Source organism: Magnolia sinica, chromosome 9 (assembly GCF_029962835.1).
Source record: "Magnolia sinica isolate HGM2019 chromosome 9, MsV1, whole genome shotgun sequence".
Classification (NCBI taxonomy): Eukaryota; Viridiplantae; Streptophyta; class Magnoliopsida; order Magnoliales; family Magnoliaceae; genus Magnolia; species Magnolia sinica.
The window spans coordinates 6,913,825-6,985,913 of NC_080581.1; the positions used below are offsets into that span (position 1 = coordinate 6,913,825).

Sequence of the window (72,089 nt, forward strand, 5' to 3'; positions counted from 1 at the left end):
ATGTTGTGAAAACCTCTCTCTAAACAAAGAGCCAGACCATCGTAGACCACCCTAAGTTCCGCTCTATTGTTTGTCCCCTCCCCGTAGGCTGAATGGAAAGCAAACAGCAGGCTACCATCATTCCTCCTACAGACGCCACCCCCTCCAGAAAGGGCTAGATTGCCCCTGGCCGATCCATCCACATTGAGTTTGACCTTACCTAAAGCAGGTTTGGTCCATCTGATGATATGAGAGGATGACGAGCACGTGCGCTGATCCCTAGCTCCGCTTGGTTGTTTCTTAAGAAGGCGATCAATCCACCAGTGGATACGAGCACCGCATCTGGTAGCGTTCATCGGGTTGTTGCTGAATCTAGCCTCGTTCCTTGACCTCCACAGCTCCCAGATGATAAGAGTAGGCATTACTAACCTATGTAAAGCTGGAACTACACCTGACGCTGCAGCTCTTTTCCATTGAAGCAGCCGAGTCTCCACCGATTGGAACGGAAGAAGCGAGATGCCGTAGGAAGCAAAAAAGTCTGGCCCAAATCTCTGCTGCAATCTGACTGTCAATGAAAAGATGCTGAATAGATTCCTGGTCCGGCCTAGAGAGGCTGGAAGAAGTGCAGCAAGAGCAGCAGGACGTAATCTGGATTCCTTTGGTCTTCCCTTGCTCGTCAACTGGAATGACACCTTGCAGCAATTTCCATACAAGAAGGGACATCTTAGGAGGAATAGCTCGATGCCAGATCCACGAGAACCACCATCTAGCAGCGGACTGCTCCTGATTGGTACGCAGTTTCCAGGCAGATCTGGTCGTGAAGGAACCTGACGGGTCTAGCGGCTAGAATACCTCCGCTCTACTCTCGGACGGGACATAGCCCCCTTGAAAAATATGGTTTATAATATATACAAATTAACCTTTGCTTACTGATGTTCATATAATTTATATTTATTAACAATCTATAATAATATGAATTATATATGACAAAATAACTAAGGTAAATAATTACTAATAATAATAATTATTATTATTATAATAAAGTAAAATTAAAACATTAAAACTATTGATTGCTTACTAATATATTATGAGGGTCTTAGATATACATATGGTCCATTAGTACCTTTTAACCGTTGACGATCGAATTGGAATCAATCCGACCATCGGATCAACGCTATTGGCACTAAAGGACACTAGTTTCATTAATATGGTCCACAAAAGCGTCAGATCTGCCACATCTTTAGTCAAGACGGCTTATTTGAGCCATGGAACATCACGGACGGTGGGGATTATGAAAAACAGTCTCGTGGACTCCACTTTGAGGTAGTACGTGTGCACAGAGGTCGTGCACTCGATGTGCACTAGACCTGTCAACACAGTCAGCACGAGCAGACCTGTGTTCCGCCAAAAGAGGAGAGAACTCTCTCTCTTTCTTCGGCCTTCAGCAACGGAACTACGGCCGTCTGTTTGGTCGATGGCCCACCATCTGGGCGCCACATTGACAATCCAAACCGTCCATCTTGTTGGGTAGGGGTGACGACCAAAATCATGGTCGTTCCACCAGGTACTACGCACAGGTGTGCACATGAGATCCGACGCGAGCAGGACCCGAAAACACATTATTTCCAGAAATGGAAACTGTCTCCTGCTGCTGCCAAACTGGTGATCTGCGTGGAAGGGAAACCTCCAATCCCAGCCCTCCATTTAGGCACATCTCCACTATCCGTTTCTGTTCACACGGATCATGGTTTTCTGTGGAAAACCGGTGCCTAAAACTACCGTTTTACTAGCTGTTTTAAGAAGCAGGACGGTGGAATCGATCCTGGCCATTCATTGCTCATCTGACGGTTCTGAGAGGCCTAGGGCTTCAAGAAAATGTCATATATAGCAAAGGAGCTGGTGCTCCAACCCTTACGGCCGCACCTGAGAAAGCACCGTCAGTTTTTCCTCCTCCTTCAAAACCACCACTCAAATCTTCTCCAAGCTTTGAAAGAGCTTATCTGGAAGCTTTCTAGGACCTATACGAATCATCTGAAGGATGCAGATTGGAGGTAGAAGCAACGTTTGCAAATCTGCCATTAACGCTCCATATCCTTCCTCGTCGGCAGACAACTACCATTCGAGCTGCGTGGCCACCGAACATACATCAGATGGGCCTTTCGAACCTCATTCAATCACATACAATCATCCCAGAGTTAGTTTGGGTTGCTGTGGTGAAAATCACATCAATGCAGTGTGCGTGGTGGCTTGCCGCACCATGTCGGGCCACACCGATTCGAGACCGAGTTCGGTCTAAGTTGGGTGGATCTGACTCATTCCTAGTTTGGTCTCGGCTTCCTGCTGGGCCTCTAAAGAAGCAAGAAAAATCAGAAAAAGGAAGAAGAGAAAGATTCGGATGGTGGCCCGAGTTTGCTACAACCCGACCGAGTCGTGGTTGGGAGTGGTGCGTCTGGGCACTTCTAGTCCAGCTTGTCCTAACCAAGGCATTGCTGGAAGTCCAGTAGAAGTATGAAGGAGAAGATAGAATGAAAAGGAAGAAAAGAAGAATAGGAAGAAGGGAGAGAGAGAGAGAGAGAGAGTGAGTGGCTGGTTGCCCTCTTGCGACTCCACACCGGTTGAATCGTGACTAGTTCGAGTCCAGCGGTATTGCTGGAGTTCCAACAGAGAGAAGAAAGAAAAGGAGAAAGAAGGAAAAGGAAAGTAGAGGAGGAAAGAAAGAGAGTGGAATTGTTATCGGGTTGGTGGTGAGCTGACTCAGTTGGAACCGAGTCCAGCCGAGTCGAGTGGGATTTGGTCTGTCCAGACTCATAGTTGGACATCCCAGCAGGGAAGAAAGAAGAGGAAAATGAGAAGAAGAGAGAGAGAGAGAGAGAGAGAGAGAGAGAGAGAGAGAGAGAGAGAGAAGGGGATGGTTGCTAGTTGTGTTGAGCCGAGTCAACTCGACTCGAACCAAGTCAACCTAGGTAAGTCCACCTTATCCTTCCATATTTAAATTATTTCGATCATAGATATCACTGTTACCATCACTATCATCATTGGGATTGTTAATTCTATATGCGAATAGCCATTAGTACATTACCTATATTAATATTTGTTATTACATGCAAAGTATTATTATTGAATATTAGAACTTATTTTGTCAACCTTAAGTATTATCATTGGTGATTAAGGCATACTATCTATTTCATTACAATAGCTATTAGTGCCTTGTTAACTAATATTAAGTATACTGTTAATATTAATAATCATTTTAAAATTATTAGTACGATCAACTATACATCATTAGCCATTATTGGATTATTATTAGTAGCGCTATTAATATCGTTATTACATCCATTAGAAATTGAATCTTAAAATTCATCCTAGAACTAAACTTAAAAATGAAACCCTAAAACCTAGGTAATCTAAATCCTAGGTTAAGACCCTAACCCTAAATAGTGTGTAAGCTTGGGTCTAATTGTACAACTTCTTTCTAAAGTTGAGCGATTCTTCAACTGTATGGAAATCCCTGAAACGAAAAAGGTCAAACTTGTGGCTACAAGTTAAAGGGCTGAGTTTCAGCTTGGTGGGAGCAACTACAACTCGTACGGACGAGACAAATGAAAGCACCAATCCGCACATAGTAGCGGATGAAGCAACTACTACGCACGCAATTCCTTCCTAGTGACTACGATCATGTACTATTCCGACAATATCAGAATTATCGGCAGTGTAGTCAGTCGGTGAGAGATTACACAGAAGAATTCTACCGCTTGGCGGAATATAACGATTTGGTCGAGACTGAATCGCAACAAGTTTCTTGATTAAACAGTGGATTATGTATGATAATGTAAGATTGGGTCCAGATGCAACCCGTTTGGACAATGAATGATGCAATCAAGTGGGTAATCTGAGCAGAAGCACAGCTTGAACGCTCCAACCCACGGACCACTAGGGTTGTCGCAATAGGTCCATCTTAGGAAGCTTCACAACCCAAAGGGAAAGACCTTTTGAGAGTACGCACTCAATCTCTTATACCCGCGAACCAAGATCAGGGAAGTAAGCAAGTCAGGCCCCAAAGGGGCGTAACAACCGCTACTACTCCAAGCAAGATCCCAAACCCCTATGGTCGGTTAAGACTTGACCATTGCTATCGTTGTGGCCATTTGAGTTACCTATTAAACACTTGTCCTCAATGACAAGCGGCAAACCTCGCCATTAATGATGGTAGTGCTGAGAGCGCCGATGATGACCTAAATGTTAAGAAACTGGAGCATGCCATAGAGGATGAGGTAGATGAGACAGGTTGAATTCAGCAAGATCATAGCAAGTCGCTCATCGTGAGGCGACTACTGCATGCACTAAGGAAAGAAGTACACCCACAACGACATAACATCTACCGACTTAAGTGTGTAATAAATCAAAAAGTTTATGACATGATCATCAATAATGAGAACAAAAAGAACATCATCTCCAAGGTCATGGTGGAAAATTTTCAATAAAAAATAGAATGTCATATCTCCCCGTATACAATCGGTTAGATTAAGAAGGTCACGATCTTCACTATTTCTTATCATACTGCCTATTTAAGTTTTGAATTTACCTCATATTTGAAATAATGTCCTGACATCATTCTCCAGAATGAATTAACAGGTAAATTTCTTACAAGCTTCATGATGAAGCCCATCTAACTTTCCCGGCGAAAGGCTTTGGCATGCAATCATTGTTTGAGTGGGATGACCCCGCACAACAATCATAGTTAAGTGGGTGAGCCTGACTATGAGTCCGATGCATGTTACTTGCACCCACGCAGTTTATCTGTTTTGATAGCTCATTTTAGTGAATAATCCCAATAAATAAAACAGATCCAAATCTTCCGTACGTGGAGCAGACCATGTGAAACAATAGTTACTGAATACTCACTGTTAAAAACTTTTTGAGGCCACCGAAATGTTTTTTTTCCCTCCATCCTGTTGATAACGTCGCAAAGACCTAGAAGAAAAGACCACACAAATATCAACTTGACCCAAATTTTTTTTGGCCCATGAGAACTTTTTAACGATGGGTATTCAATAACCACTGTTTACCATGGTAGAAGATTTGAATCTGCTTCATTTTTTGGGATCATATCTTAAAACAACCTGTCAAAAGGCATGGATGGCATGGATGATGACACATACATCACAGTGGGCCCCCCAATCAGGGATCCACACATCTTGGTGTGTCCGGGATTCAGTGAATCTACTGAGAACCGGATTTGTAACTGTTAGAGCTGGGCATCGGACTGAGTCGAATCGGATTCAGCCCAACTCGACCAGGTCCGAGTTCTGCATGGCCTGACCCGAACTTGGTCAGAACTGGGACCGAGTCTGGGTCCTCTAACCCAATTCGATCCTCAGCCCTGCTGACCTGGACCGATCCAAGTAAGACTCGGTCAAGAAAACCGAGTCGGATCGGATTGGCCCAGGTTCAGATCGGGTTTCCCATAGAGAAGAAAAGGAAAAACAAGATCACAGCTAAGCAATTCAGACAAAAGATGAGAGAGAAAGATAGGTAGATAGAGAGAGAGAGAGAGGAAATCAAGACATTTCCAGACCTAAATCTATGGATTGTTGAACTCCAGACAAAGGGACTTCATCCATTTAAAAGAACCCCATGAAAATTGAGAGAAATAAACATCACTCTAGGATTTTGAAGTTCAAACTAGAGCACTGTCTCTCGCATAGAATGGGGAATGGGAAAGGAAAAAAAAAACAAAAAAATAGAGGAATCAATGGGTTTTTTTTTTCCAGATACATCCAACACTGCGAAGTTTTGGAAATTGATGGAGCTAATTTTTCAACTGTTCAAAAAAGAAAGTAAAAACGAAAAAAGAAAAAAGAAAAAAAGGTATCAGAAACTACAAAAATGACAAAAAGAAGATAACAGAAAATTGCAAATACACAAAATCAGAAAAATTACTAGATTCAAATTGTGCTAACTGAAATAGGCAGAAGTGTCTAGGAAACAACAAACAGAATTCCAACTATTTAAAAAAATAAAATCAATCCTTAGAAAATCAGGTTTTTCCAAAGGAAGTTATGAATATAGAGAGACGCTAAAAAAAAAAAAAAAGAAAAAAAAAAAGAGACTTTTTCAATGGATTTTCAGTATTCAAAACAGATGTCGGGTTCTGGCACCCACCTTATTCTTCTCCAATTACATATTCAGAACAAATAATCACACCCAAGCAATTCCAAGGCTTACCTAATTGAGGTTCCCTAACATGGATTTTCAGTATTTAAACCCTGGCAGCGATCGTCCGTCGTTCGGGTTGGGTTAGGCCATTAGGGTAAGAAAAGAGGATAAAGGGAGAGTCACTGTAAAAACGGGTAGGGTAAGAAAAGAGGGGAAAGGAAAAGTTAGGGTTAAAAATAAAATAAAATTTTAATTCCCGCTCACCTGCTCGGGTCGGGTCCGTTCTGTTCGGGTCGGATCCCTTCGGTTCAGGTATCTGGGTCGGGTCGGTCCGGACAGAGGTCTATCCGGACCCGACCTGAAAAACAAACAAATCTGAACATTTAAACCCGATCAGGCCTGATCTTGGCCGTCGGTTCTGTTCGGAACGGGCAGGATCAGGTCTGATCGGGTCGAATCTGGCGGATCGGGTAAGAAATGCCCACCTCTAGTAACTGTCCAAGACAGCTCAACTGAAAGTCTTGAACACTTACAAGATATCCTGGTAATAGTTCACCACCATCTTGAAAATGTGTCGTGCGAAGACGAGCACTGACGCTCCACGAGCTCGGAGTTGTACGAACGGTTCAAAGGAGATCAAAGTTTTATGGGCCCTACAATGATGTATTTATTATATCTACATCGTTCATCTATTTTTAGAGATAATTTTAGGGCATTATCCAAAAAAGAATTATATCCAAAGATCAACTAGACCACACAATAAATATCAGCGGAGATAATGATTTTCACCATTAAAAAATTTGTAGTGCCCACCATAATATTTATTTTCCATCCAATCTATTCATAAGGTCGCAAAGACCTGAATGAAGAGGAAAAACACATTTCATATTGATCCAAAACTTGTGTGACCCCAAAAAGGCTTTTAATGGTAGACATTCAATCTCCCACTGATTTTTTTCAATGTGGTCCACTTGATAGTTCTGTCTTATTTTTCGTCTCAAGCCTTAATACGAGCTCGCCAAATGGATGGACGGTTTAGATATAACACATACCCCGTGATAAGACCCACGGAACTTGCTGACGTCAATTCAGCAGCTATATAGGTACACCAGCCAATCCGCTTCCACAAATTAAACCATTTCTAAAATTCGTATCCTTGCCTTATTTTAAAGAAGCCTCTCTCTCTCTCCACTCGAACTGCTTCCATCGCCAAGAAATTCTTCAAGAAGCTCAACATGAAACGGGAATCCAACCTCGCCGTCTCTCCCCCACCTCCCGACTCTTCCCTCACTGTCACAACCCCCACCGTCGGTTCTGCCATGTCATCCTCATCACCAACCTCCATCGAACTGCCCGACCTTGTCAAAATCCGCGTCATCGGCATTGGTGGCAGCGGCACTGTCCATCACGTCCGCCACTCCGTCACTGGCCAATCATACGCCCTCAAGATCATCGGTGGATCCTCTGAGGACTCCACCCGCATCCAAATCTCCCGTGAGATCAATATCCTCCGTGAAGCTGACAGTCCCTTTATCATCAAACACCATGCCATTTTTGAAGAAGGCGATGAAACGAAAATCCTCCTCGAATACATGGATAAAGGCCACATTGGCTCCCTCGGCCGCATCCCTGAGCCGAAACTGTCCAAGTTCGCCCGCCAGATACTCCTCGGCCTCACCTACCTTCACGGCAAAAAGATCGTACACTGCGACATCAAGCCCATGAATATCTTGATGGACACTGAGGATCACATTAAGATTTGTGACTTTGGTTTGAGCCAAAAGGCAACCAGGATCTGCCAGGCAGGAGGGACGTTCGCATACATGAGCCCAGAGTGGGCCAGTGAGAAGTTTTCCGATGGATATGCCAACGACATCTGGGGCCTTGGTGTGTCCCTTCTTGAATGTTATTTGGGGAAACATCCACTCAAGCACGACGACGAGGAGTTGATGGATTGGCCTTGCATGTTGTATTTGTCTACTTATAATGAGACGCTGAAGGCGCCACCTGGCTCATCTGTGTAATTTCAGAGCTTTATCAAGTGTTGCGTGCGGAAAGAACCTTCTGACAGGTGGAGTGCAGAGCAACTGCTGGGGCATCCATTCATTACTATGCACCAAGAAGACCGAAATGCCTAGGATTTCATCGATAAAAATCCACAAGCACCGTTCAGAATCTACATGCAGCGTCATCTTCTCATGGCTTTTTTTTTTTTTTTTTTCTTTCTTTCTTTCTTTTCTCAGGCAGCAGCATCTTCTTCTAACGCTGCAGATCAATGAATTTTTCTATCTGATTCCGTTTTTACCATTTTCTTCTTCTATCCTTCTCTTTGCTGCATTTTCTTTTGTTTGTTTTTCTACCCTTTTCGTGGCTAAATATTTCTTTCTCTTTTCTTTTTACTGATTTGCCCTTTTGCTGCTGGATTGTTGGTGTATGATAAGATGATGTGAAACGTGGATATATTGGGAAATTAGAAATGTCGAAATGGGAATTCTCTTTATTTTTCTTGTTTTCTTTGGATCTTTGACGGGTTCGTTCGTTTGGTTACCGTTATTTCTGTTTTAGAAACACTCTAATACTCTGGCGGAGTGTGATAGATCATACTCATGCAGTTAGAAATTGTTGATCTGGGACTGGCTGAGATCAAATGTAACCGTTCATTTTGTGGTCCCTAGTCGTGAGAAGATGATTACAATGGATTGATGTGGCCAATAGGATTATAAACTAATCTAGGATTATATTGGCGGACATTCAACTAACCGTATTAATCAATGGTTGAGATCATCCGATTGATATAATCTTAGGATTATAAACTAATCTATGGAGGGTCCCCCGGTCGAACTCCGTTGGCGTTGAGGCATTTCTTGATATGATCTTCAACAGGAGAAGATGCACACGTGTGCTCGGGCTTTTAGTTTGTACAAGTGAAGCCCATGATCCAGTGATGCAGACCATTTATCGTTTGGGAGCCACTGTGAATAAACCATTCCCTAAATATATCATCGACGAGACAATCCCAGCCCTTCAATTTGTGGGTTATACAATTAAAAGATTGAGAAGATAAATCTTCCAGAGAATCATACTCTCTTCATTGGTGTTTTTTTTAGTTCTATTGATCTGGACCGTTTCTTTTTGGTCCCCCGCATTTTTCTTCCCCGACTTTCTATTCGTAGCCTGATTAAAGGGTTGTTATTTTCAATTTGGGAGTTGGACAGCTTATGAGGTATTCATATCATCACTCATCATTAGAGTTGGGCATCGAGTCGAGTCCGACCGAGTTGTGGTTGATCCAAATCGATCCAATTTTGAAATATGCTTAACCTGACTCGGTACCGAGTCCAACATGCCTGACCCAATTCAAGTTCAGTATACCCCAGACTGATCTATACCGAGTTTGAACTAGTCAAAAGTACCGAGTCCAATTGATTTGGCACCAAGTCGGATCGAGATATGAGAGAGAGAGAGAGAGAGAGAGAGAGAGAGAGAGAGAGAGAGAGAGAGAGAGAGAGAGGATGAGGGTGGTGATGGTGATGGTGGTGTGTGGCTGCCGGGTTTATAAGAGGATGAGGATGGGGGAGGGAGGGAGAGATTTTGGGTTCGGATCAGAGTCAAGTGCGGTAGGGAGGGAGAGAGAGATTTTGGGTTCGAATCGAAGTCAGGTGTGGTGGGTAGGGTTAGAAATACTTGAAAACTCGAGTTATATATATAGCCGAATTCAAGTCTGAGTCAAGTTTTGGAACGAGTCAAGTTATTGGTGTAATTCAGACTTCACTCGGTTTGAGTTCGATTGGGTGAAGCCTACTCAGTTCTGACCGACTCACCCATTCGGTTCGGGTCAAGTCAGATCTGAATGAGTCGGATGACTCGAGTCAGGCTAGTCGAGTCATCCCATGCCCAACTCTACTCATCAGTTGGAAGGTGCGAACCACCTAACCAACAATTTGGACTACATCATCATGGGCCTTACTCAATCGGTCCCTAAGCCTGAACAATGAGAGAAGAACTTTGATAGGCTGCAAGAGTGTTGGATGCAGCAGCTGTACGGTAATTTACAGTACCAACGCATGAAAACCAGTTAACCTACTCATTTTGGGAGCAACACCAGCATACCAAGTCATTCAATCGTTATTGATATAGTATCCTCTATATATAGATAGGTCTGATTTTAATACCATTGGTCATCATGGTCTGGCCCACCTTTTATACCGATGGGATATTTCACATGTAAAACATTGGTGAGAAACCCAGTCACTTTATTTAGTAGAACCTCACCACTTTGTCAGGCAACCCGGTCACTTTCTCTAATAAAACCCATCACTTTGTCTATTGTAACCATGACGCTTTATCTCATAGTCTCATTACTTTGTCTACTGTAACCACGACACTTTATCTCATAGTCTCATCACTTTGTCTAGTAGAATTTTATCTCTTTGTCTAGCAACTCCATCACTTTGTCTAGTGAATCATGTTACTTTGTCCGCTAATCTCGTCACTTTGTCAAATAAGACCTCATCACTTTGTTTGGCGGAACCACATTACTTTGTCTGGAAACTCCGTCCCTTTGTCTAATAGAACTCTATCACTTTGACCCATAATCTCATCACTTTGTCTACTGAAACCTTGTCACTTTGTCCAGTGAAACCTTGTCACTTTGTCCAACAATCTCATCAGTTTATCTTACAGAATCCTGTCACTTTGTTTAGTGGAATCTTGTCATTTTATCCAGTAAGCCTATCACTTTATCCGATAAGTCTATCACTTTGTCTAGTGGAACTCTTTTATTTGGCAATCCAGTCACTTTGTCTAGTGGAACTCATTACTTTGTTTGGTAGAACCTCTTTAACCGTATAACGAGTTTACTTAGAAAAAAATATTTGTATAAGACATAACTATTGACTTAAATAGGGCCCACCATGATGTTTTTGTAAGATCCACTATAACCATTTGTTATTAGGTCTTATATCGGGTATAAAGACAAAAAATCAGATTGAATTATGATTCTCGTGGGCCGCACTAAAAGAAATGGTTGGGAGAGATGTATACTCTTGATTTTTAAAGGTTCCACCATGATACTTGTATGAAATCCACTTCAACCACTAAATTGCAAAAAAAAAAAAAAAGAAAAAGAAAAAGAAAAAAGAAAACAAAAAAACCCTTAGGCCTGTGCCCTAAAATTGTAACTGGACATGAATCACTTGGGTCACACCAATGGAAATAGTTTAGTAGAGCCCTTTACATTATGTCCAAGTCAACATGAATCATAAATGGAATTGATTTTTGAGCCCATGGCCTAACATGGGTGAAAAACCTAATGGTTGGGGTTTGTTTTACATACATATCACAGTAAGCCCCACCTGATCCACCAATTAACCATTTCCTCTTGCAGGTGGCTATAAGGGATGGTACACAGATTGCCTAGGGTAGCATGCACCGTGGACAGTTGTGTGCTACTGGAAAAGCTTTGTAGGCCCTACCATGATGTATGTGTATTATTCATATTATCCATCCATTTTTATATATCATTTTAGTGCACGAGCACAAACTCAAGGTTGATCTAGATCTCAGGTAGACCACACCATAAGAAACTAGTGATTGGATGCCCACCATAAAAAACTTGGTGGCTACAAAAGTTTTGGATCAAGCTCATATTTGTATTTTCTCTTCATTCATGACGTTGTGACTTTATTAAGAGGTTGGATAGCAAATACAGATTACAATGGGCCCTAGGAAGTTTTTAATGGTGAGCTTTCAATTACTTAATGGTGTGATCCACTTGAGATTTGGACATACCTTATTTTTTTGCTCATTGTTGAAAAATATTGATTTAGAAAATATATTTTAATAAAAAAAATATATATAATATATATATATATATATATATTAAAAGCTTCGAAAGATACCTTTTTCATGGGTTTTGGGAATAGTCCCACATTGAAAAAGGGGGAGAAGAAAAAGTGGTTTATATGAGAGTGGTGGAGTATTATAATACTTAACCATATGGTCCAGTCATGCTCGGGCTTGGGCACGGGCTCGGTGTGAGAGCGTGGGCTTGTGAGGTAGTGTGGTTGTAAAGGTGCTAGTGGCGCACTTTGCACTTCGCGAGTCGTATGCAAGTTGTGGTGCGACTAGAACGGCTAGCCAGCTCTCACAACAGTCAGCATGCAACTGCTATTATGGGCCATACACAACAGTTAGAAATGGCCATAAAACGGCTAGTTTCTCAACAGCTAGAAATTGAATTAATAGGATTTATGTCCCTGGATCATAACCTCCAGTCACCATAGCCTAAAAAAGGAGGGCCTGGATAGGTTTTCAAACCATATCTCAACTTACTCAAGTAGACCTATATGAACTAAGCCTAAGCCACTCCTCTCTAATACACCAGTGATTCCAGCAATACAGCAAGGTTCTTCTGAACCATTGCCTGAAAATTAGACCAGTAGTGTGGTCTAGAACGGTTCAACTGAACCAGTAGCCGAAGAATAGGAAAAATAGACCAGTGCAGTGGTCTAAGTTCTAATTCTTCTTCTCTCTTTTTCTTCTAGGATTTTACATTTCTTATATTTCTACCAAACTGTGTAACAGAGTTCCATTAGTGGGCCTTCGTGTTTGCTGAACGCAGACCCACATCAGGCTCTTCATATCTTAGAAGTGGTTTGCCTGTAACCTTTCAGCATACTCAATTCACTTGAGTATGGGAAAATAACATTTTAAGGATAACATTCTAGACATGCTTCAGGCTGTCCTTATTCTAAATCAATTTTAATATTTCAATTTTTCATATTTTATAGGAAAATATACTTTCGTAAATTTTCCAACACTGATGCCCTAATATAATGTGAAAAATGGCTAGACAACATGGATAAGACACATCTATTGTGGTGGCCCCGTGGAGATTTTTTAGTAGCACATAATACCTACATGAGTGCTGCTTGCTACGCTATGCCATCTGGTTTTGAAAAAGTAATGCAACGTTGTTGAAAATCTGTATGTGAGTGAGACTTGAGCATGGGGAACACTTTAATCGTGTGTATTATATATTTAGGCCGTTTATTTGTTTAGCTGCTTTACTTTAAGGGGAAAAAAAAAAAACAACGAAATTGATGCAAATCTTAAGTTCACCACACCGCAAGAAATAGTAGTCACTTACTGTTAAGGCCCTGGATCTAGCTGATATCTGTATTTTCCCTTCACGTGCTCTGTGTGGCTCCGTCAACAACAGGTTGGATGACAAATAAACATAGCCGTGGACACTAGGAAGTTTTCAATGCTGGCCGTTTGGTGACCAATGTTTCCTGTGATGTGGTCCACCTAAGATTTGTATCTTCTTCATTTTTTGAACTATGAATGTTAAAAAAAAAAAAAAAAAACGCGGCTGGATGACGTAGATATATAAAACATACATTGAGGTGAGCCACGGTCAGGCCCCGCCAACGTCACGAACCCTGGGTGGCAGCAACACGCCGATGAATCCGCGGATTAGCTACTGACAGGTTGGAGCAGGGAGAGACAGGCTAGTGAAGTGACGTCACCAAGTTACGAGGGCCTCACCATGATGTATGTTTTGTATCCACACCGTTCATAAATTTTGAGAGATCATTTTAGGTTACGACATAAATAATTAAGCAGATCTAAGACTGGAATGGACCCCAACATAGAAAACAGTGGAGAGAGTGGCGCTCACCGTTGAAACCTTCTGAAGGTCTACCATGATGTTTATTTGAGATCCAACCTGTTCATGTGTTAAAGGAGACATGAAAGAAGGGATAACAGAAATATCAGCTAGATCGAAAACTTTTGTGGCATTTAGAACTTTTTAATGGTGGGCGTCACTTTCCCCACTGTTTTTTGTGGTGGGATCCACTGGAGCTTTGAATCTGACTCATTCCTTGGATTATGCCCTAACATGATCTCTTCAAATGGATGGACGGTTGGATGCAAAACGTACATGATGGTGAGGCCCACAGAAATTGGTGACGTCATATCAGTAGCGAGTCTCGCTGCTTAACCCGTCAGTATATAATCCGCGTCCCCTTGAATCAGCTGCTGGAAATCGTAACATTTCTTACTAGATCGGCGGTATTTTGTAAACTGTTTTTTATTTTATTAAAGTACTGTGGTGATGTCAGCACAAATGACGTGGACCAATTAAATTCCAGAATACGGGGAGCCAGGGTGCGCTGGAAACAGAGGATCCGCTCTCGAGTCGCGAATTTCCTGTGTCACTGGTTGTTGGCTTGTGCAAATAGAAGCTGGGCAGGGCCCACCATGATGTACGTACCAAATCCACTCCGTCCATCAGTTGCGGCATATCACTTTAGTTCGTGATGCCAAAATCTAGTTAAGTCTAAACCTCAATTGGGCCACGTGCGGGAACAGTTGTGATGGGGAGCCCTACCACTGAAACCATCTTTGGGGCCCAACAGTGATGTTTGTATCTGATCCAACCCATTCATAAGATGAAATGGAAAAAGAAAAAAGAACCATCTGCCTGTCCAAAGCTAGCTGTTGCCTTTGCTGTAGCCCATTTGAGCTTTTCAGCAACGTCTTTAACTATTCTGTATCAACTGACGGATGTGGTGGATATGATACAGACATGGCCCACGTATACTTTCGTTGCACGGGTTCTCTACAGCAAGCTTTGTAGGAAATTCCTATCCTCACCATATTTTTTTTATAAAAAAAACACCACCCTTTCTCTCTCTCTCTCTCTCTCTCTCTCTCTCTCTCTCTCTCTCTCTCTCACACACACACACACACACACACACACACACCATGAAACCATTACAACTCATCAAGAACTTCGCAAAGAAACTCATCAAGAAACTCACCAACTCATCATCATCATCCTCCATCAATCCATCTGACCTAGAGCGCATCGACGACCTCAGCAGCATCGGCAGCCGCACCGTCCTTCTCGTCCGCCACCGTCCCACCAACCAACTATACGCCCTCAAGATCATCTATGGCTTCAACGAGGAGATCGCCCGTGAGATTGAGATCCTCCGCACAACAGACAATCCCTTCATCATCCGCTGCATTGGCATCTTCCATAGTCGCGACGACATCCGAATCCTCCTTGAATACATGGACAAGGGCCACATCGGCAGGATAGGCAGAGTCCCTGAATCAACCCTTGCTAACATAACCTACCAAATCCTTCAAGGCCTCGCCTACCTTCATGGCCAAAAGATCATCCACCGCGACCTCAAGCCCGAGAATATCCTCATCAACGGTCAGAACGAGGTCAAGATTTCCGATTTCGGTTTAAGCCGATTCCTGACCGGAGAGATACGCATCTGCTCATCAGTCGTGGGGACGATCAAGTACATGAGCCCAGAGCGTCTCGAAAAGGAACCCTACGACGGATACGCCAGCGATATCTGGAGCTTTGGAATTTCTATTCTGGAATGTCATTTGGGGAGATTTCCGGTCGGTGTGTATGATAACTACTCGGATTGTATTATGCATGGGACATTCTCAGGCGAGTCGCCGGCTAATACATCAGAGAAGTTCAAGAGCTTTATCAAGTGTTGCTTGAAGATAGAACCATCTGAACGTTGGACTGCACAGCAACTGCTGAATCATCCATTCATTACAGAACGGGATGGCGGCGGCAATGCCCAGCCTTTCAACGATCGGAATCCACAGGCAGCTTCTTCTTCTTCCTCGATTCATCGGCATCCGTGAATTTTTCTACGTTATTTCCGTTTCTACCCTTCTCAAGGCTGAGTTTTTCTTGTTCTTTTTCTTTTGACCGATTTGCCCTTTGCTGTTGGATGATGCGATGCAACGTAAACATGGGTATATTGGGAAATTGAAAAATGGGAATTCATCTCTTTTCTGTTTTCTTTGTACCTTGATGGGTTCGTTTGCATGGTTACCGTTATTTCTGTTGTTCCAAAAGTACTTCAATACTCTGGAAGAGTGTGGTGGTTCATACACATGCACTCAGGAATTGTCGACGTGGCACAAATTTGGCTATATAATAATCCAGATTGTGGCCCCAGTCATTAAGACCTTGTTTGCATACCACCCAAAACCAGTGGACCCACCCATTAGGGGGCCACACCGGTATACGAAGCCATTACATCGTTTGTTATGTTGAATTCTCTGTACATAGATCGGTCTGATTTCATTACCAGCTGATCATCATGGTCTGGCCCACCTTTTGTACGGATGAGATATTCTGCATGTAACACATTGGCGAGAAAATATTGGATGTATGGAAACTTATGATATAGCCAATGTATCTTATCTTTTTGGTAATTCTACCTAATAACCCCACAATACGGACGCGGATTGTGTCCTACCCCCGCCTGGACGGTAGGATGCAATCCTATCAGGACCCGAGTATATGACCCGTGTCCCAAAAGCCCGAGTGTTAACTTTAAAGGATGGTCAAATTCAAGTGTACTTTTTTTTTCTTCATCAGAGTAAGCAAATGAGCGTAGAGTGGACAAATCGACATAAAGGAAAATTTCATTATCGTTCAAATATACAAGAAGCTACCCATAATGACTTATACAAACTAATGTCTCTAAATTTAAACAAGTACAAGATTTACATGATTTAATACATGAAGAATAACAGAAAGCATATAACCATAAGCCGCGAGATCACGCAGCTCCTCCAAACAAATACAGTCATGCATCCCTGGCGATCGTACCCTACTCCTCATCAAGTCTGAACAAGCATATTACTTAAGCTACCTGTATTACCTGTACGGTTGTATATTTGATGGATGAGTGGCCAACTCAGTGTGAATTCCCCTCAAGATTATACACCGCCGCATTAGGTAAGAAATAGTATAAAATATTCAGACAACCAAAACAGAGTAAATGCAGTCTTATTAGCTGCATGGATGCATGAATGCAATCATCGACCCGGGTAAACCATTCGGACGGTCGGTGCCCCAGGAAAAACATCCAGACAGGCAATGGGGTCGTCACCCAAGGATGTGACTGATCATCAGTGCAACACGCGGCGTAATCGTATGGGCATGAAGAACCAAGTCATCATCATGAATCGATCGGCTGATCATTAGTGCAACACACGGCGTAATCGTATGGGCATAATGATCCAAGCCATCGTAATATGCCATGCATGCATGATTAGCCAAGTCATTATTAGTCCATTTATAACTAGCCAATTTAGATAAGCTCAAAGGTTACTACGGGGAGCACATGGCCCAGCGTAGGCCGACAGCTCGGGCATAGTGTCCCATTACCACCATCCCCGGCTCATGAGGCTATCATCTTAGGATGTTTAATGGAAACCCGTCGACTGGTGGTCAATCATATTACAGTATATGAGACTTACCATCGCATAGTTGTACGGTATAAAACATCTAACCCATATAGGAAAAATACCAAAACAAAGTCACATGGGGCGATATCAAATAAGCCACATAGGGCAATTATCAAAATAGGCCTCATAGGGCGAGTATCAAAATCATGCGAAAAAAGACCATCCTTGAAAACTATTGGACACAACAACCTTAGATGGTAGGCCCACATTAATGATCCATTTAGACCACCACTCAATAACTACTAAGTTGAAGGTCCATTTTAATTACAACCAGTCGGGTTACATCCCAAGTATGGGTGTACATTTATAGGTGGGGGTTGCTCACTAATGTACCAGTTTAAAGTCCATAAGCAATACACAAATAATCCAAAAGCATAAACAAATATATATGATGAACATTAAGCAAGTAATATAGCAATTCAATTTCCACCAGCTAACACATGTGATTATAAGAGAGAGATATCAATTATAATTTTTAATAAAAACTATAACTTAAGCTAATGAGAAGATGAAAAAATTAAGGGGAAAAATCATTACCTTAAACTTTGAATCGCCTACCGGTGTTGCTAGAGAGTGCGTGTTTCCTTAGGATCAAACCCTATCATGAATTGTAAAGTCATACAGTTAGGTCCAAGCCTACACACTTTTAGGGTTAGGGTTTTGACCTAGGGTTTGAGTTATCTATCTTAGGGTTTTAATGTAGAATTAGGGTTTTCGTCCTAGAGTTTAGTTTAAATGCTTAGATTCTAAGATTTGAATGTTAATTGAAGTATAATCACAACATCCTCCTTATCCTTAATGATGTGATTAAGATTAGTTATGCGACGTTAATAATCTTCGCGATGTAGTAAGTAGTATGATATTCTATCAATGATTGTACGTAAGATTGATAAATAAGGTACTAGTATGTAGTAATAGTGATTTTTATTTGTACTAACAACTACTAGCATGGACAACCTACTAACGGTTAGGATCATAGCTTACGTTTTAGATTACTAAGGTCTAAGCTAGATTTAGGGTTCGAACTCTAATTTACATGGCCATTAACGATATTGTTAATGGGAATCATTGATAAATAAAATTTATAAAATGAATTAGTTATTAATTTTAGGAATATTACAATGGCTAATATTATATCAATTTATATAATGACGCCCACTATGAATAATGATACTTATAATTTCCAAACAGTTATTAGCATTAACAATGTACTTAATATTAGTTAACGTGGCCCTGATAATCATTGTGACGGATAGAAATAGTGCGCTCTAATGTCAATAATAAGGTCTTAAGGATGACAAATAAAATACTAATATTTTAATGATAATAATAATTTATATATATATGTACGTATATCAATTAATATAAGTATGGACAATTACTAATGGTTAATCACATTCTAACTTAAAAATCCTAAATGATGTTAACAATGATAATTAAAGAAATCTAAATCTGGAGAGAAAATATAGACTCACCCTGTCAACTCGGTGAGTTGACTCGGTTTGAAACCGAGTTGACTCCCTCTCCTCTCTCATTCTCTATCTTTCCTTTCTTTCTGCTTCTCTTCTTCCCTTTCTCCTCTAGGGATGTCCAGCAATGAACTGGACTGTCGTCTCAACTCAGTTGAGCCGAGTCGAGTAGGCAGCAGCGAAACTCGCCCGGCTTCTCTTCCTCGTTTTCTCTCTGTCCTCTCACTCATCTCTGTTTCTTCCTTCTTCTTTTCTTCTCTTTCTGCTACTGGAAATGCCCAGCAAGGAACACCAGCCTGGCCTGACTCAGGCTCGGCCCGAACTTGGCTCAGTTCGAGCTGCAGGTGAACGGGAAAGAAGGCTCAGCCGTTAATGGCAGACTCTCCCTCTCTGCTCCTACCTCCAATCCAACCCCTCAGGACGGTCCGTTTGGGCCCTATGAAGCTTATAGGTGAGCTTTTTCGAAGGTTGGAGGTGATAAGGTCGGTGGGTTCAGGTTTGGGAGGTTGCGGCCGATTTTTCCTTGGACAGTTGCAAGAATGGATGGCGAGCTCTTGTTGCTCAATCCATCCCATTTTATTTGCTAACCCTAATGTCCCAGCACCGTCGGATCAGTAACAGGTGGCTCGGATTTGCTCTGACGAAAACCGCTTGTAAGGCCAAAACCGTCCAGGTTTTGGTTTGCTATGGGCGGAAACCCTATCCCATGTCGATGGCTTGGATTCGTCCAAGGAGGAGAGCTGTGATTGGAGGAAAGATCCTCACATGGATCGCCCATCTGGCAGCAACAAGAGAAACAGAAAGTTTTTGTTTTTAGAAAAATTGGTTTTCCATAGACTGGATGTGCCTGAGCTTGTGTTCATACGTGCATGCAACCACAAGTAAAATCACCTAGGGTTTGGTCAGAAGGATCGTCCAAACTGGATGGACGGTCTGGATCATCAATGTGGGGCACAGAAGGTGGGCCATGATTGAAGAAATGGATGAGCGTCTGTCGGCTGCTGCAACAGAGGAGAGAGAGTGAAATCTCTCTGCTTTAAGAAATAGCGGGTCAGCCCGCTTTGACCGTGCTCGGCCGACTAGTGCACAGTGGGTGCATGTGAAATGTGCACATGCACAATTCAGTTGGGGTCCACAATGGTGTTTGGATGAAATCCACTCCATTCATTTGGTTTCACAGGTCCAATTAGGACCTTTAGCCAAGGTTCAGACAACTCTGAGGTTTAGGTGGGCCATACGGGTTGATTCCTAGCTCTAACGGTTTCTTTCCATTGATCTAGTGGTCGGATCATCCCGAGATTGAATGTTGACGGTTAAAAGGGTTCAAGGGTCCATTTAAGGCTTTCATCAGGCATTTTTAACTAATACCAATGTTAATATGGATTTTCTTGTAATTAAAATAATTAAAAACTCATACACACACACACATACATATATATATATATATATATATATATATATATATACATACAATTTCTAATATTAACATGCTACTATTTACATGCTATTAATCATGTATTTATTAATATATAATTCCCCAACATACAATATCCTATTACACATGTGTATGGATTGAAAATTGTACAATCTCTTTTAAAATTTCATTGTTAAATAATATACCATCTTATTAAAATATCTTATAATTTTTGTCTAGAATATTTAATACTACGTTGATATTTATAATTCAATTATACATCGTAAAATTATTATCCATCATGCTTAGTTAATATAATATTATTTTCATAATACTTTATGTACATTAAATATATAGGTGCGGACTATTTTTCAACGGTCGGATTTAAACTAGGATGAACGTAAGTGCTTACTTAGGTCTGGCTTGTATTTATGCTAAGCTTGGTTTTACGGTAACACCCGAGTACTGGAAAGTACGAGGTGTTACATTATGCCATTGGAGAAATGCTTCAGCCCCTGGCGCTGCGCATCATTCGATCAGATACCTGCTGCCCATTCTCATCCTTTGGGAACTCTGGAGAGCTAGAAACATCGCAGTCTACGGCAACTTCCCGATGAACTTGAGTACTTAGTGGCTTGTGTCAGATGGTGGGCGAAATTGCCCTTAGGCGCTGATTTAAGGGAAGCAATCAGCTAGAATCATGGATTGAATCCCAGGAAATTGCCGACAGATCACAAGCGGAACGACCTCATTCTGGTAAAATGGAGACAACCTTCCCCGGGTTGGGTCAAAATAAATACCGATGGATCGACGATGGGAAATCCGGGTCTATTGGGTGGGGGTGGCATCTGTAGGAATGAAAACGGGACTTTTCTATTCGGTTTTTCCATGGGCTACGGGGTTGGATCTAATAATATGGCGGAGCTTCGCGCGATTCATGACGGGATGTTGATCTGTTTGGAAAAAGGATTGGACAGAGTGCTGGTGGAGTCTGATTCCATGCGGGTTATTCAAGGCCTGACAACCCAAGCCAAGACCCCTTAGCAGTGGATTCCTTGGCTATCTCGAATTAACCGCTTACGCAGACTGGGTTACTTTGTGTTTTCTCACATCTACAGAGAAGGCAATGGGCCGACGGATGGTTTGGCTCGGGAAGTGAGTCAACTTCAACAGTCTTCGATCTAACTCCAATCCAGGTGCCTTCCTCCCATCATCCGGGGTAGGTTATTCTTGGATAGGGTCGGTTTAGGCGCGATTAGATTGAAGGATTAACTCCTTTGCCTGGTTTTTTGGGTTTTCCTTTAGGATGTTTGGTGTAGATATGTGGCCGCCTTCTCTGCTCTGGTCAGGCCTTTGGTTTTTGTTTGGGGTCTATTCTCATGTTGGAGAATCGGGTATAGATTTCTCTGAGTAAAAAAAAACATAGTAGGGCGAGGGGTGACATGATAGGAGGTGTCCGTTGTCTTTTTGTTGCGGCCCTCCCGAATTACTGTACTTTTCTATGTTTAATGAATTTCGGCAAAAATAATAATAATAATAATAAAATAATCTAGGCTCTCTCTTTCACTCTCACTCTCCTTGGTGGGGTGGATGGCTACGGGGGTTAAAGATGCTTCTAGATTGGTAAAAATACTTGATTGTAAATGGGTGTGGATGTTTAAGGATTATTATGGATTCTTCAGGATTATCGAAATGTGAAGGGAAGAGAGGTATTTATAGCCCTCTAGGTTTTTTTTCTTGTAATTCATGCAAAGCTTGAAGTTAAAAAGGGTTTGGATGGCCAGGATTTGAGATTGTCATGTGGCAAGATCTCATGTGATGGTTTAAATGGCAAAAGATGTAATTTTGGACCAAGGAATGGGCATTGGAGTAACTTTCAAAATTTGCACATGCATGAAATAAGCAAGGAAGATGGTTGCATACGAGTGGGCAGTTGGCCAAAGTACGGCCAGTGCTACATGGGCAACGACACCTTAGGTACCGCTCGTCCTACCTTTTTTGCTTCAGCTTCGAAGGGAGGTTCCTCTTGTACACGTGGACAATTTTGGTCCTCCGAAGTTACCTTGTTGTCTCCCATTTCCTCCAAATTGTGCTTTAAAATGGGCTTGGGCCAAAATGGGTTTATGGACTTAACTTGACAAGGTGAGTTGACTGGGTAGGTTATGTGGGTTGATTGGGTGAGTTGACTTAGTGGATAGACTGAGTGGGGTTGACTCAAGGATTAACTCTATGGGTTGGGTTTTTCCTAAAGTTTGGGTTCGAGAACAATTTTAATGTTTTTTCAAGTTATTGTGACTGGGTTAACTAGGTTTTAGGGTTGGTTTCTAGGGCTAGATGTGGATTAAGGTTTGGATTGGGGTTTAACTTAGGGTTATGGGTATGGATTAGGGTTTCTGGTTTGGATCAGGGTTTTAGGTTTTGGATTAGGGTTTAGCTTAGGGTTAAGAGTATGGATTGGGGTTTGGCCTAGGGCTAAGGGTATGGATTAGGGTTTCTATTCAATCAAGCTTATCAGGCCGATGTGGGGTGTGTACATATGCCCCTCTTTTGTAGAGGTTGTGTGCAACCGAATGCCAAAGCAAGTGGACACCCTACCCTCTGTAGTCAGATTAAAGTGCGGTTTGGACTCATTGGGTGCCTTTTTATCTAAGTCAATTGATTGTTCAAAATTAGATAACTTATACATATCATGAGTGTTTGGGGAAAATTTTACGTTTGTCCTTACTCTTTTCGCAACTTTATGAGCAACCAATTGCAACATTTTCACTCCTAATCGGTACTAACATCGGAAGAACCAAGTACAGTAGAGCCCCTATGATTTCTATGGCCTTATGAGAATATTGTTTGGAACTGGAATGTTTGTTGCTTCCCAGATCACTCCAGGAGTACTTGTTTCATTTTTATCGTCAAAGTGGTTAGCTTACCCATGCTTTATGTGGCCTTATGAGGATTTTACTACGCTAACTTGGACTCGATCAAGGTACAAAAATATCTAGGATTGGGAATGTGCAAGTGATCCTTTTTTTCCATATTGTCCGATCTGATTGGGCTAGGAGCGGGAAGTTGTGCTAGAATTTTTGGTGGAAGTTTCTATCTCTTTTGGTGGGTTAATATTATTTCTCTTCTTATTAGGTGGTGGAAGGGTTGGCTATGTTCGGGTTGCTCAGTGAGGATGGGTAGATTTGTTGGTATGGGAAGGATGGAGGGCCCGTGGTCTTCGATTTTCTAGGTTACTGGCTTATTCCTAGTGCTTCTTCGCTCCCAACTTTATGGTTTTGGCCTGCTAGGCTATAGTGATTTTGTCTACCTTTTCCATCTAAAGATGGAGCAGAGTCCGGTCTCTCTGTTGTTAGGAGAGGTTATTTTGGTGCTCAACATTTTCTAGGAGGTTTCGTCTTTTTTCCTTATCTGCTTTGCTGTATAGTAGTTTTGGAGAAGGTGTGAAAAGGCCAAGCAAAATGTCCTAGAGGGGAGGGTGTGAATAGGACTATGTCAAATTAAAAATAAATGTGGAATATAAAGATAGATAGCACAACCAAAAAAGAAATAAGCATAAGCAAATAGCAACCTCAAATGCACTAGTCTTAAGAGGTTGATACAAACTTAGTTCTAAGGACAACCTAACACTAAAAACCAAAGGCTTATGACAGGACAACCTTACTAGAACATTTGTAAGTATCAAAAACTCAAACCAATAAAGAAGCAAAGGAAATAAACTAAGTTATTACAACATTCACCACAAGTGCATAAAATAAATTACAACACTCACCACAAATGCTCAAAGTAAATTACAACATTCACACACATAAGCAAATCCAAACATCCACTACAACTCTAGGAATTATAGTGATTCATTTGTGTGTATACCAACTGTTTGAAAAACAGTCACACAACTACTCCACTCCCAATATCCACACCCACGAGATATTGGCTTTCACTATGAAAAAGGTTTTCCAAGGTTCACCTTAAAACCTTCACAACTGTGTCTTTAGATGGGCTTACAAAATTACAAAAACCCCACACTCTGAGATTTTCTAGATTACCTCAGACAAAACAAAAAATGAGATTTTTTGGCACAACCTCACATACCATAAAAGATATACAAAATGTAAATGATACTTATCTAGAAATTCTCCTTCTGATGAAGCTCGGTAGAACCAATCCAATGTAGACAAAGATGTTCAATGTCCACTCTCACAAATGAAAGGTTCTAAATCTAAATGATTTTTAGATTAATTCAGCCTGGGCTAGCTTGATTTGATTTTGATTTCAAAGAGGGTAAAATCACAATTCTCTTCTTTAAAGAATTAGAGTTGAATGGAGATCACAAAATCAAATGCATAAAGCTATTTAAGAGAATTTAAAATGAACACAATATAGCTTAACAAATGTACGAACTTATCTCTCAGAGTGATGGCTTGATATTGCTTGGAAATGAATGAAAAACTCTGAGATTCGTCCATTATTTATAGGTGAAAATACTATTCTCTCGATTGGTCTAAGGGTCGGTTCGACTGGTCGAAGGACCAACCAAATTTCAAAACTTCTGGCGCAATAAGATAAGGTCGTTACTTGACTAGTCGAGTGGCTTGCTCGACTGGTCGAGTGGCCTGCTTGACTAGTCGAGCAATGCACTCAACTAGTCGAGTGAGACCAAAAAACCTTATTGGATTTTGAGTCGAGCTTACACGACTGGTCGAGCACTGTTCACTCAACTGGTCGAGGGTCCAAAAGAAAATTCTAAAAATTCACAACAAACCTTGGACTGGTCGAGAAACTCTTGGACTGGTCGAGCCAGAGCTTGGACTAATCAAGGAAATGACCTATAAACTTATGAAATGACCCAAATAAAATATGCAATGAATATGACTTAACCTATGGTCAATCTAAGGTCATTCATACCTTGTTTATGAGTTTGAACAATTGAAACATTGTTCACTTTGTTTACTCATTCACTTGAAATACTTGAAGCTTGTCTTCAAATCTTGAACACGAACATGAACTAGGGCTTGAATTCTTGAGTTTTTTAAGTACTAAATTTGAAGATTAAAGTTGAACTTGAGCCTTGAACTTGTATTTGTACTTGAACTTCGACAACGCTTCTTCAACTTGAATACATAAAGAAGTTTGACGAAGACTTGGACAACTCTAAAATGCACGAAATTGATTTATTCATCTCATCAATACATGATACAGATTCTAAATGATTTGGCACAACAAAATTTGACAACACTAGGTGCTAGATTTATAATATAGCATTTACAATCTCCCCCCTTGTCAAATTTGTGACAAAACCAAATAAAGAATCATGCACCAATTACCACAAAAAATTCATGCATAATAAAGAATCATGCACTACATGTGCAACAAATACCCTCCCCCTTAATCCATTACTCCCCCTTAATCCAGGCGAGGTGATATTTAGAACCTGTACTATAAATCAAATACATGTCCAATCTATAAAAAAACACCATATCTACAATCACACATCCCCAATCATCATCAAGCATTAATAACATTCCACATTTTCTCCCCCTTTTTTGTCACAATATGACAAAGGAAAGAAATACAATTGGATAATATAACCAAGGAGATATGAGAAGTATAATCAAAGAGAGTAAATAACATAAACATGATTAGCAAAATATATTCAGGTAACATAAAGTCATGTTCAAATGCCCAAATACTATCCAAGCATAAATAAAAGTTAAAAGTTAATACATGCCCAAAACAAACAGAGTCTAATCAGAACCAGAAGGAGCAGGAATAGAAGGATCAATCTGATGTAATCTCTTGTTAATGCGCATAAGGTATTTGTGCATATATTTAAATTGAGTCTCCTGGGATACATGCAAACCGTCCACCTTTTCCTCTAAGGTTCTTAATTGCTCATCAAAATCAGAAGGCTAAAAGTCAGGATCAGCCTCAGAATTAGACTCTAACTCATTAAATTAATCATCCATATTTACATCATCAGGAGGTAAAACATCTTCCTCTTTAGCTTCTTTAGCAGCTCCTACGTCATCCCTATCAACTTGGCCGGGTATCAGCCTCAGATTCATCTTATTGAAGGGTAAATGGTTAATAGGAGCTTCTCCATTAGGCATGACCACATGACTATGAATGGCTAGTGTGGTCATCAGATATACAAAGGGAATATCACTATAGCCAAGATGGAGATAAAACTGAATAATAATATAACAAATAAGAGACGAAAGACATATTAGAACACCAGAAACAACTAAGTGAAGTATGCGAGCCATGAAAGAAGTTAACTCAATTTTGTTACCAGATCGAGGATACACATTAAAAATGAAAATATGATGAAGAATCCTTTATCTAGGTAATATATTTTTGGAACTGAGCACAATACCAGAGTTCTATTTGGCATTTATATTGTTGCATAACACTCTAGTTAGCATACGTTTTTCAAATTCAGATGGTCTCGCAACTAACGTAGAGATAAGTATTCCTTCATTATTCATAGGAATATCCATCAATCTAGATATCAAGTGACGGTCAACATCAACTGGACCTTCTCTAGTTGTCACAGTAAAAGTTAAATTTTCAATAGAGAAGTCACTTATACAAGCAAACATGGCCTGTGCAATGGACCGGTATGCAGGACCACCTCAATTCAAAATGTTAGTCCATCCTATAGTTTCAAGGAGAGGAACCATATTGAAAAGACTCAAATGATTGGAGTAAACTGTTCACTCAACAATCACATTGCGGAAACGAATATCCCGCACATATTGGGGATCCTCTTAGGGTGGTCGAAGAGTACGCATCATAATCGGTGCGAAACGGGAAGAAGAGGGACCACGAGAGGATCTCTTTTTGTATCTACTCTCCATTACACAATGCAAAAAAGAAATATAAGAAAGGAATGGAAGGTTTCTCCCAAATCAGATTTTAAGTTAGGAAACCGAAGAAACCACAAGAAAACTTTAAATAAACTACAAAATCAAGGAAATAGAAGTGCAAAGAACCTAAATCCAAAAGGAAAATGGAAAAAATACACTAACCAAGTAGCAATCGAAGATGAGTTCGACCGATCGTGGAAGTGTTTATTGGAGAAGATGAGAGAAATGAAGAAAAAGTTGCTTTTTGCACATTTAAAACCCCCAAACCCGAGTTACTCAACCGGTCGAGCCACGACTGGTCGAGTGTGTACTCGACTGGTCATGCAACCTTAAAATTTTTCTTTTTTCAATACTTTTCTTATTTAAACATTCCAAAAAAAACATGTAATATAGTACAAGCAGACATAATTAACTCAGATCACATTACACATACTAATATCTAATTTCAATTTAACAAACCTATTTCTGTCAAGTGGTTTTGTGAAAATGTCTGCAAGTTAATTTTCAGTTTAAATATAATCCAATGAAATAATCTTATCTTCCATTAATTTATGAATATAATGATATCTAATGTCAATATGCTTAGTTCGTGAATGTTGAATTGAATTTTTAGAAATATTGATTGCGCTAGAATTATCACAATACAGAACCATAGAATCTTGTGCAAATCCATAATCATTTAACATCATCTTCATCCAAACAAGTTGAGTGCATGCATTACCAACTTAATATACTTAACCTCAGCTGTGGAAAGCGACACGGAACTTTATTTCTTACTATACCACGAAACAAGACAGTTCCCAACATAAAAAAATCCACCGCTGGTAGACTTGCGTTCATCAATATTACCAGCCTAATCAGCATCTGTATAACCGGCTAATTGAACATTAGTATCATGGGGATACCAAAGACCAAGATTAGTTGTACTTGTGACATATCTCAAAATACGCTTAACAGCAATCAGGTAGGATTCTTTAGGGTCAGATTGATATCTGGCACAGATTCCTACGCTAAATGCAATATTAGGTCGGCTCGCAGTTAAACATAATAAACTACCTATCATACTGCGATACAACTTAAGATCTACACTTTTACCTGTTGAATCCTTAGAGAGCTTAAATGTCGTACTCATAGGAGTATCGAAATTTTTACCGCTCTCAAATCCAAACTTTTTCACCAAGTTTGGAGCATACTTGGTTTGAGAGATAAAGATTCCATCTTCAAGCTGTTTCACTTACAGACCTAAAAAATAATTCAGTTCTCCAACCATGGTCATTTCAAACTTGGATGTTATCAAATCTGCAAACTCAGCAGACATGTTAGAACAAGTAAATCCATAGATAATGTCATCAACATATATCTGTACTATCAGTATGCGATCATTGTGTTTCTTTACAAACAGTGTCTTATCAACACTGCCCATTACAAAGTTATGACTTAGTAGAAACATAGTCAATTTCTTGTACCATGCCCTAGGAGCTTGTTTTAATCCAGAGAGTGTCTTTTTCAGACGATAAACATGATCAATATGTTTAGGGTCTTCAAAACTAGTAGGCTATTCTACATATACTTCCTCATGTAGATCATCGTTCAAGAAAGCACCCTTGAAATCTATTTGATAGATTTTAAAATTTTTGTAACAAGCAATAGATATGAACAGTCTGATAGATTCAAGACGAGATACTGGGGCAAAGGTTTCATCATAATCAATGCCTTCTATCTAAGTGTACCCTTGTACAACCAGTCCGATCTTGTTTCTTATAATGTTACCTAATTCATCAGACTTATTTTAAAGATCCATTTAGCTCCAATAACATGTTTATCATTAGGCTTAGGAAATAAGTGCCAGACATCATTCTTTAAGAATTAATTAAGTTCATCTTGCATAGCCACTATCCAGTTTACATCAGCAAGCGCTTCTTTTACATTGGTTGGCTCAATCTGTGAAGTGAAGCACACATAATTACAAATGTTTTCTAATTGTCTATGAGTGTGCACACTAGTGAGAGGGTTACCAAGAATTTGATCAGTTGGATGGTCTTTAACTGACCGTAGTTTAGTGTCATTTTGACAAGATGAAGAGTCTGGTTTATCAAATAAAGAAACTCCATCATCTTCTGAACTTGAGACAGGTGTATTCAGGTGATCATCTATAACCACATTAATGGACTCATGAATTACACCAGTCCTCTTGTTGAGAAGACGGTACACTCGACTATTTAGTGCATATCCTAAGAAAATACCCTTGTCACTTTTAGTGTCAAATTTTTCCAGATTTTCCTGGTCACGTAGAATATAGCATTTGCTGCCAAAAACTTGAAAGTATTTGACTGTTGGCTTCTTATCGAACCACAGTTCATATGCAATCTTATTATTTAATTTTTTAGTATAAACCCGGTTAATAATATAACAAGCCGTGTTCACTGCCTCAACCCAAAGATTTTTAGGAAGTTTCATGTTATTTAACATCACATTAGCCATTTCTTGAAGCACACAATTTTTTCTTTCAACAACCCCATTCTGTTGAGGTGTTTTAGGAGTAAAAAATTTATGCGATATACCATGATCGCTACAAAACTTCTCAAAACTACTATTGTCAAATTCAGAACTATAATCACTACGGATTTTAGAGATATGTGATTCCTTCTCTGTTTTAATACGCTTGAGTACCCTTTTCACTTCATCAAGAGTTTCAGATTTCTCTCTCATGAAAACTACCTGTGTATACCTGGTAAAATCATCTACTATTACCAGAATATATTTCTTACCACCTCAACTCTCCTTTGTAGTAGGTCCAACGAGATCCATATGGAGGAGTTCAAGGGGTTTGAATGTGGCATTAGAGTTCACTTTCTTGTGAGCACTCCTAGTTTGTTTTTCAATCTGACATTTGCCACAAATTTTATCTATTTTTTTTTAAATTGGGTAGACCTCTTATTATTTCACATTTGCTCAGTTTATAAAGATTACGGTAGTATAAATGTCCTAGGCGTTTATGCTATAGTTCGGTCTCATTGGTTTGGATCATGTAACACAATAACTTAGACAAGCTTAAATCACTGACTACATAGCAGTTCTCAGATGTTCTACGACCAGTTAATATCACAGAACCATTCTCATTAGAAATCTCACAACTTTGTTTGGTTAATTTGACGTTATGTTTATTATCACAAATTTGAGAAATGCTTAAGAGATTATGCTTAAGGCCCTCTACAAATAAAATATTCTCAAATGGAAGAAGATTAAAGAGTTGAATCGTACCTTGGCCAATAATCCTGCAGTTGCTACTATCACCGAATGTGACTGGCCATCAGTCATATCTTTAAGATTGGTGAACAAATCTTTGTCAGCTATCATATGTCTAGAACAACCACTGTCTAGGTACCACTTTGATTGACTCGAAGCCTTGAAAGTGGTGTGGGCAACCAGACAAGCAACCTTAGGAACTCATTTCATTACTGTTTTGTGTTTTAGAGCATAGTTGGTTTTTCTATGCTTGTAATTGTTATATATTCTACCATTCGAGTTAGATTTTATAAACTCCTTGAGTAAATTAACAATTTTCTCAGCTAAGGGGTTCTGATTTCTATAATTGATATGGTTACTTTAAGGTTTCATAGCTTGAAAAGTTTTAGAATTTTTGAAACTATTTTTATTTAGAATTTTTCCTTTTAAGTTAGTGGACTCCCCTTTAACAAACTTAGGTGGAGTGAACTTACTTTTAGGAAGTGTATTCTTATCGTAGCCCAGACCAGATTTATTGTCACAATTCCTTGATCCAGTTAGCAGTCTTTCTAGTTTAGGATTACCCTGGGCATACCTCCAAGTATCCTTCAAACTCAAGAGAGAAGAGACTTCTAATTTTAGTTTTTCATTTTCTGATTTAAGGTTTTCAACTTGAGATGTTAATCTAAATCATGCTTAGCTTTTTCAAAACAATCAGAAAAATATAATTTTTCTAAAATTAAGTTATCAAAATTTTCTTTTAACTTTAACTTTTCTTTTTAAAGTTTTAGTTTTACAGCTATCTTGCAACTTTCCCTGTATAGGGCATTATAGGCATCTTGTAAATCATCATCATTTTTAAGGTCGCTTCTCAGATTTTCATCATAAGTTGAATTACAAGTACTGTTTGAGGAAGTGACTCTGGCTAGAGTCATTAAGGCCTTAACCTCATTAGTAGACTCAGTTTTAGAATCATCTGACTCAGAAGAAGCTTTAGAGCAATATGACTCATCCCATGTGGCCAACATACCTTTCTTCTTAGGTTTATCCCTTTTTGGACATTTGTTTGCCAGATGCCCGTATTCATGACAGTTAAAACATTGGCTGTCTTTAATAGATTTCTAAGTTTTAGATCTAGTCATTTTCTTTTTAGAAGGTTTTTTAAAATCTACCCTCTTTTTGCTTTTGAAAATTTTATAAAATTTCTTGGCTAATAGTGTCATATCATCTTCAGAATTTTCACAATCAGAATTACTAGCTTTATCATGAGAAATATTTTTAGAAGACTTAAGGGCTATAGACTTACCTTTAGGAGCCTTAAAATATAACTCGTAGGTTTGTAAAGAATCAACAAGCTCTTCAACCCTCATATTATCTATATCATGAAGTTCCTGAATGACAGTGACCTTAGAATTGAACCTATCAGGCAATGAGCGCAATATCTTTGCACAGACTTTACTTTCTAGGATACTATCACCAAGACCCCACATAGAGTTGACTATGTCATTTAACTTAGTATAGAAGTCCATGAAAGTTTCACTTTCTTCCATATGTATCTCCTCAAATCGAGTGGTGAGGATTTGAAGATTAGATTTCTTGACAATAGTCATACCCTCGTATGTCATTTTAAGAATGTCCCAGGCTTGCTTTGTAATATCATAAGATATAATTCTTTTAAATTCATCCAGTGATAGTACGCAAGTGATTGCATTTAAAGCTTTTATATTGGCACTACTCTCATTTTTCTGAAGTGTGGTCCATGAAAAATAAGGCGTAACTTTAACAAATTTAGTTCCATCAGTGCCTAGAACTTCAGTTGTGGGTGGGTTCCATCTATTCACTGTGGCTTCGCTCTCATCCATGGACCTTAAAAAGATCCTCATTCTAGCTTTCCAATAGGCATAATTGGAGCTATCAAAAGGTGGAGGGCTAGTAATTAAGAGCCTATCAAAATTTAACATCTTATAAGCTCAGATCGATTAGCTCAGGAAGTGAATCCAAAAAAAGCTATTAGGCTTTGATACCAATTGAAAAGGCCGAGCAAAACGTCCTTGGGGGGGGGGGGGGGGATTTAGGACTATGCCAAATTAAAAATAAATGTAGAATATAAAGAGAGATAACACAATCAAAAAAGAAAGAAGCATAAGTAAATAGTAATCTTAAATGCACTAGTCTTGAGAGGTTGATATAAACTTAGTTCTAAAGATAACCTAACACCAAAAATCAAAGACTTATGGCAGGACAACCTTATTAGAATATTTGTAAGTATCAAAAACTCAAACCAATAAAGAGGCAAAGGAAATAAACTAAGTTAATACAACATTCACCACAAGTGCATAAAATAAATTACAACATTCACCACAAATGCTCAAAGTAAATTACAACATTCACACACATAAGTAAATCCAAACAGCCACCACAACTCCAAGAATTATAATGGTTTGTTTGTGTGTACACCAACTGTTTGAAAAACAGCCACACAACTACTCCACTCCCAATATCCACACCCATGGGATATTAGCTTTCACTATGAAAAAAGTTTTACAAGGTTCACCTTAAAACCTTCACAATTGTGTCTTTAGATGGGATTTAGCAATTACAAAAACCCCACACTCTGAGATTTTCTGGATTACCTCAAACAAAACCAAAAATGAGATTTTCTGGCACAACCTCACAAACTATAAAAGATATAGAAAATGTAAATGGTACTTATCTAGAAATTCTCCTTCTGATGAAGCCCAGTAGAACCAATCTGATGTAGACAAAGATGTTCAATGTCCAGTCTCATAAATGAAAGGTTCTAAATCTAAATGATTTTTAGATTTAATTCAGCTTGGGCTAACTTGATTTGATTTTGATTTCAAAGAGGGTAAAATCACAATTCCCTTCTTTAAAGAATTAGAGTTGAATGGAGATCACAAAATCAAATGCATAAAGCTATTTAAGAGAATTTAAAATCAACACAATATAGCTTAACAAATGTAAGAACTTATCTCTCAGAGTGATGGCTTGATATTGCTTGGAAATGAATGAAAAACCCTGGGATTCATCCATTATTTATAGATGAAAACGTTGTTCTCTCTACTGGTCTAAGGGTCGGTTCGACTGGTCGAAGGACCAACAAAATTTTAAAATTTCTGGTGCAATAAGATAAGGTTGTTACTCGACTGGTCGAGTGGGACCAAAAAACCTTGCTAGACTTTGAGTCGAGCTTGCACGACTGGTTGAGCACTGTTCACTCGACTGGTTGAGTAGTCTCCACGACTGGTCGAGGGTCCAAAAAAAAATTATAAAAATTCACAACAAACCTTGGACTGGTCGAGAAACTCTTGAACTGGTCGAGCCAGAGCTTGGACTAGTTAAACAAATACTAAGACTAGTCGAGGAAATGACATATAAACTTATGAAATGACCCAAATAAATTATGCAATGAATATGACTCAACCTATGGTTAATCTAGGGTCATCCATACCTTGTTCGTGAATTTGAACAATTGAAACATCGTTCACTCTGCTAACTCATTCACTTGAAATACTTGAAGCTTGTTTTCAAATCTTGAACTTAAGCTTGAACTAAGGCTTGAGTTCTTGAGTTTTTTAAGTACTGAACTTGAAGATTAAACTTGAACTTGAACCTTGAACTTGTATTTATACTTGAGCTTGAAATCTTAAACTTCGATAACGCTTCTTCAACTTGAATACATTCAGAAGTTCGGTAAAGACTTGAACAACTTTAAAATGCACGAAGTTGATCTATTCATCTCATCAATAAATGATACAGATTCTAAATGATTTGGCACAACAAAATTTGACGACACTGGGTGCTAGATTTACAATATAGCATTTACAAGGTGGGGCCCAACTGATCTTTTTGAGGGCCCTCCTTCCTCTCTGGTTATACATTTATGTTCATTTTTCAGGTGGTGAGGTCCCAACTTTATTCCAAAAATAAATAAAAAGGTAGGCCGAAGAAGCTGCAATGTGATTCTTGTGGTTAGGGGCTGGAAGTTGCGATGCGATTCTTGTGGAGGCTAATGTCCCTTTTGATGGGTTGTTGTTGTTGTTCATCTTGCTAGTGGCAAGCAGGCTAAAGCTTGGTTTGTTCCTTTTGGATGGGGAGCTTTGCTGAAGAGGACAGGCTGTTGGCCTTACGAATTACAGCTTCTGGGCTCTAGGTTTCATTATAGTGCATCTTAGTTCCCAGGTTTAAGTTTGGGCTTCTTGGTTAAAGAGTCTATAGCTGTCTATTCCGCCCTTAGACAGAGTCATAGCTCTTGGCTAGATGCTAATGGGTGGCTCTGCCTAGCCATGGCTGCTGGTTTTTTATGGTTATGTTTGCGAGGTAGTTGCTGGATGAGTCAAGCTGCTGGATGTGGTCCCTGATCTGTTGTACTGATGCAGTTGTCCCTTCAGAGGGGCTGCTATAGAAGCATTTGTTGCCCGATGTTTAATTAGGCTCAGAAATGGTTGTTTGGGTGGGAAGTTTTTGTTCTAGTGGCGTGGTTGGAAGTTTAGAGATTTCGGCTTCAAGGTATCTTTGGTTTAGATTCTTGGGGTTGTTGGTTTCCAAGATGAGGAGTGGCCTATGTAACAACCCTATATTTTGGTGCATTAAAAAAAATTAAAATAAATATTTAAATATTTTATTTTAAAATGAAAAATAAAAACAAGTCAATAGTTGAGTTGGTAGAGACATTCTTAGTTAAGAGAGAGGTCTAGGGATTAATTCTTAGAGTAGTAATAATAATTTTTTTAATCAAATGTCATAAAAAAAATTCAAATTTAGGATAAGGGAGGATGTGCTCATCCTATCTTATCAACAGAAGTTTTTTTAAATAGGGATATGGGCATAAGAAAGAGAGGAAAAAAAGAAGAAGATAGGAAGCCCTAAAAGGAGAGGAGATTCGAAGAAGGCTTGATCAAATAAGTTTCAACTTTTAGATCTTTTTTTATTTTTTATTATGTTGTTAATTTCTTCTTGATCTATACAATGAATGGTGTGGATCATCCACACGATCATTGTATATAGGTGTGTGTAGAGAAAATTTTAACAAAGTAATGCTTTATGATTTCAAATCTTGTCAATAATATTTTAGGAATAAATTTCATGGATGGAATCTGATTCTGTTAAGATAGATTTGAACGGGTTATTTGATCCTAAGCATCAAAAGATAACAGTGCCTTGAATTTCAGATCGATCTGACCATCGGATAGGCCACACTAGTCAGATCTATAAATGTTTAATAAGGAAAGTTTAGATTTTTGCACAACTGAGTGGTATCACTTAGCATAGAAAGTCGAGAATCAGTGTATATGTGATTAGATCCACACCATTCATCCAATGTGTAGGGAAAAATATGTCAAGACCTTAGGAATCTGGATGATCCAATCATCCGGTGGGCCACCCCAATTAATCATTTGACATTCAATTTCAAGATCTTTAAAAAAAATCTAAATTTTAATAATTAAATTTAATAAACAATAATTTTAATTATTTGATCATTTAGGGTTTGGCCACCTAGGATATATCAAAGGTGAGCCCCACCGTATAATATAACCAAATGAATAATAATGTTATTGATATAACTGATAAGATCTCTGAATTCAAACCAACCTAATTGCCATGTGGACTCTACACTACCAGACTTAGGTGAGTAACCCAACGTGTCTCATGATTAATTTAAATTAAAATAAATTATTTGTGATGGTTTGATTGATTGATGTATTGATTTGAGTATTTTATTGAAATATTTAATTAGAATTTTCTTTGTTATGATGATCTGATTTATATATAATGAATGATGGTTTAATTGTATGATTTTTTAAGTATTTGATTGATTTTATTTAATTAAATTGTTCTAGTTCTGTAGCAAGTATTCATTGGTAAGCAGTATTGACTAATAAATGATGCCTAATTTATGTTAATTAAATGTTTATTTATGATGAAAATAGATGGATGTTGGTGCTTAAATCATTTGTGTGAATGATTGTGAATGGACTTAGTTGGAATGTGTGTGTGTGTGTGTGTGTGTGTGTGTGTGTGTGTGTGTATATATATATTACTTTTGCCTCTTAATAATCATATAATGGAATGAAATTAGTACACTTTGTGTACGAGTTACAACTCGAAACTCGGGTCTGAGGGTGCACACTTTATACTCGAATTTCGAGGCGTGACATCATGCGTTGTTAGTGTGGTTGCAGATTGCAATCCAGTCCAGTGGAGGAACAAGAGCAGTTACCTTCGTTGGTAAGAGAGGTCGGTTGGAGCTCTTCAGGGAGTAGTTAGCTCTTTCTAGTCCCCTCTTTTGTTTTTTGCTTCTTCCTTCTTTTTTTTGTTATATGATAGGTGAGGCCCAATTCATGGAGCCCACCTAAAATCTTTGCTTTGTACACCCTATGTTCATATATACAAAGGTATAGAGTTTTCTTTAAAAAAAAAAAAAAAAGTGATCCTTTTTTATGCAGTCTGCTGGTTTTGATACTTGGGTTACAATTTGTCTTTTCTACTGTTTCGAATGGTTTCTTTTAATTAGGACTTAGTCTATCATCCATTCATAGCATTAACATTTAGTAAGATCATTCTGTCACTCTAAGTTCAGAGGGACTGTACTTTGTACGCATGTAGATCTAACGGTTCTAGAGAAACTAAGAATCACCAAATCTTATTTGCTTTTACGATGGCCGTCACGCAGAGATATGGAAGATCTCTTATTGCCTCGAAAGTCAAGTGCTCTTCTTAAAGTTTTCAAATAAAAATTGCCCCACATTGAGGAGTAATACTCCATTGTAGTTTTTATTGCAAATGATTTTTGTAGCCTACATAATTATCTCCACTAGGGATGCCTATGGGATTTTCAGCAAACTGGTTTTTATTGAAAACATGCAAACGATCATTCCATCTCCCATGGGGGGCGGTTGAGTTAGATCTACTGGGGATGATAATTAGGTATGACAATTTTGCTTGTTTTCCTTGGCCCCAACCATGATAGAGATCGGTTGGACAGCCATGATCAAGATTTTGATCTATGGTCAATCAGTTCCATCTTATCTATGCCATAGTGCAACTCATTGGAGATAATCAAGGTTTAGAACTCCGTTAGGGAGTGAGCCTTTCGTGGGTGCTCTATTAATGGTAAATTTTTTTAAAGTTTTTAAAATGATCCGGTTCATCAAATTACGAACTGTCACGATTAATGCTAGTTAATTTTTATTGAAACTTTTTTTATTTGAAGATGATCCAGTCCATCGGATTGATACTGACTTTTATCGAAATATTTTTTGATTTTGAAATGATCCAATCCATCAGATCATGGTCATGATCAACCCTAGTTTTTATTAAAATATTTTTGTGCTTTTTAGAGATGATCCAGAACATCAGCTTGTGAAATCAACATTCATAATCGATGTTAGTTTCTATTGACTTTTTTTTTGTGATTTTTTAAGATGATGCAGTCTATTAGATCGCGAAACAAACGGCCGCGATCGATGCTAGTTTTTATTGAAATATTTTTTTTGATATTTTTGAAAATAATCCAATGCATTGAATCGCGAAATCAATGGTCGCAATCGATGCTATTTTTATTAAAATAATTTTGAGATTTTTTTAAGATGATCTAGTCCATCAGATCGTGAAATCAATGGTCGTGATCGATGCTAAATTTTATTGAAATATTTTTGAGATTTTTGGAAGATGATCTAGTCCATCGGATCGCAAAATTGATGGTCGCAAACGATACTAGTTTTTATTGAAATATGTTTGTAATTTTGGAAATTCAAAAAGTTTTTCTTTCTTACTAAAATTTAAAAATAAAAAAATCTTTCTCACTTGTAAATTCTCCTCAATTTCTCATTAAATTTCTCATGAGAAATTTATATTTGTTTTTTTTTTTTGAATTTTTCCTCCATTTTTTGAATTTATTTCTCTCTTCCATCATTTCTCCCTTCCATATGTGCAAGATTATCTTTTTTCGAATTTGGCTTTGTAATAAGCTTGGGACAAAATGAATTTATGGACTTAGCTTGACAAGGCGAGTTGACTGGATAGGCTATGTGGGCTGATTGGGTGAGTTGACTTAGTGGGTTAACTCAAGGGTTAACTTTATGGGTTGGTTTTTCTTAAAGTTTGGGTTTAAGACCATTTTAAAGATTTTTTTGGGTTATTGTGACTATGTTAACTTGGTTTTAGGTTTGGTTTTAAAGTTTGGATGTGGATTAAGGTTTGGATTGGGGTTTAGCTTGGGGTTAAGGGTGTGGATTAGGGTTTATAGTTTGGATCAAGGTAATTTTAGGGTTTGGATTAGGGTTAAGGGTACAGATTGGGCTTTAGCTTAGGATTAAGGGTATGGATTGGAATTTCTGCTCAATCAAGCTTATCGGGCCAAGGTGGGGTGTTTACAATATATATAATATAGCAATAAATATCCTTTCTTTTCTTTTTTCTGTCTTAGCTGATCCAACTAGCCACTTGAATCCCCTTTCCTTTTTTTTGCCCTGACCTGATCGACCCTTTCTCTCTCTCTCTCTCTCTCTCTCTCTCTCTCTCTCTCTCTCTCTCTCTCTCTCTCTCTCTCTCCAACCGTCCTTCATTATCTGAGCACTCGACCGCCCTTGTCCGGCCGTCCATCCCTATCCGAGCACTCGGCAGTCTTTGTCCACTCGGTTGTCCTTGTCCTAGCACTAGATAGAGCATTCGAGCTTCCTTGTTTGGTATCGGCGCGACCATAGCTCTCTCTCTCTCTCTACTCTCTCAATTTAGGTGGCTGGTTGAAAGCTCTAACTTGAAATAAGCTTGAAATCTCGAACTTGAACTCAGCTCAAAAGCTTGAACTCGAACTCGGCTCAAGCTAGCCCGAACTGCTGACCGAACTAAGCCAAGTTGGCCAGTCAGGCACGAAGGATATATCAACTCTCGGTGTGTGGGGTTTTATTCTCCATTCGTACTGGGCCATTGTTATTTTTTTCTTCTTTTTCCTTAATTGTCTCTATGTAGCATGATTCCTCCTCCACCAGGTTCTCCCGAATTCCCTTTCAAAGAACCGTCAGCATTTAGTTTGAGCCAATCTTCTATCGGTTTTATCCACTTAACAAAGACCACTACCTCCTCCTGAGCGGAAGTGTTGAGAGGAATGCTCGAAACTTGCAATGTTGTATTTTTCGATATAGAATTTCAGTCTCCTACCTTCATCAGGCTTGCCATTTCCCTTAGCCATCTAAAAACTTTGGCTATGATTCATCTCAGTGATGTTGGGGATTGTGCTACGGAATTAAACAGAGATGGTTTTAGGATAACAATCTAAGCGCACCAAGCAATCACAAGAAACACAAAGATTTAACGTGGAAAACCCTTGCAAGAAAAAACTATGACACAAAGCGACAGAAAATTCTACTATGAAAGCACAGATTACAAAGATAGAGGACATACCGGGCTTGAGCAATCCTCAAACCTCACCTTTTCTCCACCCCTTGAAACCCTAGAATCTTTTAGAAACCCTAGAATGCCTTAGAATTCCCTTGGAATACTTCCTAGTTCTGTATACAACCCTTTATATAGCTTTGGAAACAAGTAAAATCGGAATAGGAAATAAAAATCGTAAAATCTGTATTTTCGCAAACGAATCTGTGTAAACCTTCGATGACATCGAACTAGCTTCGATGTCATCGAAAAATGACAAAATATGTCCAGTGAGCAGGGGCGAAAATCCAAAAAATATTCGATGTCATCGAACTAGCTTTGATGATATCGAAACTAGTTCGATGTCATCAAACCATGCTGACAGATTTAAGACATCTGTTATCAACAATCTCCACCATGTCTTCAATCTTCAAACGTGTAGCTTCTTGTCCTCCTCTCTTATCTCTATCTTGCATCATAGCTTCATCAACGCTTCTCGTGCACACTCCGTCCTCATTTTACGTCATCACCAAATCCAGAGAAATTGCACAGAACTTGAACTTCTCCGTAGGAACGACCTTGGTAAGCATGTCTGCTGGATTCAAGCTAGTGTGAATCTTCTCAAGAGTTACGCCTCCTTCTTCAAGTACCTATCGCATAAAGTGGTAACGAACATCAATGTGTTTAGTACGAGATTGATAAACAGAATTTTTAGCCAGATTGATAGCGCTCTCGCTATCACAGTTAACCGGCATGGCCTCCTGCTAAAGTCTCAATTGATTTATCATACCTATGAGTCAAACACCTTTCTTAAACGCTTCCGTCAATGCCATATATTCTACTTCGGTAGTGAAAAGAGCCACCACGGACTGAAGTTTCAACATCCAACTAATTGCTCCACTCGCTAGTACAAACGAGTATCCCGAAGTAGACTTTCTGGAATCCACACTGCCTGTGTAGTCTGAATCCCAACTTTGTGTCCAACCAAATCAATGGCTTAGGTTACTGAAAGGTGGGCCCTGCAGAGTTATTGTTTCATCATGAGCTATTGCCACTTGCCAGAAGGTGGGCCCTGCAGAATTGTTGTTTGATCTGCCAACTTACCGTGTCTTCCATGATGAGTTATTGCCACTTACATGAGCATTTTTTTTCCTGCCCAGGTTTTGTCCGAGTTAGCTCCTCATGTGATGCTGGCTGAGAAATTGGGAAGGCTGGCTGTGTAGTTGGTTGGTGGAGGGAGCGGAATTCAGTCAGTCAAGGTGGTCTACACATCAGCTCGAGCTCCCGATGACTTGGACACGAGGCTGCTCAGGGCCATGATCACCAAAGGCATCGTAGAGCCGATATCGAGCATGTATGTCAACCTGGTCAATGCCGACTTCACGGAAAAGCAGAGGGGTCTTCGGATCAGCGAGGAGCGGACAGTTGTTGATGGGTCTCCCGACTACCCTCTCGACTCCATCCAGGTCCTCATTGCAAATGTGGAGTCGAAGTTCGCCCGTGCGTTATCCGAATCAGAGTGGAGGGCAAGGTGAAGGACGGGATTCCGCACCTCACCCATGTGGGGCCTTTCAGCATGGACGTGAGCCTCGAAGGGAATGTGATACTTTGCAGATAGTTCGACCAGCCCGGCTTGATCGGGCGAGTCGGGAACATCCTTGCAGAGAAGAATGTGAATGTGAACTTCATGAGTGTGGACCCGATGGCACGGTGGAAGCAAGCCATTATGGCCATTGGTGTTGATGAGGAACCTGACAAGTAGACCCTTAAGAAGATCGGTGAGATACCGGCCATTGAAGAGTTTGTGTTCCTCAAGCTACAAGGAGAACAAGAAGAATCACTAAGAAGAGGATTCTCCTTTTGCATTCATTCGGGGAAAAACCCAGTTTTTGTAGCGGGTGAGTTGCAATAAAATGCAGCTAGGAAGCTGTTCGGTGTACTCGCATCAATGCAGGAGAGCAGAGAAGGTGAGGAAGTGCATTTTGTTGTTCTATAGCAGATGGCATTGCCGTGCAGGTTTATTGATGTTGTTGTTCTATTATGTTGGTGCTTCTTTAATCGATAATTCTTCAATGTATTACCGTATTTTTTCTTTTTGGATTTGAGCTTGTTATCTTTATGTGTTTGTACTTAAAGTAACTGGTCTGTTCCCAGTTGTTATCTTGAACAGGAGTTTTGAGGCCGGTTTGTATTAGAACGGTTCTGTTGAGGTTTCCTACATCTCATGGGATGTTTGTGTTCTATGGCTAGAACTACTGTAGTCATGGTTTTCATGAGTAGGAAAACATTCTATAATTGGGCATGTTGCCCAACCTGAAATTTTCGTTTCAACCGTTTGAAAATATGGGCCCGCCAGATGGGCCATTCTGATGCGTATGTGAAATTCACTCTAGCCATCTGGTGTGTTGTCACACTTAGGCCCTGGGCCCAAAAATCAGACTGGCCTGTAATTCAGTAAGCGGTGCCAAAGGCAACAGTATGGAGGGTGGGTGTCCCTTGTACGCTATTTCAACTCATGTGTCCCACCTGAATCACAGACCAGCCTATTTTTTTGTCCCTGTCCCTAAAATAGGTGATGCATCGAGCAGATTTCACAAACACGTCATGGTGGGAGCCACCCAAGCTCGGCCCCACTTTGCTCTCAAGCAATGTCTCCTGCGAGAGCAGCTCTCAGGATAATGATGTGGTGAGTATCTAGATCATGTTTTGCTTCTTAAGGCCGTGTTTGGATAACAAAATCGAATTAAAATGCAAATATTCAGGTTAATCAAGAGAAAATGTTGTGGGATGGTTGTACCTCACACAGGTTAAGCCCTCTGAAATATGTAAACAGTGGCATCTCAATCTTACTTCAGGTAGTGTTTGGGAGAACCATCCATCAGAAAAAAAAATAAAATAAAATAAAATAAAAATTGCTCTTTTCTTTTTCCTCCAAACAGACGAATCATTATTTTCATGGAAATGCATATGAGGGCCATTTCCCGAGGTGATTCAAAACACAATCCTGGGTGTTTTAGGTGCCATAGAAAAATGGGCCTCATTAGTTTTTCTTTGCCAACCAATGTCACCTGTTAGAACTTGTACCAATGGCTAAGATTATCTCAAAGCATTCACTTAAGAGGCCTGATTTCTCGCCATAGAACTTACTATGATCTGATTGAATTTTGGATGTGCCATTCATTCTCACGTATCTATGAGGCTGTGAATCATGGGCTCCTTTAGAAATAGGTGAGGGCTCTTTCTCTAGCATGCATGCATGTCACAAGAACGACGGGACCATATTTTTGGAGGGACCCAGGGGAGCTGATTAGGTGTTTCCCAGTAACACTGAATTTAGTGAGGACCCTACGTGGCATTATTTTATTGGCTTGCAAAGGCTTGTCAGAGAGGGCCCACTAACTTTCAAGAGATTATTAGGTCGAGTACGCACTCCACCCTTCTCTAACAAGTATATGTGGGCTATGGATTTGCCATTAGCAACATTGCACATCAATGCACACAAACCCGCAAATGGGGTGCATGTGGGAGACGGGGCATTTAAATTACTCTTTTGATAGATGATAGTTGTAACTTGTAATAGGGGCGCAACTTGGGAAGGTTAAGTTACGCTTATGCCCAATTTTAGATTCAATCAAAGTTACCGAATACTCTAAAATAATGAGTTGAGTTCAAATAATTATTTGGTCAATAAACTAATACATAAAATCAAACATCTAACCATAAAAAAACAATAGAGTTGGGCATCAAGTCGAGTCGTATTGAATTAGGGCGGACCTGACTCGATCCAGTTTTGAAATAGGCCTGGCCCGACTCGGTACCGAGTCCAGCATGCCTGACTAGATTCGAGTCTAGGTCTGGCCTGGACTAATTCAGACCGAATCCGACCCGGTCACAAGTACCGAGTCGGGTCAGGTGCAATAGGTATCCATAGGCTTCAATCACAACTCAAAACCTAGATTCACTTGCCAAAATTGCAGCCTCTTCATCAATTACACAACATCTCAGATCTAAAATGTCACATCTTTTTCTTCTTTTTTTTTTTTTAAACAAAACTCTCCATTGTATATATAATCAAAAGGAGTTGTACACTGGGAAGATGGGCCTACTGGCAAAAAAGGAGAAGCAGGCCCAAGAAGAAACTGAGGCGACAAAGCCCCTTACATCTCACGCAAGTAACCTAAACCTACTCGTCCAAGAATAGAAGGCCTTTGATGACTGGAGGAAGATCAGACGAGAGATGAAAGAATCAGTGGGCTTGGCTGCTATTGTTGGGGGGCGTTGCACAAAACCTTAGGATCTAACCTCCCAAAAACACCAGAATTATGGGATAGTAAAGCAATGAAATAGATCAAAGCATAAATCACATGACACGAGATTTTTACGTGAAAAACCCTCAAAGAGGTAAAAATCACGGGACCTAGTCCAAAGCAACAATCCACTATGAAGTAGAACGTTACAACTGATCACAAGCACACACCACTTAAATCAAACCTTCTTCACTCACGCAAGAGCGGATGAACAATAAGAGAATAAAGAAAAATGGAGATATCTCACCGATCACGAGGATGTAGAAGCGCTGAAACCTCGACTATGAAGTAGATCACCTCTACGAGCAGAAATCTCTCTTCCACAAGCTTCCTCTCTCTTTCTCTCTCTCTCTCTCACACCTTTGATAGCCCTAAACCCTTTAGCAAATCCTTGCAAAGCTTTAAGAAACTCTCTTGCATTACCTAAAATAGCTCTAGGGACCCCTATTTATAGTTTAGGAAACTTCTTTCCGTACCTCTGTGAAAACCGCCTCAAATTTACGTAGTCCGCACAAAATTCGGACATAAATCTGCGTAACCTCGACTGGTCGAGCACCTCCCTCGACTGGTCGAGCACCACGGAGTCCCAAACCAATTTGCTTGCTGAACTTTGAGTTGAGCACCACTCGACCGGTCGAGTGAGTGCGTTCTCTCCTCTTTCTGAGGAGGAAAAACCCATCAAATCTCTCCCTTTCCGACTCAGGAGGAATTTGCCTTCTTCAAGCCAGCTTAATTTTTACAAACTTCAAACTTGCCCTTGAACAAAGCCTTTGTCATCATTTTGACCCATTATCGTCCATGTAGACCTTCTCAAACTGTAACACCTTCTGTTCCAAAGTATCCATGATCCAGTGATACCGAATTTCTATGTGTTTCGACTTGAAATGCTGACTTGGATTCTTGCTCAAGTGTATAGCGCTTTGACTATCGCAATAGACCACGTGCTAATCCTGCTTTAGGCTAAGTTCCTGTAAGAACCTCTTCATCCAAAGCATCTCTTTACATGCCTCTGTAACCACAATGTACTCGGCCTCTATCCTCAACAATGTTACGACCTTCTGTAGCTTACTCTGCCAAGAGACCGCTCCCCCTGCAAACGTGAACATGAACCCCGATGTAAACTTCCTAGAGTTTATGTCACCTGCCATATCTGCATCTGTGTAGCCCTCTAACATAGGTTTTCCGTCACTATAGCATAGGCTCAACCTGGATGAGCCTCTTAGATATGCAATATCCATTTCACCGCTGCCCAATGTTCTTTGCCAGGATTGGCAAGATAGCGGCTGACAACACCAACCATATATGCTATGTCTAGATGCGTACACACCATAACATACATCAAACTTTCTACTACTGACGTATAGGGTACCTTCTGCATCTCATTCACCTTTGCCTTCTTCTTAGGAAACTACCCATCGCTCAATCTGAAGTGACCATCCAGTGAAGTACTGACCGACTTCGCTGCATTCATATTGAACCGCTCTGGGACTTTCTCAATATAGCGTTCTTGTGACAGCCAAAGCTTCCTGTTGCTTCTATCACGGGTTATCTCCATTCTTAGGATCTGCTTGGCTGAGCCCAAGTCTTTCATCGCGAACGACTTGTCCAACTCCTGTTTCAAGCTGTCAATCTTCTTGATGTCTTTTTCCATAATAAGCATGTCATCAACGTATAACAACAGAACTAAGAAGTCACCATCTGAGAACTTTCGAATGAACACATAGTGGTCCGACTCCATTCTGTCATATCCATGCTTTAACATGAACGAATCAAACTTCTTGTACCACTGCCGTGGATTTTGTTTCAACCCATACAAGCTCTTCCTCAGCCTGTCAATCTTCATGATGTCTTTTCCTATGATGAGCATGTCATTAACGTATAACAGCAGAACTAGGAAGTCACCATCTGAGAACTTGCGTGTGAACACATAGTGGTCCAACTCCGTTCTGTCATATCTCTGCTTTAATATGAACAAGTCAAACTTCTTCTACCATTACCGTGGATCTTGTTTCAGCCCATATAAGCTCTTCCTCAACCTACACACTATATGCTCTTTGCCCTTGACTTCGAACCCCTCTGGTTGGTGCATGTAGATCTCTTCTTTCAGGTCACCATGGAGAAAGACAATTTTAACATCTAACTGCTCTATCTCTAGATTCATGCTAGCTGCCAACCCAAGCAACACCCGTATGGATGTCATCTTCACCACTGGTGAGAATATCTCCTCGAAGTCTGTACCTTTCATCTGACCAAACCCTTTCACCACAAGTCTGGCCTTAAACCTCTTCTGTGAATTCTTCTGCTTAATCTTCTTTTTGAACACCCACTTGTTGCTCAGAGCTTTTTTGCCCTTAGGCAATTTCACCATATCATAGGTGTGGTTCTTATGTAAGGATTTCATCTCCTCTCGCATAGCTTTCAACCACTCCCCCTTATACTCGTCGATTAGGGCCTTAGAATAATCTTTTAGCTCTCCCCCATTAGTGAGCAAAATGTACTCATGCGGTGAGTACCTCTTGGATGGCTGTTTGTCCTTAGTTGACCTCCTCACCTGTGGCTCAACAAGTGGATCAGGTAGGGGCTACTCCCCGGTCTATCTTTTGTAGGAACTCCCTCGTCCTCTGCACCATGTTGTACTCCCCTGTCATTAGGCACCACGGGAAGAATAACCGAATCTATATCCTCTAGCTCACCTGAACTAGGCTAGTTCTTCTCTGGCTTACCAATGTCTTCTATACACTGATCTTCAAAGAAAACCACATCTCTGCTCTTGACAAGCTTTTTCTCAGTTGAATCCCACAATCTGTAGCCAAACTTTTCATCACCGTACCCCAAGAACACACATTACCTGATCTTCATATTGAGCTTGGACCTTTCATCCTTTGGTACATGAACGGATGCCCTGCAACACCCTGAGATGACTGTACGATGGATCTTGTCCAGTCCACACCTTCTTAGGTACTTCTCCATTCAACGAGGCTGATGGAGACCTGTTTATCAAATGCACTGTCGTGTGTATTGCTCCTCTCCAGAACGTCTTGGACAACTTCGCATGGGATAACATGCATCTGATTCTCTTAACAATGGTGCGATTCATTCGCTCAGCTACACCATTATGTTGGGGGGTCTTAGGAACCGTCTGTTCATGTCGTATATCCAAGGACTTGCAATACTTATGAAAGTCACCGATGTATTCACCACCATTGTCAGTATGGATGCACTTCAATGATCTACCTGTCTCTCTCTTGACCATAACATGAAACAATTTAAACACACCAAAGACCTCGTCCTTGGATTTCAAAGCATAAAACCAAATCATCCTAAATGCATCATCTATAAAGGTAACAAAATACAATGCCCCACCCAAGGTATTTGTCTTTATAGGACTACAAACATCATAATAAACTAAATCTAATGCATGCACTTTATTAACATGAGAAGCAGATTTAACAAATGAAACTTTATGATGTTTCCCTGATAAACAATCAATACAGGTTTTGAGAGGTATACCTATCACGTCTGGAAGGAGCCGCTTCCTCGCTAGTAGCTGAAACCATTTTTCACTCATGTGGCCTAGACGCCTGTGCCACATGTGAATAGCTGAATGTTTCGCTGCGTTCAACTCACCCTTGCACACACTGACACTTACCTTGTAAAGGATGCAATACTTCTTTCCTCTGGTTGCGATCATCAAACCCTTGATGAGCTTCCAGCGCCTACCAGCAAATCGGCTTTCATAGCCATCATCATCAAACCTTCCCGTCGACATCAAGTTGAGGTGAAGGTCTGGGATATGCCTCACATCCCTGAGAACCAATGTGCAACCCCACATCGGTTTTCACACAAATATCATCAACCCCTATAATCTTGGATATACCAGAATTTGTCATCTTCACGGTCCCAAAGTTACCTGACTTGTAGCTTGTGAAGAAGTCACTACGTGGAGTCGCATGAAATAAAGCTCCCGAGTCTATCACTCAGTTGGTGTCCTGACTCGTAGCCGTGAGACATACATCGTGATCTGCTGAAAGAATAACTACAACATCGCCATTTGAAGCGACTGCAGTGGAATATGATTCATCTTCCTTCTCCTTTCCTTTTCCTTTCTTATCGTTCTTCTTATTACAATATTCATGCTTGTAGTGGCCCTTCTTGCCACAATTCCAGCATTCAACATCCTTCCTGGTACTCGACTTGCCTCTTGATTTATCTTGGGTCTTCCCTCCCTTTCTGTTCTTTCCTCTCCCCCGTTCTTATATCACAAGGGCTTCTTGCTGAGTAGACCCCTGAGACTTCCTCCTTGTCTCCTCATTGAAGAGACAACTAGTTACTTCTTCCATGGACACTTTTTCATCTAGCGCGGAGTTACTTAGAGACACCACCAATGTCTCCTAACTATCAGGCAAGGAGCTAAGCAATAGTAAGGCGTGTAGTTCATCGTCCAGGACCATCTTCATGGCGGAGATCTGGTTCAATATATTGCTGACTTCGTTCATATGCTCAACCACAGAACCACCATCTTTGAACTTGAGATTCACAAGTCGTCTTATCAGAAATATCTTATTGCCAACTGTCTTCCTCTCGTACAACCCTTGCAGTTTCAGCTATAGGCTAGCAGCTGAGGTCTCCATAGACACATGGTGGAATACGGAATTGTCTAGCCATTGCCCAATAAACCCCACCACCTTCCAATCCAACTTCTTCCAATCATCATCTGTCATATCCTTTGTCTTTGCTGATATGTCAAGGATTGGAGCATACAAGTCCTTGCAATAAAGCAAGTCCTCCATCTTAGCCTTTCATATGATCCAGTTAGAACCATTGAGACTAATCATCCTTAATAAGCCACCTTCCATAATTCAAAACCGATCTCACTCCATTTAATAAACCTGGACGCTCTGATACCACTTTGTGGGGGGGCATTGCACAAAAGCTTAGGATCTAGCCTCCCAAAAACACCAGAATTATGGAATAATAAAGCAATGAAATAGATCACAAGCACACACCTTTTTATGGAATAAACCACACGACACAAGAGATTTTTATGTGGAAAACCCTCAAAGAGGTAAAAACCACGGGACCTAGTCCAAAGCAATAATCCACTATGAAGTAAAACGTTACAACCGATCACAAGCACACACCGCTTGAATCAAACCTTCTTCACTCACGCAAGAGCGGATGAACAATAAGAGAATAAAGAAAAATGGAGAGATCTTACTGATTACTTAGATGTAGAAGCACTGAGATGTCGAATGTGAAGTAGATCACCTCTACGAGCAGAAATCTCCCTTCCACAAGTTTCCTCTCTCTCTTTCTCTCTCTCTGTCTCTCTCTCTCTCTCTCTCTCTCTCACCTTTGATATCCCTAAACCCTTTAGCAAACCCTTGCAAAGCTTTAGGAAACTCTCTTGTATTACCTAGAATAGCCCTAGGGACCCATATTTATAATTTAAGAAACTCATTTCCACATCTTTGTGAAAACTGCCTCAAATTTACGCAGTTTGCATAAAATTCGGACATGAATCTGCGTAACCTTGATTGGTGGAGCAGGGTCCTCGACCGGTTGAGCACCACGGAATCCCAAACCAATTTGCACGCTCGACTTTGAGTCTAGCACTACTTAACTGTTCGAGTGAGCGCGTTTTCTCCTCTTTCTGAGGAGAGAAAACCCATCAACTACTACCACTCCTAGCAAGCCCATCAACAACTGCATTGGCTTCTCTAGGGGTGTGGGAAATAGAGAGATCCATAAAGGTCCTGAGCACCGTAATTCTGACCCATCAATACCATAGGCCCCATGAGGGGGAGACCTAATTATTCTTGGCTTCAACCAGCACCTTGGATCACTAACCAAATCCACCTTGGTGAATCCCATCTGCTTGCAACTAGAAAGCCCTTCTGAAATTGCTTTTGCTTCAGCCCGCCCATTTGAACCGAAGTCATAACCTGAAGAGAAGGCAAAGAGAAAAGCCCCATCACAGCCTCTAGCCATAACCTAAAATGTCATATTGAGTTTTATATATATATATATATATATACGAGTCAAGTTTTAGATCGAGTCAATTTAGTACTGAGTTGGAATTCGAGTCGAGTAAAGTCGAGTTACTGGGTGACTCAAACTCGAATTGGTTTAAGTTTAGACTGGACGAAGTCAACTCAATTCAAATCGACTCACTCACTCAATTCAAATCGAGTCGGATTTGAACAAGTCGAACAAGTCGAGTTTGCCCAAACAAGTCGTCCCGTGCCCAGCTCTAAACAACAACATTAAAATAATACTTTTGATTGTTAAAATATCAATAGCAAATTAAAATATACAATCATCATTAATAAATAATTAATTAATTAATTAGTGATGTTTGGAGAGACCAGTCAAAAGATATTAGACCACTCATCACGTGGGCCTAGGTCCGATCTGATAATGAACACTATTTCCCGTGCATGGATAATCTAATAAAAAACCGTAGATGGCAGGGAGCCCGTAGCGTAGACAATTCTAATCACAAACATTATTTTCCATGCAATCATGATTATATATATATGAAAATGTACTATATGAGGTCAACCTCATGGGAGCTTCCCATGAGGTCCAGCTCTATGGGCCCCACCGTGATCTGTGATGGACATCCATGCCTTGAATTTGGTAGGTCACCTGTAGGTTATGTATGTACCAAAAATCAACCCTATCCGAAACTTAGTGGGCCACACCATCTAAAACTAAGGAAAACAATGCCTATAACATCTAAGTTTTTGTAACCTGAAATTTGGTGTGACTCCCCATCCAAGTGGGACACACACAATGGATGGGTTGGATGTCTAAATCATTTGTCATTGGCCTGAAATTTGGTGTGACTCCCCATCCAAGACAAGTCTGCACCATTTGAACGCCCCTGATTTTGTACACGTGCGGGATAAACGCCTGTGTATGTTTATGTTTGGAAAGATGAAAAATCGACAGCAGATGACCTTTTTGCTCCAGTATCCGATGATCTAGACCGTTCAACTAGATCCTATAGCACATGGTCCATATGGAAACACGTCACATACCTGGGCATCAAAGGTGATGATCTCTGACAAGTGGGGTTCTTTCCATATGAATTATTTATGGTGGGGACAGCTACATGAACGGATTGGATCGTTACAAGGTGGGGCAGAAGAGCCTCTAGGGAAGAGGCTTGCGAGCAAATATATTCATAGTGGCATGTCATCCATGGCTAGGGCTAGCAATGGGCCTGGCCCAAGTAGTTCGCAATCTGGCCGTAAAACACTCAGGCAGCCTGATGCTACTAGGGCTGTTGATGCGCCGGGATGGCCCATCGGGTTTTTCGATCAAGACCGGTAACATACAGATGGGCGTAAAAGATAAGCCCATGGCCCGGCCCAATTGCATCGGGATCCCTTCATTCCAGCCCAAGCCCAGTTCATTAAGCCTGTTTAGGGTTTCAAGGGTAATTTTGTCATTTGTTGTCCATGATGGGGGCACAACTAATGAACCGCTCAGATCCTACATAATGACTTGAGCCGTGAGTAATCATGGGCTGGCCTTGGGTCTATTACTTTGCCCATCATGGGCCCAGGCCAGGCTCATCCCTAGGATTTTCAATGTGGGCCGGGCTTGGAAAAACCTAGGCCCAGACCAATGATAGCCCTACTTGCTACCCATATGTCTATTCACAATGTATACCCTAATTAGGAGTGCTCTTGGTGGCATAATTGGACGGTTCTAGGAGGTGGGCCAAATTCTACGGACAAGCTAAGATTGCTAAGCTCATCGGATTGATGTGGACCTCGTGCATAGGCCAAGAGTCCGTTACAAATGTATTATGTACTTAATTTATTAGAGTTGGCCGTTAAAAAATACCATTGATTATTAAATTTGAAGTTAACTAAATAAAATAATAAAATTTTATTTTAGTTAAAATTCAAATTATTTAATTACAGCAGTTCCATCATGAGTACAAGATCTGCACCATTTAATGGTGGTCCGTCAATGACATTAGATCTAGACTGTCAAAATAGTGGATCAAAATCATCAATATGCCACGGATAACCTTTTTCATAATTTTTTAATTTTATAGGGCAAAATGAGCAAAATGAAAATCTCTCTTATCTTTATGAGTGAGAGTGAAAGGAAAATATAGTTTATGCTATTAGAAAGATCTAATAGTCATTGGTTTCTTCATCCTCATGGAAGTTAAGCACAGGGTGTTGTATGGTTAAATACAAAACGGAACAAGTTATTTGGTAATATTAAAAAGAGAGAGTGTTGTTTGGCATTATGGTAAAAGGAAGGGTGATGAATGTGAAAAACTCATAAAATATAAAACCAGTGTACCTTTATATCAACGATGCAATCCTAGGGGTTCATTTAGCTGGAAATTAAGATTCTGATGATCAAATTTGTTATATGTGGAAAATATTAGCCATAACTTTTCCAGTTAAATGTAGACCGCCGATTAAATAGTCCACTTTCTAGCCACCAATCAGATGGGTAAGATTATTGGAAGGATGAGATTTAAAGGAACAGATCATTTACTGTCTTTCATTATTATGAAAATGCCTATAAATTAACTGTTTCGAAAGAAATCAGTTCAATCATTTTTCATTACCAACAATTTCTATAGCTTCTTTAGGGGAAAAAAAAAAAAAACAATCAGCAGAAAAAAATCTTTTATGTAGAAATCAATTCCATTCCAACCATTTGGCCATCTTTGTAGAGGTCTTCTTGGTTGAAAATCAAATTCATCCACGCACATGGCAATAAGATATATGTTGGCATGGATGATGATTCAACATATGCAACGAAATAGAATTTAGGATGCGTTTGGTTGCACCAAATATCATGATATTTCATGATTAATCTGTCTAATTTGGTGCATAATTTCATGAAATTTGGTGCAACCAAACACAGCCTCAATCAAAAGAGTAATATTAATAATAAAAGGAAATAGAGAAGCAAAACTAAATTATAACGAAAAAGAAGAAACACGATACAGAATTCACCCACAACGGTTGGTTGGTTTTTTGTTGTGGTTGTACGTATTTAGTTCCACGACAAGGCTCTCTTAACAACATTCTCAACAACAACGACGACGAAATTAAACAGAAACAATATTAAAAAAAATCCCTTCTGAGTTCGCGGCCTTCGTTGATTCCCGGATTCTGTCCTCCTTGCTTCCAATATCCTCTGCCCAGCATATCTTCATAAACACCCAGGTGCTCTGTGGTCCCCGTCATGATGTATGTTTTTCATCCATTCCGTTCATCAATTTTTACAGATCATTCTATGGATTGATACCAAAAATGAGAGGTACATAAATCTCAGGTGGACCACACCACATGAAAACATTAGTTGTTGGATATCCATCATTAAAATACTCCTAAGGCCCACTGTACTGTTTATTTGACATCCAATATTTTGATTAGGTCATACAGACCCAGATGAAGGGAAAAAACAAAAATCAGCTTGATCCAAAACTTTCATGGCCCCAAAATGTTTTTTAATGGTCGACGCTCATTCAACACTGTTTCCTGTAATGTGGTCCACTTAAGACTGGGATATACCTCATTTTTGGTCTCATACCGTAAAATGATCTGTGAAAATATATGGACGGCATGGATGAAACACTTACATCATGGTGGGGCCCACAGAGCACCGACCACCAGCCATTGGCTGGTGTCAAGGGAGTAGCCAATCCATTTCCCTCAAGTGCAAGGTCGTAGGAAATTCATATCTTGCCCTATTTTAAATATCCTTCTCATTCTTTAAAACATGTCCAGAAGCCACTTTTACTGATGCTCGCAAGGAATTTTGCCGGCGCTTATTCGCATAAAAATTGCAATTGCCGAAAAGTTACCTAGCTCCGGCAATTCTTTTACTGACATACGTATTTAGCGGCATGGGAGAAGCACCGGTAATAGAATAGCCGGCACTTTTAGGGGATTTTACCGGCGCTTTTGAGCGCTGGTAAAACTCCCAATTATTGTAGTGTGAGAATTTCATGAGCATAGCTGACCGGCAAAATTAACATACCTCTAGTTAAGCTGCAATTTAGCAATGCGTCAATTAACATACCAAGTAGATCTGATTCAATATAATGGGCCAATTTTCAAAAGTTTGTGGATAGGATGAGTGGATATTCTCAAAAGCTTCACGTACATATATAGAAGAACTTTGCTAAGCGCACACATGTTTGCACTAAAGCTCATAGGTACGAGATCCAATCCATCCATCAGGTTGGTCGGACATTTTACTTGTTTTCCCAAAAATTAAATCTGGTTCCATTCAGCATGTGGACCCCGATATTGCAAACAGATGACTTCGCCAAGCTCATAGGTACGACAAAATCAAATTGCTTTGCAAATTATCATCATCAATGAACTTCTTAACCTTCAAGCCCATTTCCGAAATAAGAGAGATAATGACAACCACCGCTGAAAACTCACCTAAGCCAATCTTGTTCATCCTACATTAAACCCTGTGACTGTTGTTCTGTTTATTCTTGTGCACAAAGAAAAGAAAAGGCGTCTGAAAGAGTAGTGCCCTTACTATGGGAGGCTTACTTCTCATTTATATACTCCTTGGAAAAGGACTTGAGGCATAATGAGACTAGAACACGAAAAAATACATTTTTTTTAAAACTTTTGTGTCATACCCAAATATAGAATAAAAAGGATATCAACATTCATAGCAGATTGGATCCTTTTAAGTTTCGGCTTCCACCATTCCAATCCTACCTAAACGAAGAGGCGCTATTAGCTAAATACCTTCCCATGCACCTATCAAACTAATCTATATAATTCCAGGCATAGGTGGTGCTCATAATATAAAAGGAAAACACAAATATTAACTTGATCCAAAGGGCTGGGGCCGGGCCGGGCCTCAGTAGGCTTTTTTTTTTTTTTTTTTGAAATTAAATTTGCTTACTGTCTTTGTTAATTTCAAAAAAAAATCGATACCTTTACAGCTGGGCACCCCTTTACATAAAATAAGGGACCACCATGACGCGCATCAACTAATTACAAAAAGATTACAAAAAAAAAAAAAAAACAGGGGATCACCTCATCTGAATTGATCCCAACCAACCAGTTGGCTTTGGCTAGGAGTTTTAAATTATTCAATTAAGGTGGGCCTAATCAAAATGTTGATTTTGCCTGGCCCAAGTCAAGCCCATTGACAGCTGAGTTACATGATTTTGATTGGGTAGCACGCCTGATATGCAGGCGCTGAGAAATTGAAAATGAAAATTATTAATTCAAATGACATGCCAAAAGGGAGGGATGGCATGGATGTGCAACACATGCATCGAGGTGGGCCCCATGGTCAGGGCCTCACCCACTAAGCTGTTACCTTGCTTCACCTAATCCACACCCATTTGGAACCGTTTTTGGAGAAAAATTTTAACCTTGGTCCATCCATGATAAGTAGTAGACATACAGTCCTGAATCACTGTTTATCTGCTACATGGACGTTAAGATTGAAAACAATCTTACCACTCCATTTTACAGGCTCTTAATAAGTGGGCATATATGATCGTTTGATCTGGGTCAATCGCAATTCATGATAGACCCTTCTATGGTTCAACATGATCCTCCATGGCCCAATGCAGTGGAATTTGCACCGTACCATGATAATTAAAGAAATGCCGAGAAATTGTTACACAATCAATTCTCCAGTAACCACCTATAAAGTTTATAAATAAGAGAATAAAAATGAGGAATTCGGGGCTTCTCTTGTCAAAACAATAAAATCTAGTATAAAGTTGCTGCTTATCTCTATCTCTCATGGACACATATTTTTATTTTATTTTATCTTAGTTCCTCATCGCTCATTAGCATGATCCGCAGGTTTTATATTTAATTTATCTTTCCACAATCATACCATCTAATCATAAGGAAAATCACTCAATTTCAAATGAAAAACTATAGAGCTTTTCTGTTAGTGCTAAATAATAGTTGTTCCATCAACCAACTTCCATCTCCCAAGCAAAGTTTGGTCTCTACTAAGAGATGAATAGACTACTGACCTCACCAACTTTCTCACTTGTCACTATAAGAAAGTGGGCCATTACTGACTCTTTTTTTCGCAGATGACCAATACGAACTGCGGGCAAAGGTAAGAATCGTTGGGCTTCGTGTGGCTGCTGACGATAGGCGGAAATGAGCGCCACCGAAAGCGTGGTGTTAGGAACTCTTTGCGCTGATTAAAAGCAGCCGCTAGAAAAAGCTAAAAGAAACCAGCGTTTTTCTTATGTCATCTCTCTTCCAGCGCCCTCCATCCCCATTCCCTCTCTCTCTCTCACTCCCAGCGCCCTCCGCCCCCATTCTCTCTCTCTCTCTCTCTCTCTCTCTCTCTCTCTCTCTCTCTCTCTCTCTCTCTCTCTCTCAGCGCCCTCTTCCCCTTGTACCTTTCCCTCCCTCTCTCTCTCTCTACAACTTGGAGCAGATCTAGTTTGGATTTCCTTTAGCCTTTCCCACTTCACTCGTTTTTAGGGTTTTGAATATGGCTTGGAGCAAATCTAGTTGAGGTCAAAGCATTTGGTGGAGGGTTTCTTGTAGAAATTGCATTTTGTGAGAAGTCCTGTTTTTTGATTTTTTAGGCGTTTGGAGTTATAGATCTGATTGGCATTGAAGTGCAAATTCCAGAAGTGCTGAAGAAAGCGGAAGAGGAGTTCTATTTCCAGACATGCAGGGGCCTAATTTTATCATGTGAGGTGGGTTTTTTCAAAGGGGTTTTGAAGATTCTCGAGAAGGACGAGCAAAATTCTATGGGGTGGGACTGGAAGAGGTTTTTAAGATATTTTTTGAAGTGAGTTTTGATCCTTGCAAGGAAGCTACTTCGTTCTTCTGATGATGTGTAATCCTCATAATAACTCTGTGATAGGCACTGGATTCTCATTTTCAGTTTTTAATTTTTAATTTTTTTTTTCCATTTCCTTATCCTAGAACTAAAATGCAGATGAACTGTTTGATCCTTGGCCCCAAGATATACAGCATACTCATTTTCAGTTTGTGTAATGTTCTGTTATCTAGACCGTTTGTCAGCTGGGCCCCACTTTGGAAGGACCATTGCTTGAAAAATTCTCCTGGATAGGACCATCCTAAGTTCAATAATTTGGCTTACAAAGTGACAATTTAGAAGTGAAATGCGGCAATGGTCCACATTCGGCTTTCAATCTAGGAGGGTTGGGAAGTGTGGTCCATCCACAGCAGGTCACATACCCAAGAATATATAAAGCATGCTTGAGTCTTCAAGTTAAGCTTCCTTTATTTCAGGTATCGTCATATTTCAGGTCACATGTGAAGCTTGATTCATGCCAAGCGACGAATAAACTATCAATTCCATCACATAAATAGATTGACTCAAAAATCTTAAGATTAGAAAATCAAAGACCCTGAAAGCAATGGCTATAAAGCAACCGTCAAGGGAACGGTCCACAATCTATATAAAAGTTTGGATAATTAAAGTGCTAAACTATTCCAAGTGAAGAGTTTCATCGTTAATTAGTATCCCCTTTGAAGGACATGGCCCATCTTTTAAATGCTTTTGATCCAAATATGATCAGAAATCCAATAGCTTTAGTCCCTCCCTATGCTATTGTAGATTGTATTCTAGCATGCGTCCCACATCAGTGGCTTGTAAATCTCAAAGAGGAGTTAATATCAGGACTGTCAATGGACCGGACCTTGGCTTGGACAGGATTTTAAACTGTTCAGAACAGGTTGGGCCTATTCAAAATCTTGATTTTGACAGGCCCAATCCTGACCATTGACAGCCTGAGTCATATGATTCTCTGGTTGTTTATCACACTTGTTATGCTGGAGCTGGGAAATTGAACACGTGGCATACACTAACTCAAATAAACTAACCGACTAGATAGTGAATCCTACTGTCTCTAAGTACAATCCCAACATCAGGTTGATTGCATCCCACTGCACGTGGATGACTATCACCAAGAAAATAGATTGATAGTCAAGATTATCAGAATTGGAAACATGGATATATATAGTGATAAAAGAAGGTGCTTGTGTAGCATACGAAGTGAGAATTTTGTAATACACCCCTTCCTCATTCACATTAAGATTCTTTTGCTTGGGAGCCCATGGTTTCGTGATTCAAATCTACTAGCTTCCAAGTGTCAAAATTTTAAATTTATACATGCATATGAAGAAGCCTTTTGCATTGATTCTAAGGCAGCTTTGAGATCGTCACAAAGGTCATCCCCTACAATAGTTATTCTCTTGAGCACTCGAGCATTTGCCATGATAAATTTTGCAAACTCCATCTCGTAATCAAAACCCATGAAATTACTCAACCATACTTCCTCCAAGCATGCGTCGAGACAGCAAAAGGGCTCATCAACATCCGAATATTCAGGATAGGGTTCTTCCAGATAATGTGTATCCATGCCATCGAGCTAAGGAGAAGCAAGAAGAACATTAGGAGTAACAGGTTATAAAACCTACATATTATTAATTTATTTAATACCTTCAATAAAAATATATCATTATCATTTTTTATTATGGTCAACATATGTGCTAGACTATTAGATAACGCTTGATGGTAATCAGCTAATGTAATAGTCTAATATTACATTGCACCTATGAGAGTCTTATGCTCTCATTGTCGGTCCCAAGCTTAGGCAAAGGAGGATTGCATTAGGTTTTCCATCAATATCAAACTTAATTATGTCATAACTTTTATCATGAATCTTAATAAAATGACATTGTTATGTACCACTAATTAACTTTAAAAAAAAAAAACTAACTATAAGATTTGATGTCCTTAATAAAGGAGAAAGACAAAAAAAGGTTCATGTAGCTGACCCAATTAGTTGAGATAAGGGTTCATGTAGCCGACCCAATTAGTTGAGATAAGTCTTAGCTGATGACGATGATGATAACTATACAACCATGTGTGCTTTACATAGATTGAATGTTGGATAGTTAAATAACAACTTGTTCATAGGATGAGATAGTTGGAATGAGGATGTTGAGATCGATTAGTGGCAAGAGGAGAAAGGTTAGAATTAGAAATAAATGCATTTGTGGGAGTTGTATCCTAGCTTAATTAAATAACATCAATTCATGGGTGAATGTACTCTAGTTTAAAATAACATCCGCCCTGTTGGGGATTTGCACTGCGGAATCACACAGATCTAGATCTAGGATAGCAATTCAATAGTAACAAGTAATCACAGAAGAACACAAAGATTTAACATGGAAAACTCTTTCGGGAAAAAAACCACGGCACAAAGCGACAAAAATCTACTATGAAATAGAAATTATAAGAGAGAGGACTTACCCGATTCGAACAATCTCAAATCTCACCCTTGCTACACCCTTTGAGAACCCTAGAACCCCTTTAGAAAGCTTTAGAATACCCTTGAATACCTCTCAATCCCGCATACACTCCTTTATATAAGTTTAGAAAGAAGCAGACTCGGAATAGGAAACAAAAATAGCAAAATCTGCGTTTCCGTAAAAAATCTGCGTAACATCTTTGATGTCATCGAAAATGGACCAAAACTGTCCAGCGACTAGGGGTGAAAAATTTCGTGAATTATTGATGGCATCGAGCAACCTTCGATGTCATTGACAACTGGCATCGATGTCATCGAAACCTGGTACCACCAGACAGATTTAAGACATATGTCCATAACAATCTCCACCATGTCTTCAATCTTCATCCGTGTAGCTTCTTGTCCCCTTCTCTTGTCTCTACATCTCATCATAGCTTCATCAACGCTTCTCGTGCACACTCCGTCCTTCTTTTACACCATCGCCAAGTCTAGAAAAGTTGCACGGAACTTAAACTTCTCTTTAGGAACGACCTTGGTGAGCATGTCTGCTGGATTCATGCTGGTGTGAATCTTCTCCAGTGTTATGCCTCTTTCCTCAAGTATCCGTCAGATAAAGTGGTGACGAACATCAATGTGTTTAGTACGTGAGTGATAAACAGAATTTTTAGCCAAATTGATAGCGCTCTCGCTATCACAGTTAACCGGCACAGCCTCCTGCTGAAGTCTCAACTTATTTATCATGCCCCTGAGCCAAACACCTTCTTTAAACACTTCCGTCACTGCCATATATTCTACTTCGGTCGTGAAATGAGTCACCACGGACTAAAGCTTCGACATCCAACTGATTGCTCCACCCGATAGTACAAACGAGTATCCTGAAGTAGACTTCCTGGAATCTATACTGCCTGCGTAGTCGAAATCCACATACCCTACCAACTTTGTCCCTGTTTTTTCAAAAGTTAAGACATATTCTTTCGTACCTCAATGTATCGAAGTAGCCATTTCACTGCTTCCCAATGTTGCTTGTCGGGGTTTGACATGTATCTGCTCACAACACTGACTGCCTGTGAAATATCTGGTCTTGTACAGACCATGACATACATTAAACCGCCAATCACATTCGAATAAGGCCCATGAGATATAACATTCTTTTCCTCATTTAGTTTAGGACAATGTTCTGAGGAAAGCATGAAGTGAGCCACGTGGAGAACGCTCACCGGCTTTACTTGGTCCATCCCATACTTGATCAACACCTTTTCAAGGTATTCTGCCTATGATAACCAAAGTCTGCTCTTCTTCCTGTCTCTATGAATATCTATGCCGAGAACCCTCTTTGCAGCCCTCACATCTTTCATCTCGAATGTCCCTGATAACTGAGTTTTTAGTATGTTGATTTCAGACATATCATGACAGGCGATCAACATATCATCAACATACAGTACTAGGATGATGAATTTTTCATCACTTAGTGTCTTGTAATAGACACAGTGATCGTGTTCACTCCGAGTAAATTTCTAACTCACCATGAAAGAATTAAATGTTTTATACCACTGCTTAGGCGACTGTTTCAAGCCATATAATGACCTCATTAACCTGCAAACCTTTTTCTCTGCCCCTTTAACTTCGTAACCCTCTGGTTGCTTCATGTAGATCTGCTCTTCTAATTCCCCGTGCAGGAATGCAGTCTTAACATCCATCTGTTCTAACTCGAGATCGTATTAGGCAACCAACGCCAACATGAATCTAATAGACACCTGTTTAACCACCGGTGCGAATATCTCTATGAAATCGATTCCTTCTCTCTGAGCATAACTATTCGTCACCAATCTTGCTTTGTATTTATCATGTTTCCTTTTGAATAACCACTTACATCCGATCGCTTTTCGGCCCATTGGAAGTTCCACCAACTTTCATGTGTGATTTTTATACAACGAGTCTATTTCATCGTCCATGGCTGCCTTCCATTTTTTTACATCAGGTACATCAAGAACCTCCTAAATAGTAGACGGGTCCCCCTCATCTGTAATGAGGGCATATGCGATATTAGACTTGTCCCTGTATCTTATCAGTAACCTGCGATCACGCAGTGGGTTCCTTCTCACAGGTGGCTGCTCCACCTGATCCAGTACCTCTGTCTTCGCATCTGTCTCTGCTTGAGTATCATCTGTGTCAATCTGGACATCTACGATCACCCTTTCTGGTTCCTCTTGCTCCTTTTGATCATTTTTACGAAATAGAGAGCTTTCATCGAATCTGACGTCACGGCTAGTGATGACCTTGCATGTGACCTTGTTGAATAACATGTAACCTTTCACACCAATGCCATAGCCAACAAAGATATACTTTTTGGCTCTATGGTCTAACTTATCTCTCTCAACTGACAGTACATGAAAGTAAGCCTCACAACTAAATATGCGTAGATCTGAGTAGTCAATTTTCTGACCACTCTATACTTCCTCTGGGATTTACATTCAATTGCCGTTGAAGGAGACTGGTTCACCAAATAATAAGCCGTGTTAATGGCCTCAGTCCATAGGTCCTTGGCCAACACAACATTACTTAACACGCATCTGGCCCTCTCTAGGAGAGTCCGATTTATTCACTCAACCACACCATTTTGCTCGGGGGTGTGGCGCATTGTGTTGTGGCTGATGATCCCTTCATCCTTGCAATAATCATTAAACTTAATGGAAGTAAATTCTCTACCATTGTCAGCCTTTAAAACTTTTATTTTTCGCCCTGACTATTTTTCCATCATTGCTTGAATATAGTGAAAACTTCAGATTTACGTTTCATGAAGTAAACCCAAACTTTCTTGGAGTAGTCATTAATGAGTGAAGCAAACCATGATGACCCCCTAATGGAAACTTCTGGCGATGGCCCCCATATGTCAGAGTGCACATAATCAAGCACTCCCTTACAAACATGTTTTCCAGATTTAAAAGACAATCTAGATTGTTTACCATATATACAATGCTCGCATATATATAAATTAGAATTTTTAAAAGCTAGAATCAAACATCGATCAAAAAGTACCTTCATACCTCGCTCGCTCATGTAGCCCAGACGAGCATGTCACATACGTAGAGATGTGGAGTCTGCAATAGTTGTTGCCGCTCCACCTGCCAAAATGCTCCCAATCAACATGTAAAGGTTTCCGTGCCTCTGCGCTCTCATAACCATGAGTGCCCCTTTTGAAACTTTAAGGACACCATCAATACCAGTGAACTTGCACCCTATAGCCTCGAGTGCACCGAGAGAAATCAGACTTTTCTTCATATCAGGAACGTGCCTGACGTCAATCAAGGTACGCTCCATCTCATCAAACATCTTGATGCTCACCGTGCCAATAGCTACAACATTACAGGCATTGTTAATGCCTATAAAAACTTGTCCACCATCGATTCCTTGTAACTGGCGAACCAACCCCAATGAGGAATCATGTGGTATGACGCTCCTGTGCTAGGATCCACTTATCTACATAATTGTCATGAACATGTCTGATCATGGACATAGACAGAACTTCACCACTACTTGTCTCTTCATCAGATATGACAACATTGGCCTCCTTGGAAGAATCTGCTGAATTTTCTTTCTTCACTTTAGGATTTCTACAATCCTTCTTCATGTATCCAGACAACCCACAATTCCAACACTTTAATTTTTATTTGCCCTTGTCCTTGGATTTGGATCTAGATCTAGGCCTTGAGGATCCTGTACCTGGCTCAGAATCTCTACCCCTCATAATCAGTGCATCGGAAGATGCCCCCATCTCGCCGTTTAATTTTCTCATAGCCTTCCCTTGAAGGGTTGAGATAACGGTGTCAACACTTAGGGTTTTATTTGCGGTGCACATCGTGTCCCTGAAAAACTTATATGATGCAGAAAGAGAATTCAACAATATACATGTATGTTCCTCATCTTTGACCACTTCCTCCATATCCAGCACTTTGCACATCAATTGATTAAAATTACTAATATGGGCTTCTAGATCTTCACCCTCTGCCATCTTGAAGGTATAACATTGTAGCTTCAAGTGTAGGTGATTTTCAGAGGACTTCTTTGCATAGATGTTCTCTAACTTCGCCCACAAACTGACCGCAGTTTTCTCCCTCAAAACATTATAGAGAACCTCATCCATGAGACATAAACGGATAGAGGCTAAAGCATTACTATCAAGGTTTTCCCATTCATTATCTTTCATGGTAGATTTTTGCTCCTCAAGAGCCTTAATCTCGCCTTGCTTGGTTAACAGGCTAATCATCTTAACCTTTCATAACTCAAAATTATTTTTGCCCGAGTACTTCTCAATATCAAACTTGTCGTTTCCCATTATTAGTAATCCTGCAGATTCAGTTCTGTGCCCCAACAATTGCTTTGATACCACTTGTTCGGGATTGCACTGTGGAATCACACAGATCTAGATCTAGGATAGCAATTCAATAGTAACAAGCAATCACAGAAGAACACAAAGATTTAATATGGAAAACTCTTTCAGAAAAAAAACCACGGCATAAAGTGACAGAAATCCACTATGAAATAGAAATTACAAGAGAGAGGACTTACCCGATTCGAACAATCTCGAATCTCACCTTGCTACACCCTTTGATAACCCTAGAACCCCTTTAGAAAGCTTTAGAATACCCTTGAATACCTCTCAATCCCGCATACACCCCTTTATATAAGTTTAGAAAGAAGTAGACTCGGAATAGGAAATAAAAATCGCAAAATCTGCGTTTCCACAGAAAATCTGCGTAACATCTTTGATGTCATCGAAGGTCCATCGATGTCATCGAAAACAGACCAAAACTGTCCAGTGACCAGAGGTGAAAATTTTCATGAATTATCGATGGCATCGAGCAACCTTCGATGTCATCGACAACTGGCATCGATGTCATCGAAACCTGGTTGATGTCATCAACAGACCACCAGACAAATTTAAGACATCTGTCCATGACACACCCAATCTAACAATCTTGTGCAAAATGGGATTTTGGCTATTTACCCTTTCTTTAAGGGCCAATCTGGTTAGAGTAGATTATGAAAAGCTTAGATTAATATCTTGTAGATATGCATACTGCTATGGATACATATCCTCCAGCCTCATCTACCATGTAGTTGTGTGTGTGTCTATAAGAACTAATCTAAGCTTATCAAAACGTACTGTAATAGAGTTGAGGAAGAACAACGTTTAGCTAAAAGTTCCATTTTATTTTATAAAGTTACTTCACTATCAGCGACTTTATAATATTTTTTGTTAAGGGGATTAGCTCGTGTCTATTGGCTCAACTACAAAGATAGAATTGACAGCTTGCAATAATTAGCATTCTTCAAAAGCAACGACTTACCTTGACAATCAATTCCTGCAAGTAAGGACATCTTTTGAGTAGGACGCTGACAACGTAGGCCTGCCTTTGAGATTTCAAATCTACTTGGATGCTTAATTTTCTTAGCATATTGAATGGAGTTGGAAGGCACCGTGACAAATTATTTGCTGCCAAAACCTATGGGAAAAAAAATACACAGGTAAAAGAGATTAAATTCACATCATTGGATTCTAAATATTAATAAATGAACAAGGGGAATAAAGTAACATAATAGAAGTTATAAATGAACGAAAAAACAAAGGTTAGTAAATTGTTGTATTTTGTTTCAAAATTTATATTAAAAAATAAAGAATTTTAAATATTTCAGTTTCTCTTTAAATTTTAAATATTATATATATATGGAAATGGTTCTATGCGGTCGAGCTCATGGGAACTTCCCATGAGGTCGAGCTATGTGGGCCCCATTGTGATGAATGTCGAGCATTAACACCATGCATTTTATAGATCCCCTTTAAATTATGAGATGTCCTAAAAATTAGTCGGAACTTAGATGGACCATACCATCTAAAATCATGTGAAGACATGCCTAAAACATATAAAAGCACTTTGTGGGGTCTACCTAAAATTTGGATACGTCTGAAACTTGGTCTAACCACTCATCAAAGTGGGACACACATAATGGATGAGTTGGATATTTTTAAATCACATCTCGGTGGGTGCAACAGATGATTATGAATGTTTTAATGGGAGAATAACCCCTCTCAACTTTTGTATGTGGTGTGGCCCACACAAGTCATTGATTGACTTGACTTTTAAGCCTACGGCCCACCATGGGATGGTGCATCTGACTGATGGGGTAGATGTTCAACACGCATCACAGTGAGGCCCACACAGCTCAACCTCATGGGAAGTTCACATGAGCTCAACCACATAGAACCATTTCCCATACATACATACATACATACATACATATATATATGAGTGACGATCTCCTGCGCACAGTACCGCAAGGAGGTTATATGCGAGACTTCATATAAGCCGTGAGATGACGAGAACGGGTGGGATTCAGCTGCATTGAGAGAGAGAAAGAGAGATAGAGAGAGAGAGAGTCTTAAGACTCTCTCCTATACTCACGCCAAGGGAGCCGGATTAGCTATACCAAGCTGAGTAGCAAGACTTGAAGTGACGTCACCAAGTTCTGTGGGCCCACCTTGATGTATTTGTTGTATCCACACTGTCCATCCATTTTTAGAGATCATTTTAGGACACGAGAAAAAGAATAAGACGATCGAAAGCTGGAGTGGACCCCACCATAGAAAACAATAGGGAGAGATTGAAACAGTGTTGATTGAATGTCAACCATTAAAAACTTTTTGGGGGCCATAAAAGTTTTGGATCAAGTTGATCTTTGTTTTTTTCCCTTCATCTAGGTCCGTATGACCTTATCAATAGATTAGATGTCAAATAAATGGTACAATGGGCTTTAATAGGATTTTAATGGTGGATATCTAATTGCTATTGTTTTCCTATGGTGTGGTACACATGAGATTTATATCCATCTCATTTTTGGTATTAAGCCCTAAAATGATACGTAAAAATAGATGAACCAAAAGACATACTTCATAGTGGGGCCCACATGGCTAGTGGCAGGGGGAGTAGCCAATCCATTTCCCTCGTGTGTGGTACAACGTCTAATTCAGACCAAATTAGATTGCATACTGAGTAAACTCAGTTGGGCCCACAGTGAATGTATTTGGTTTATTCACACCGTCGATTCATTTTTCGAGATCATTATAGTGGTTGATCCCAAAATTGAAGCATATCCAAAGCTCAAGTAGACCATACCACAAGAAACATTGGGAATAATGATTTCCACCATTGAAATCTTCTTATGGCCCACAGTGATGTTTATTTGTCATCCAACATGTTCATAAGATCACAAATACATGGATGAAGGGAAAACTAAAATATCAACTTGATCCAAAACTTTTGTGGCCTCACAGAATTTTTTAATGGTAGACGTTCAATCCATATTATTTCCTATGATGTGGTTCACTTAAGATTTTTATAGGCTTCATTTTTTAGCTCATGCAATAAAATTATATAGTAAAATGGATGAACAGAGTGGATAAAATAAATAAATCATGGTGGGCCCCACAGGTTTTACTTAGTACGCTTAATGTATTGAGTTACTTGCAATGCGCTTCCAATCTAGACTTATGGACATGGTTTGGCTAGTTACACTGCCACTAATAGATCTGGGCATGTCTGACCCGATCTGGTGGATCTGACCCGATCTGACCTGATCCGAATCGAACTGACGGCCTGGATCGGTGCGGATCGAGTTGGGCCATTTAGATCCAAATGTTTTTCGGATCGAGTTCGGATCGTGGTCAATCCAGTGCGATCCGATCCGAATGGATCCGATTCGATCTGATCCAACCCGATCCAGAGTTGATAAACCAAATGCATTCACAGTGGGCCCCAACAGAGTTTACTTAGTACGATTAAAGAACCGAGTTACAGAAGCAGATTTGCTGGTGTAGCACACACCAGCTACCTTTTCTGTTGAAATTATGATTTTCGATTTTATAGCCATCTGATGTTACAAATTTTCTACTGTCAGATGATGACTCAGGATCATACAATTCCACCTATGATGAGGAGTGCTTATTCCAGGTGACTTGGGATGTTCATCAGAGGCCCCTACCTCAGTGGCCGGCCCATCCTAAAATTGCAGTGGCAAGCTCGCTAGCCGAGCAGCACGTGCGCCATGAATGTTGTCACTTTTTCTACAACTATCCATTTCTCTTCACGTGTTTAGCTCACCTGATAAAGAATGTTTTTCACGCTAAGGAATGTTTACGTGGGTCTCACACTATAAATGTCTCGGATCACATCCACGTATTGGCATGTGTGGTGCATGTAGGTGGGGAGCGCTTGAACATGAGAATATCTCTTCCTCGCTTACAAAATCTCTTCGCAAATAAACCAAAATCTTCTAGCCACTTGTCCTGGAGCGTGTATTTGTTGTAGGTACATGTTGTGCGAAGACGAGCACTAACGCTCCTCGAGCTTCGAGTTGTACAAACAGTTCAAAAGAGATCAAAGTTATATGGGCCCCACAGTGATGTATTTATTATATCTACACCGTTCATATATTTTTAGAGATCATTATAAAGTATTATCCAAAAAATAAATAATATCCAAAGATCATCTAGACCACATCACAAATGGAAGAGATAATGATTTTCACCGTTAAACAATTTGTGTGGTCAACTTGATAGTTAGGTCTATCTTATTTTTCGTCTCAAGCCTTAAGACGAGCTCGCCAAATGGATGGATGGTTTGGATATAACACATACCCCATGATCAGACCCACAGAACTTGTTAACATCAATACAACAATAAAGCAATGCACAGCTACACTTTCGTGCACAGCACGTCACTGCAACTGTGTAGATACGTGTCGTGCAAAGGCAAGCGAAGACGCGCCTTGAGCTACGAGTTGTATGAACGGCTCAAATGCGATCAAAATTACATGGGCCACAATGATGTATTTATTATATCCACACCGTTTATCCATTTTTCGTGATTATTTTAGAGTATTTGAAAAAAAAATGAATTATATCTAAAGCTCAAATGGACCACACCGAAAATAGCAGTAAGGATAACGATTTTCACCGTTAAAAAATTCAATCTGAATCATACCTAACACTATCTGACTCGGTTTCCCTGACCGAGTCAGACTCGGTTCGGGTCAGGCCAACCGTGCATCGGATTAGTTCGAATCCGATGTCCCGGACTTGGTCCCAGATCGGATCGAGTTCAGCTCAGCCTACGTAGATTTCGAATCGAATCGAGTTGGACCCAATCCGATCCAACTCGGTCCGATGCCTAACTCTAGCCACTAGCTAAGTGTCTAGTGGTCGGTGTTATGTGGACCCCACTATGATGTATGTGTTTTATGCACACCGTCCATCCATTTTGAAAGATAATTTTATGTGTTGATATAAAAAAATGGGTTAGATCTAAATCTCAGGTGGACCACTCCATGGAAAAAAATTGATTGAACGTCCACCATTAAAAACCTCCTAGGGCCTCTGTAATGGTCATTTGACATCTAACCTATTGATTAGCTCATACAAACTTAAAAGAAGTGAAAAAATATATATCAGCTTGATCCAAAAATTTTGTGGCCCCAAGAAGTTTTTAATTGCGGGCGTTCAATCAACACTTTGCGGTCCACTCAAGATTTGGATCAACCTCATTTTTGAGCTCATACCATAAAATGATATAAAAGAATGGGTGGACTGAATGGATGAAACACACATATCATAGTGGAGCTCACGGAGCACCGACCACTAGCCATTGGCTAAAGGGTTACCGGCCAATCCATTTCCTGGATTTCCTGCCAAAGCCTTTCGCAGGGAGTTCCTGAACTAGAACCTAAGTGGGGTCCACCGTGATGTTTATGAGAAATCCACCCCATTCATCCATTTTTGAGATCATGTTAGGACATGGGGTAAAAAATGAGCTGGATACAATACTCAAGTGTGTCGAAAACGTGAGGATTGAATGTTCATGGTTTAAATATTCGTGGGGCCACGAAAGTTTTGAATCAAGATAATATTTTTATTTTTAGTTCTTCTCAGTAGAAATGATGTTATGAACTGAGTTGGATGGCATGTAAACATTATTATCGACCCCATGGAGCCCTGCCCGTCCGGGTGGGGGTAAGACCTAATCCGCATCCAAACTCGCTACTGACAGGTTGAGCAGCAAGACTCGCTACCAAATTGACATCACCTAATTATGTGGGCCTCACTATGATGTATGTGTTGTATCCACACCGTCCATCCATTTGTAGAGATCATTTTATAGCATGAGCCAAAGAATGAATCAGATCTAAAGCTTGAGTGGACCCCACCACAGAAAACAGTGGAGAGAGTGACACTCACCATTAAAAACTTTTTAACGGCCACAAAAGTTTTCAATCAAGTTGATATTAGTGTTTTCCTATCTTTAATGTCTATGTTAACTTATGAATAGGTTGGATCTTAAATAAACATCACAGTGGACCTAAGGAAGGTTTTAACGGTGGGTGTTTCTCTGCCTATTGTTTTTTGTGGTGGGGTCCACTCTAGCTTTTGATCTGATCATCCTTTTTCTCACATCCTAAAAAAATCTCTAAAATTGGATAGACGGTGTGGATACAACAAATACATCAAGGTGGGCGCACATAACTTGGTGACGTCACTTCAAGTCTTGCTACTCAACTTGGCAGTAGCTAATCCGCCTCCCTCGGCGCAGGAGAGAATCAATTTCTTTGAAAAATCTCTCTCTTAATCTCTCTCAATGTGGCTGAATCCCTGCCATTCTTGTCGTCTCACGGCTTATATGAGGGCTCTCATATAACCTACTTGCGGTAGGTTGCACAGGAGACCATGACTATATATATATATATATATATATATACACACACACACACATATATATAGAGAGAGAGAGAGAGTCATGCTCCCCTGCGCACCTACCACATGCGCACCTTTGCACACGTGTCATGGGTGTCTAATTTGAATGGTCCACGTGATGCGGAATCCCATGAAACCTCATTTGATAAATTTTCACCCTGATCTAAAATTCTAGTGGGCCTTAGCAAAGAGAAATGAAAATCAAGGGAGGAAACTGTTTTCATTTTTCATGGCCCATTAAAGGTTTAGATCAAAGTAAAACTTAGTCCCGGGGGGTTTCACGAGGTGCTGCTTCACATGAACAGTTCAGATTTTAGATCCACATCACGTGTGATGGGTTCTCAAAAAAGTTCGTATGTAGTACGTACAAACTGGTTCGCAGGTGAGCGTTTCCGTATATATATGGGAAAAGGTACTATACGCTCGACTGTATTATACCTTCCATAAGGTCGAGTGTTGGCAACACGTTATTCGTCAGATGGTGAAGAAATTTTATAGGAAAACTGAATAAACAAAACCACATGCAAAAAATTTATGTGCGAGCCTTTCGTTGTTGGAAGATCAAGTGATAGAATTCTGTGTGGGGCCCACTATGATGTTTATGATAAATCCAACCCGTCCATCCATTTTTCAAAATCATTTTATGACGTGCGACCAAAAATGAGGAGGATCTAAAACTTAAATGGGACACATGAGAAGAAACAACAGGGATTTAGTGACCACAGTTGAAACATTCATATGGCTACAAAAGTTTTGTATTGGTTTATGTTCGATGTGTTTTCATTTCATATCAGTGAAAATGACCTTATAAACAGTTTGGATGGAATATAAACACCAAGGTAGAGCCTAGGAAGGTTTCAACGGTAAGCATTCCTTTCTGTCGTGTTTCATCTCGTATGGCCTACTTGAATTTTGGATCCTCCTCATTTTCGGTATAATGTCCTAAAATGATATCTAAAAACGAATGGACAGGTTGGATTTCACACAAAGATCACAGTGGACCCCACACAGAATCCTTTCGCGAATCTTCGTGGGAAAGGCTTTAGTAGGAAATCCGCTTCCCTAGGTTTGGGAAACGTACTCGCTACTCCCTCGCTACCAGCCAATGGCAGGTGGTCAGTGCTATATGAGCCCCACCATGCTATATGTGTTTCATCTATGCTGTCTATATGTTTTTTTAGATCATTTTATGGTAATGAGACCAAAAATGGGGTATATCCCAATCTCAAGTGGACCACATTACAGGAAATAGTGTTGAATAAACGTCGACCATTAAATTTTTTTGGGGGCCATAAAAGTTTTGGATCAAGTTGACTTTGTTTTTTTCCTACACATGGGTCGTCATGACTCAATCAATAGTTTGGATGTCAAATAAACAGTATAGTGGGCCTTAGGATGATTTTAAGCGTGAGCATCACTCTCCACACTTTTTTCTGTGGTGGGGTCCACTAGAGCTTTTGATCTACCTCATTCTTTGGATAATGCCATAATATGATCTCTCAAAGTGGATGAACGGTGTGGATATAATACATACATTATGTTGGGACCCACAAAACTTGGTGACGTGACATCAGCTACTCAACCTCTCATGGTGGACTAGATATTGTATCAAGCTTACTTTTGGTCTCAAGTCCTAAAATGAGCTCAAAAAACCAATGAATAGGGTAGATTTTTCATAAACATCATGGTGGGCCCCACCTTAGTGTCCGCCGTGCTAACTTCCTACGAAAACTCTGAGCAGATTGCTCTCGAGAATCTAGGAGTGAAGTGCGTATTACAGCATGCTTCTTGTGGACGCGAATTAGTTGCTGACGGGTTAAGTAGCCAAACTCGTTGCAGAAGTCACGTCACCGAATTTTGTGGGCCCA

The 72,089-nt window shown here is 40.0% G+C and overlaps 3 protein-coding genes and 1 pseudogene across 3 annotated transcripts; 3 read left to right on the forward strand and 1 right to left on the reverse strand.

Annotated features, from left to right (window-relative positions):
- Positions 1-7,370: 7,370 nt before the first annotated feature.
- On the forward strand, positions 7,371-8,159 carry LOC131256349 (mitogen-activated protein kinase kinase 7-like). Its single transcript, XM_058257293.1, has one exon. It carries the CDS (start codon positions 7,371-7,373, stop codon positions 8,157-8,159), a length of 789 nt encoding a protein of 262 aa, XP_058113276.1.
- Positions 8,160-14,910: 6,751 nt separating this feature from the next.
- LOC131256350 (mitogen-activated protein kinase kinase 5-like) lies at positions 14,911-15,825 on the forward strand. The gene has a single exon (XM_058257294.1). It carries the CDS (start codon positions 14,911-14,913, stop codon positions 15,823-15,825), a length of 915 nt encoding a protein of 304 aa, XP_058113277.1.
- Positions 15,826-21,141: 5,316 nt separating this feature from the next.
- Positions 21,142-41,908, forward strand: LOC131256352 (D-3-phosphoglycerate dehydrogenase 1, chloroplastic-like; annotated as a pseudogene).
- Positions 41,909-48,510: 6,602 nt separating this feature from the next.
- On the reverse strand, positions 48,511-65,062 carry LOC131256353 (uncharacterized). Its single transcript, XM_058257297.1, has 4 exons — positions 64,769-65,062; positions 58,277-58,535; positions 49,970-50,064; positions 48,511-48,645 (listed from the first exon to the last, which is right to left on the reverse strand). Exons 1-4 carry the CDS (start codon positions 64,874-64,876, stop codon positions 48,511-48,513), a joined length of 597 nt encoding a protein of 198 aa, XP_058113280.1. The 5' UTR covers positions 64,877-65,062.
- Positions 65,063-72,089: the final 7,027 nt, after the last annotated feature.

What these genes read in the sequence shown, in the direction of transcription:
- LOC131256349 (XM_058257293.1), top strand. Translation starts at nt 7,371, where the DNA reads ATGAAACGGGAATCCAACCTCGCCGTCTCTCCCCCACCTCCCGACTCT.
- LOC131256350 (XM_058257294.1), top strand. Translation starts at nt 14,911, where the DNA reads ATGAAACCATTACAACTCATCAAGAACTTCGCAAAGAAACTCATCAAG.
- LOC131256353 (XM_058257297.1), bottom strand. Translation starts at nt 64,876, where the DNA reads ATGCTAAGAAAATTAAGCATCCAAGTAGATTTGAAATCTCAAAGGCAG. An exon ending in AAAGGCTTCTTCATATGCAT is followed by an intron (nt 50,065 to 58,276) that starts GTATAAATTTAA and finishes CCTTCTCTTCAG; the next exon opens with GTTATGACTTCGGTTCAAAT. An exon ending in GATTCACCAAGGTGGATTTG is followed by an intron (nt 48,646 to 49,969) that starts GTTAGTGATCCA and finishes GTGAATCTCAAG; the next exon opens with TTCAAAGATGGTGGTTCTGT.